This window comes from Spinacia oleracea, chromosome 1 (assembly GCF_020520425.1).
Source record: "Spinacia oleracea cultivar Varoflay chromosome 1, BTI_SOV_V1, whole genome shotgun sequence".
In the NCBI taxonomy this organism is placed as follows: Eukaryota; Viridiplantae; Streptophyta; class Magnoliopsida; order Caryophyllales; family Amaranthaceae; genus Spinacia; species Spinacia oleracea.
In genome coordinates, this window is record NC_079487.1 from 35,698,079 (window position 1) to 35,770,167 (window position 72,089).

The 72,089-nt window shown below is 37.5% G+C and overlaps 1 protein-coding gene and 1 long non-coding RNA gene across 2 annotated transcripts; both read left to right on the forward strand.

Moving 5' to 3' along the window:
* Positions 1-9,137: 9,137 nt before the first annotated feature.
* On the forward strand, positions 9,138-10,220 carry LOC110795995 (uncharacterized). Its single transcript, XM_022001026.2, has one exon. It carries the CDS (start codon positions 9,235-9,237, stop codon positions 9,817-9,819), a length of 585 nt encoding a protein of 194 aa, XP_021856718.1. The 5' UTR covers positions 9,138-9,234; the 3' UTR covers positions 9,820-10,220.
* Positions 10,221-33,547: 23,327 nt separating this feature from the next.
* Positions 33,548-35,448, forward strand: LOC110795996 (uncharacterized). The gene is made up of 3 exons (XR_002535495.2): positions 33,548-33,839; positions 33,977-34,088; positions 35,189-35,448. It is a non-coding gene; the product is annotated as an uncharacterized lncRNA (long non-coding RNA).
* Positions 35,449-72,089: the final 36,641 nt, after the last annotated feature.

Below are 72,089 nucleotides of genomic sequence, written 5' to 3' on the forward strand. Positions count from 1 at the left end.
TGCTCTATGGTCTTTCTAAACCGCAACTCAATTCTAATGTGCCTGGGCATGTGGATACTACGGTGCAAGAACAGGTTTGTGGTTTACCGTCTCTCTCCTTGACAAATTTCTTTCTAAACAACTTTGTACTGTAAAATCCGTCCCTCCTAAATGTCGATTGGGTTTTTCCCGAGATTTTAAAGGCGCGCTTGATAAGGTAATTGCAAGCCTAAAGATATCTCTTACTGGGTTAATCTTTTCGTGTTTCCTCTATGTATCCTTAAAACCTTTTGTCCGACGAGTAATCGCGAGTGCTCATCTGCCGTTAAGCGACAACGGCAAGAAGAGAGAATTGCTAATGCTATTCGTACTTGGAGTGAGTCGGGTGGTAATATGCTACTTTTGCGGGAAACTTTGGCATCTAGATCCCCTACTTTGATGGATGCTGACAAGGACCTTGATTTGGAAGAGCGTAATATCAAGTAGTGTAGTAGTAAGATTTGTGATGGCCATTACACCGCCGCAGTCCGCGTTCTTTCTTCTTCTGGCGTTGCTCCTTATAATGAGGCCACTTATAGTCAAAACACTCTTCTTCTCCAGCTCCTGCCTGATATACCTGTTGATCACATCATCTCATCGCTACTTCGGCTGTTGTTTGGGACCGGATTAGGAGGTTTCCACGTGGCACATCATGTGGAAGGGACGGTTTGCGAGATCAACACCTTATGGATTGCTTGAGTGGTGTTGATGTGGATGTTTCAGATGAGTTAGTTGACTCTATTTCTGGGGTGGATAATCTCTTTCTGGCTGGAAAATGTCCTATGGATTTGGGAGAGTATATTTCCAGTGCTCCTCTCACACCTCTTGTCAAGCCCTGTGGTGGTATTCGTCCTATACCTGTGGTTACTGTTTCGCGGCTTCTGGTTTCGAAGGTCGGTGTTGTTATGGTTGGACAATCCTTGGGAAGTTATTTTGATGGTCTTCAATTTGGTGTTAGGCTTTCTGCAGCCGGTGAGGCAATTCTTCATGTTGTGAATCGGTTGATTAAGGATTGCGGAATTGATGTGGGTCTTTCAATGTTGTTGGTTGATTTTCAAAATTTCTTCAATTTGGTTGATCGAGCGGTCATGTTACGTGAAGTTCGTCTTCATTGTCCGACCATTTTGCGATGGGTTGAATTCTGCTACTCTACTTCGGCCAAATTGTATTATGGGGAGCACACCTTATGGTCGTCTCAAGGGGTGCAGCAGGGTGATCCCCTTGCCTCTCTTCTTTTTTCTTTGGCTTTACAATCCTGGTTTGTAAAATTATAGACACTTTTGATGTATGTCTTCAGGCGGGGTATTTGGATGACGGTACTATTATTGGTGACACCTTGGTGGTGGGGAAGGTTTTGTAGTTGCTAATGGAGGAAGGACCTCATTTCGGGTTAAATCTCAACGTGGACAAAACTGAAGTTTTCTGGCCTATAAAAGACCCTCGAAGCAGACTTATGGGTGACTTTCCCACTAATATTGCTCGACCTTTGCATGGAGATAATTTTCTTAGTGGTCTCGCCAGTTCCAGGTCCGTTTTTAGTGGTGAGCTTGCGATGTAGAGGGTGACCAAGACCATTGTGCTTATGGATAAGGTTGCTGAGCTTGATGATCCTTAATGTGAGTTGTTGTTACTTAGGGCATGTACCGGAGTTTCTAAACTCTACTTTTCTTTTCATACTTGTCCTCCTTGTATTTTTGAGGCGGCTTAGCGTACATTCGATGGGACTCTTCGATTTTCCTTGGAGCGTATTGTTACTGCTTCGGGGCCTGGGTTTGGCGAATGGCAGTGAAGACTTGTCACCTTACCGTTTACGTTTGGAGGGCTTGGTGTTTATTTCGCAGGTGATGTTCGTCATTATGCTTTTTTTCCTTCTCGGTTACAGTCTGTTGGTTTGCAGATGAATCTTCTAAGACATGCTGGCATTGTTGGTCTTGGTCGAGCCTTTTGAAGATGCGTTGAACATATTTAATAGAACTGAGGAGTCTGACATTTTGAATAATCCTAGTGAAGTCGTTGCCCCAAACTCATGAAGAAATTAGCAGATAAATATTTCACAAAGGTTCCTGCATCTTCAGATCCACCTTCTCTTTATCTCCTCGGCAATCAGCATTGTAGAAGTGACAACAGGGAGATCACACCTCTGCTTGGCTTCGGGCGGTCCCCATATCGGGGTTGGGACAGACGATGAATGCTAAGACTTACCGACGTGTGTTGTGTTACTGGTTGGGTGTTCCTTTGTTCTTTGTTACGACACCATGTTTTACTTGCTCTAGGTTTTTGCAGGGGATATATTCGGTGATCATGATGTGCCATGTGCTAACATTGTGGGTATTAAATATCGGCATAATGTTGTTCGGGATACCCTTTTTGATGTTTGTTATCCGTCTGGGATTTCGGCACGGAAAGAGGTTAATATTGGTCTATCTGCAGGACTGCAGGGAACGACATAGCTCTCTGACATGCAGACATGTTACTCTACTCTTGGGATTGGGGCCATGATGTGTGTGTTGACTTGACAAGATCTTCTCATTTGACACAGTCTGGGTTGTCTGTCTTTGTTCCGGGACGGGTTGTGACTGATGCTGCTAAATGAAAGTGGGTCAAGTACGAAGCAAGCTGTTGGGAAATTGGGTATGGTTTTCTTCTTTTCTCTTTTTCTTCTTTAGGGGAAGTGGATAAGGATGTTGTTGCGTTGCTGAAGCGAGTTCAGAAGTTCTCTAAGACTCAAGACATTGTGGCTTGTGTTGTTGCTCATATCTTCACCAGGATAGGCTTTGCTATAGTTAGAGGAGTGGGGCCCCATATTGCATCTCGGCTTCCCACTATTTTTTGTACCTTGATTGACTTAGTTAGCATTTGATATAAAAATAATAATAATAATAATAATAATAATAATAATAATAATAATAATAATAATAATAATAATAATAATAATAATAATAATAATAAGAATAAGAATAATAATAGGGCAGTTTCTCTCAAACAGGGGCGATTATGGCGATTATGGCCGTTTAGGATACGTCCATTCACCGGCGGATTCTGTGGCGGCGGCGGGTCCGGTGTAGGAGGTTGACGGCGGCGTTTTCAGGCCTTGTTTTGGTGCGTTTTCCAGGGTGTTTTCAGGCGGTGGTTTGGATCGTTTTCCAGGGTGTTCCACGCGGTGTTTGGGACTTTGGGTGCGTTTCACAGGTGCGTTTTATAGGGTGTTTCAGGCGGTGTTTGGTGGTCTGGTTCTCGGAAATTCACAGGCGGCAAAGCAGTCATCAGGTACGTTTTGATTTGAAGGAGTTTTGAAGGACGTTCGAAGGAGTTTCGAAGGGGGTTCTGGTTTGGTGGTGTTTCTAAGGAGGTTCTGGTTACGTGGTTGGTGTGCGGTGTTCGGCAGGGTGTAAGTCGTGCATTGGCTGGGTGCAGTTTGACGCTGGTTGTTTAGTTGCTCGGGGGTCTGGTTCAGCCGGCAGGTTGTTTGGTCCGGTACGTTTTTGGTTCCGGTACGCTGTTTGTTTTGTGGGTGTCATTTCGAATTTCGGCAGTGGTTATTTGTTGGTGTCTGTTCATATTTTATTGGTGTCAGTGCATTGTGGGTGTCATTGTTTATTCATTGTTGGGACTTCTTTCTTATCGTTTTGTGGGGCTAGTACTGTTGTAATTGGTGTTTGGTGTGTGCTTTGGTGGTGGTGTGGGTGCTTTGTTGGTGGTGTTGTGGTGGTGTGGGTGCTTTGTTGTGGGAGTGTGCACGCTTACTTTTCTAATGCCTAGTGGTGTGGTGCGTTTTCATTGCCCATTTGTGGGTCTTAATGGGTGTCAAGATGGCGGGGGAAATGGGCTTACTAGGAGCTTATTGATCACTCATCTTCGTGATCGTCATTGTAGTGATGATGCCGCTAAAGTAGTAACTCGACACTCTCTTACCACTGACTTGGCTATTTTCACTAAGGCTGAGTTGACCTTTCGTGGTATGGGGATTTGGCTTTGCGGGGAATGTTTTAAGACACATACTATTCGTTCTAGATGTCGTCATGGTGCAGGTTCTAATTTTGTGGCCCCGCCTGATAATGGGGATGGTGTTGTTCGGTTTGTGCTCTATGGTCTTTCTAAACCGCAACTCAATTCCGATGTACCTAGTCATGTGGATACTACGGTGCAAGAGCTTGATTGTGGTTTTACCGTCTCTCTTCTTAATATATTGGTTTCTACACGTCTTTGCACCGTGAAATCCATCCCTCCTAAATGTCGTTTAGGATTTTCCCGGGTATTGAAAGGCGCGCTAGATAAGGTGATTTGCAAGCCTGACGACATCTCTTGCAGGGTTAGTCTTCTCGTGTTGCCTCTATGTATCCTTAGGACCTTTAGTCCGAGGAGTAATCGGGAGTGTTCTTCTGCCGTCAGGCGGCAACGGCAGGAAGAGAGCATTGGTAATGCTGTTCGTACTTGGAGTGAGTCGGGTGGTAGTATGTTTCTTTTGCGGGAAGCTTTGGCAGCTGGATCCCCTGCGTTGATGGATGTTGTTGAGGATCTTGATTTGGCAGAGCGTAATATCAAGCAGTGTCGTAGGAAGATTTGTGATGGTCATTACACTGCTGCAGTCCGTGTTCTTTCCTCTTCTGGTGTTGTGCCTTATAATGAGGACACTCTTGCGGATTTACAGTCTAAACACCCTTCTTCTCCAGCTCCGTCCTTGCCTGATATTCATGTGGATCACCAACACCTCATGGCTACTTCTGCTGTTGTTTTGGACCGGATTAGGAGCTTTCCTCGTGGCACATCTTGTGGGAGGGACGGTTTGCGAGCTCAGCACCTTATGGATTGTTTGAGTGGTGCTGCTGTGGCTGTTTCGGATGAGTTAGTTGACTCCATTTCTGGGGTAGTTAATCTCTTTTTAGCTGGGAAATTCCCTATGGGTTTGGGTGAGTATGTTGCTAGTGCTCCCCTCACCCCTCTTGTCAAGCCCGGTGGTGGCATTCGTCCTATTGCTGTGGGTACTGTTTGGCGACGTCTGGTTTTGAAGGTTGGTGCTGTTATGGTTGGTCCATCTTTGGGAAGTTATTTTGATGGTCTACAGTTTGGTGTTGGGGTTTCTGCGGGTGGTGAGGCAATTCTTCATGCTGTGAACCGGTTGATTGAGGATCGGGGTTCTGATGTGGGTCTTTCGATATTATTGGTGGATTTTCAAAATGCCTTCAATTTAGTTGATCGTGCCGCCATGTTACGAGAAGTTCGCCTTCGTTGTCCGGGCATTTCGCGGTGGGTTGAATTCTGCTACTCTACTCCAGCCAGATTGTATTATGGAGAGCACACGTTATGGTCGTCTCAGGGGGTACAGCAGGGTGATTCCCTTGGTCCTCTGCTATTTTCTTTGGTTTTACAACCCCTGGTTTGTAAAATCAGGGACGCTTTTGATGTATGTCTTCAGGCATGGTATTTGGATGACGACACTATTATTGGTGACACCTTGGTGGTTGGGAAGGTGTTGCAGTTGATTATGGAGGACGGGCCTTGTCTCGGGTTACATCTTAACGTGGAGAAGACCGAGGTTTTCTAGCCTACAGAGAACCCTCGAAGCAGGCTTGTGGGAGTCTTTACCCCTGATATTGCTCGTCCTTTGCATGGTGTTAAGTTGCTAGGTGGTCCCGCTAGTTCCAATCCAGCTTTTAGTGGTGAGCTTGTGATGCAAAGGGTAACCAAGAGCATTGGGCTTATGGATAAGGTTGCTCAATTTGATGATCCTCAGTGTGAGCTATTGTTACTTAGGGCATGTACCGGAGTTTCTAAACTCTACTTTGCTTTGCATACCTGTCCTCATGGTATTTTTGAGGCAGCTCAGCGCACCTTTGATGAGGCTCTTCGATCTGCCTTGGAGCGTATTGTATCTGCTTCGGGGCCTGGCTTTGGTGATTGGCAGTGGCGTCTTGCCACCTTACCTTTTTCTTTCGGCGGACTTGGTGTTTATTCCGTAGGTGATGTTCATCATTATGATTTTCTTGCTTCTCGATTGCAGTTTTTTGGTTTGTAGACAAAGCCTCTACGGCATGCTGGTATTGTTGGTCATGGTCGAGTATTTGAGGATGCGTTGAGTCTATTTAGTAGAACGGTGGAGTATGACATTCTGAGTAACCCTAGTGAGGTCGCTGCCCCTAAACTCATGAAGAAATTGGCAGATATATATTTCACAAAGGTTACTGCATCTGCAGAATCCACATTCTCTTTATCTTCTCGACAGTTGGCGTTGTGGAAATCGCAGCAAGGAGATCGCACCTCTGCTTGGCTTCGTGCGGTCCCCATATCAGGTTTGGGACAGACGATGAATGCTAAGGCTTACCGATGTGTGTTGTGTTACCGGTTGGGGGTTCCTTTGTTCTCTGTTACGGCGCCATGTTCTGCTTGTTCCAGGGTCTTTGCGGGAGACATCTTTGTTGATCATGCGGTGTCATGTGCTGGCATGGTGGGCATTAAGCATCGACAGAATGTGGTTCGGGATACCCTTGTTGATGTTTGTTATCGGTCTGGGATTTCGGCGCGGAAAGAGGTTGATATTGGTCTATCTAGAGGGAACGATGGAGCTCTCCGACCAGCGGACGTGTTGCTCTACTCATGGGATCGGGGTTGTGATGTGTGTGTTGACTTGACGGGATCATCTCCTTTGACACAATCTGGGTTGTCTGGCTTTGCTCCTGGTCGGGTTGTGACTGATGCGGCTGTTCGAAAACGGGTCAAGTACGAAGCACGTTGCAGGGCCATTGGTTATGGCTTTCTTCCGTTCTCTTTCTCTTCTTTGGGGGAGCTGGATAAGGATGCAGTTGCGTTGTTAAAGCGGATTCATAAGTTTTCTAGGACACAAGACATTGGAGCTCGTGCTGCTGCTCATATTTTCACCAGGATAGGTTTTGCTATAGCCAGAGGAGTGGGGGCCCAGATTGTATCTTGGCTTCCCACTAACTATTTGTAAAATATTTGACTTTGTTAGCTTATTATTATTATTATTATTATTATTATTATTATTATTATTATTATTATTATTATTATTATTATTATTATTATTATTATTATTATTATTATTATTATAATAATAATATAATAATAATAATAATAAATAGTATTATTAATAATAAATAGATAAAAATAAACATTACAATATAATTAATAGTAATAATAAACATTATAATCATAAATTAAATAATAAAATAAGATCAATAAAGACGAAAATGAATACAATGTCTTTCTTTTGAACTGGATGTAACTAAATGAAGCTGAACTGAACTGAACTAATTGGATGAAGCTGAATTAAACTGAACTGAATCGAGGGCCTTCGCATTCCTAATTTGGTAGGGCCAGGCAGCTTTACTGGAACAGGCACTGACTACTCCTATCAACTACCATAGTCCTCTGCGAGCAATCTCATACCTTTTATAGCAAGCGAAACTAAGTCCAAAAGAACAGGGCCTTAGAGGTTGATTAAGGCATCCTCTAAATAAGAAATACCTCTTAGAAAATACTCCTTAAGAGGGAGGGTGAGGTGGAGCTCTGTGCTTGCCTTTTCTATTTTTTCTTTTAATTGGAAAAAAAAAGTAAAAAGATATATACTCTCCCCGTTTCGAAATAATAGGGACAATATACCTTTTCACGCTTGCCGATGTAAATGTTTGGACATTAATATCTTCAATTTTGTATTCGTAAAAATTATAAAATGTTAATATTCTGAAAGTACATATCGAGAAGAATCAAATAAGACCCCACACGACTATATTTTTCCTTACCGGCCCATAAATCACAAATGATAGTCAAATTAAAATTTGTGAATAGTGTCAAAAGTCAAAGTGTCCCTATTATTTCGAAAGGGAGGTAGTAACAGTTAGAGCGTAAGAGGTAGTCTATTTCTTGGATTTTTTGAGAGAAAGCTCTGATTAAGAGATGGAGATAATGTGGATGAGGAGAGAGATTAAAAGTAGATAAAATAGAGTTACCTTTACTATTGATGTTAAGATAAAATATAGTGTTCCTTATGCATAAATCACAATATATGGTCAAAGTGAAGTGTGTATATCGCATCAATTTTTGAACGATACTACGGTGTACAATATTTCACCTATTGAGCATTCAAGCGTTGCGGTCAACTAGTCCATTCTAGTCATTTTTGGGTTTATGTTCGATTTCCTTCTCGGTCTACATCTTCTAGGGTTGCATTTTTATTGGCCGTTTAGGTCGAAAATATTCAATTTTTTCGGAAATTAGACTATTTTCTTGTTTTTTCATTGTTTTCTCTTCATGTTTTGTCTTTCTTTTGGTTTCTTTTCCGTTGGTTTGTTCCAAATTATTTGGGTATTTTCCTAGATTTTTCTAGGTTCTCGATTTTCATCGATGGATGAAAATTTTATTTTTAGGGTTTCAATAATTGGGAAGGAGATTTGGATTCATACAGGTTTAGAGTTTATCATCAATTTGTCGACCGGAATAATTTGTGCGCAGATTGCGAAGGGCGCGCTCTGCTTGAAAAGATGCGAAAACATGGTTTGAAATGTAGAATAGTAATTGTTTTAATTGTAACAATTATGTATTTGTTATGAAATAGAGAGAAAGAGAGGAGAAATTGGGAGAGAACAATTGTATGTTTTATTCCATGAACAATAGGGTATATATACATACACTATAATAGGGTTTGTTTGGAGAACAATAAACCCTAGATCTAGAATATTCCAGAAAAATACTAGGGGTATAATGGACATCCACATAATATTTCATAACAGTATTTTCTTTGAATCTGTAAAATGCATAAATATCGTATGACTGATTATCAATGATATTATCTTTTCTCGTAAAAAAAAAAAAAAAAAAAAAAGCATTCTAGCGCTAGGCTAGCGAGTGGGGGGATCAGTTTGAAGGATGGAGTAGAGAGTGAGGAAGGCTCAAATTTCTCCCACAATTTTGTCACTTCCCTTCAATTTCTTTACATTTATTTATTTTATTTTTGGCAGTTATTTATTTTCTTGTTGTTGTCCTATAACTATTATATCTTCCCTTATCTTTCCTCATCCAATCCAAAAAGGGAGCATTAAATTAATCGAGTATTTAATTATAAGACTTATAACCCCACCGACACCATATAAATATCACCTCCTTTTTTCTACTCTTTTTCCATCCTTTTTTTCTTATAAACTCATCAATCTTCAAAACCTCCCAATAAAAAACCACAACCCAAATTTAAAAAAAAAATCAAAAAAAATGTCAGATGTTAGCCAAAACCCTAGTTTTCACCTCTCAAAACCTCCCCATAAGCTAAAAACTAAACCCACCAAAAGAACAACAAGATCTAGAAACAAGAATAACAACACGGCTACCACGGCCGCCTCCACCACCAACAACAACCACAACAAGCCACTCAAGGTGGTTCACATCTCTAACCCTATGAAGTTCCAAGTCGCCGCAGCTGGGTTTCGAGCCCTTGTCCAAGGGCTCACCGGCCGCGACGCCGTAATCGACTGGCCTGAGGAACACCAACCCGACTTCGAAGTTGTGGCGGCTGCTGCTGGCGTTGCTGAAGATGATACTGCTGAGGATGATAGTAGTGCTAACAGTACGGATGATCAGGTAAATGATCACCACCATCATCAGCATCGTGATGAGGTTGTTAATATGTCTGCCTGTTTCGGGCCGTCCGATCATTATAATCTGATGAGCTTTGATTATTACGGGGCCCACTTTAATGGTGACGTCATTGTGGATGACGATGTTGAACAAAGCATGGTTGTTATGGATGATTTCCGCGCTTTTTTGGGGGATGTTAATCAATCATTACTTCATTATTAATTAGAGAAAGGAAGCAAGAAATGTGAACTTAATTGTTGTTTAATTCACCGATAATATGAAAGCATGGTTTCAGACTTCAGTCGTGTAAATTTGTTAAGTCTCGCCTCATAGGGTGAAGATTTTTCCAAGGCAATATTGTACTTCGGAGTAAAATAATTTGTAGATTTGTAGCCGGAAGGAAATTATTAATACTCCGTAGTCTGTATTACATAGTCAGAAGTAGTAAATAATGTAATGCAATGAAAAATCTCTAGCCAAATCTCAAAAAAAAAATAAAAAAATAACATGATTCATTTGTTGTATGTCTCGAATTTGCCTAGATTTAGCTAGCTTTCAAATATTATTTTATTTGCTTATTTAATGTACTTATTTTATTAATTGATATGTGAAATTATTATTTATTTTTTGTGTGATTACGTCGCAATGGGAAATGAAAATTTAGTTACTTCGTATAAATATCATTGGTGGGACAATATCAATGGAAAAACACACACAAATCTTATCACAATTTCAGAGTTATTACATTATATGAACGATTGTTTGTCCAAGTAAACTTCAATTTCATGTTATTGTAATGTCACTCTTATGATCAAATTGCATAGAAATCAAATAATATTATTAGGAATGTAGGTATGAATACACATTAGCTAATATTCGGCGAAAGTAAGATATGATGTAGAGCAGGATCAATAGACAACGACAATGAAATACTTGCTCAATGATTAGGACGTACACCCTATTTTTAATAATGATATTTCTTCGTCCCGTCAGAAAAGAAAAAAAAGAAGACAACTCTTATCACAATTTCTGAATTATTACATTATGTAAAATTGTCTCTCTAACTAAACTTCACTTCATGTTATTGTAATTTCACTCAAATAGCATAGGAATCAACTAATATAACGGAGTATTAGGAATGTATATGATGTACGAATACACATTCGACAAAATACGGCGAACGTAGGATATGATGTAGAGCAGGATCAATGGACATTTACAATGGAATACTTGCAGATGATTAGGACGTATACCCTACTTTTTAGGAAAATTTGCCAAATACAACCTAGTAAAGTTTTCTATTTGCCAATTACAACCTTAAATTTCTATTTTTGTCGATTACAACCTCACACTTATACATCCATTTTAAATTACAACCCGAAATTATTTTCCGGAAAAAATCGCCGAAAGATGAAATAGTTACATATTTTCTATAAAAAAAATTAAACCGATAAATAAGAATTAAAACAAAAAAAATAAAAATTATCGAAAAATTATATTTTTTTTGTACTTCATAATTTTTTTTAATAACGTTATGACATCATTTTCCGGTGATTTTTGCCGGAAAATGGTTTCGGGTTGTAATTTAAAATAGATGTACAAGTTTAAGGTTGTAATTGGCAAAATTAGAAATTTGAGGTTGTAATTGACAAATAGAGAACTTTATTAGGTTGTATTTGGCAAATTTGCCTACTTTTTATAATGATAGCATTTCTTCTTCCCGGCAGAAAAGAAAAAAAAAACACACACACCTTATTTTGAGAAATAAAGATCTGAAGGTTGCAAAGTCTTTTAAAAAATCTCTCTAGTCATTTGGATAGGTAGGATGACAAGTTCTTTTTCATCTAAATTTGCAATTTCGAATTGGATTCCTTTTGTATTACACATGAATATGTTTTTCCTTCACTCCAGACCATCAAAATAAACGAATTAGTGTATATGAATAATGCAAAAAGCACCAATTGTTTGTTGGTTTAGTGGTGATTGGGGCTGAACTTGGTAGGGAGAACTCGTATTCGATCCCCCGCAACAACAATTGGGAGGGGACTGGAACCTATCCACCCAGAACTCGCCCCGAATCCGGATTAGCCCTAAGGGTAAACCGGGTGCTAACACCAAAAAAAATAATGCAAAAAGCAAAGTGTTGCAACTAACACGGAGAAAATAGTTGTTTCATTGACTCTTAGAAATAGTTCCCCAATTGTTAAGCCTTAGGCGTTAGTCAAATACGTTTGCCAAGGGAAAAATCTTAAATTGTCAGATTGTGCCCTATTCGAATTAATCCAATCTGTTTTGTGCATTTCGATTATTGCAAGTTTTGATTGACAAGTAATTGTGTGCTTGTATGCAAACTAAACTATGATCTACAACAATGAGAAATTGAGAATGCAAGATAAATTGAAGGATAAGATGATTATGAACAAAGAAATAATTGCCACCTTTTTTCAATCCAGCAATAGTTTATACTCCCTCCGTATTTATTTAAGAGATACACTTAGCCGGACACGGGTATTAAGGAGAATAATTGAATGAAATAAAATAATAAAGCAAGTGGGGTTGGATAGATATTTTAATAATTAAACAAGTGGAACCATGTCATTTTGGTGGGTGGAAGGTGGGGGTGAGTTTATGAAATTATTTGTTTAATAGGATGGTGGGTCATAGGGTAAATTAGATATATTATTTAATTAGATGGTGGGGTTGATAAGTTACTAAAAATGGCAAGTGTATCTCTTAAATAAATACGGCCGGAAAAGACAAATGTATCCCTTAAATAAATACGAAGGGAGTATATGATTGAATTTTAAACATACTTCTAATAAAATTAATGATGATCATATGTAGACAACAAAGCCTTTTAATAGCTTCCGTTAAGAAGTTCTAAATGATAAAATATAAATAATTTTGGTTGTACATAGCAAATTGTCAAAAAAGCCATCGAACAACGACTAATTATAGGTTAGTAGCTAGAGTTTCATGTGGCGCTCTCCGATCCTTATCAAATAGCTGAAATATTGAAATCGAAACTTTAAGATTAAAAATAAAGTTTTAACTAAGGTATGACATATTACATGCTATTATTACAAAATGAAATATAAATAAGTATAATAAAAACGGGCTTGATTATAATATTCACAAAATAAGAGTACAAATGATATTCATGCAATGGAACATTATCCGAGCTCAAAAACTAATTTAGTCTTAGAGTAATCCCAATGATTGTAGATAGGGACTTGTTTGCAATTATTAGAAATTCCAAACTACTAAGTTGATTATTGAAGTTGAAATGATAAATTAGCTTGGCCGAGCTATCTAAGCTAATTTGCTTGAAAAAAACTTGGCCAATGAAATACTATTAAATTTAATTAAATTTAATTTAAAATATTAATTGACAAATATGACTACATTAAATATCAAACTACTCCGTAATAGCTAATCATTAGGATACCAACTAACTAGAAGAGAAGTAAATTGAGATATCATGTGACATCACAAACTAACTTAGAATTAGTTTAATGTTGCAGATGCTCTCAATAAGTAGAACTTTTACTTTTAATATGCAATCAAATAATGTCCCTTGTTGATAGGACAATTAGACAGCTATGATGAATCACGGAGCTTTTTTAAATTTTCCACTCCTCATGGTAATTAAGTACATTGATTATATCATAATTTCAAAAGAAAAAAAGAAGTAATTGTGTGAAAAGGTCAAAATAAAATGCTTTAGGAATCCCAATATTCAATGCACGTGCAAGAAATGTGATGGAGTATATATAGTTTGTCAAAATCTCATTAGTTCACACATATTCTGAAGCTCCGTTTGGTAAGACATAAAACGTTTTCGTTGTAAAACGATTTTTTATGAAAAACATTTTCACGGGAAAACACAATTATAAAATAGTTTTTTTTTGTTTGGTACCTTAAAGGAAAATAGGAGAAGGGAGAAGATGGTGAAGATTGAAGGGAATAAAGAGGAGGGAGGTAAGGAGGAAAGAAGGAAAATTGGTTTCCCTCCCTTTCAAATGGAAAAGGGTTTTCCACCTTTGAGGAAGTCATGGAAAATTGTTTTTCATCCCTTACCCAACCAAACAACGTAAAATGATTGAAAAGGGGAAAATCGTTTTCCATGAAAATGTGTTACGCCCTACCAAACGGAGCCTTAATGGAGTCTACATATTCCATTTTGATAATTGGTTCACCCCATTACTCGGGCAGTTCTCAAACGGAAAGTGATTTTAATATTAAAATAACAAATTAAGTGGTATACCAAAATCGATTAGTTTCTGTTTCAAACTCTTGCTGGTCTAAAAAGACATATTATATCCCTTTTAAATGATCATTATAATTTTCGTTTTATTATGTTTCATAATGTTATTTACATTGTGCTTTATATTATTTTTGACATAAAAGTTTATTATCTTACTCTACTTACCCTACATCATTTATAACTTCTCATTTAATTTCCCTTATTTTATTATTTTTTTCTTACACCTATACACACTTTTACTCATATATCTTAAGAAATAAATTATTAAGTGTAATAAGAGGGAAGGAGAAAAACGTAAATGCACTATTGTTATGGAAAAGACAAAATAAAGAGAAGGATTTGGGGGTATTTCAGTAATATATACCACTATTACATGAATAATTATCAAAGTTCAAAGCTTTATAAGTGTTAGGATATATCTTACTTTATCAATAAATTATTATATTCTATCACCTTTTCCCACACTCTCCCTAACTCTTTGTCTATTTGTACAAACAGTAACCGTAAATCAGAAACGGGGTAGTATATTGTTAAAAAAAAAATTATTATTCACCAGTGGTATACCAAAATCGATTAATTAGTTTTTGTTTCAAACTCTTGCTGGTTTAAACACATATATTGTTTGAAAAAAAAGAAGTATAATCACAGTCATATATTCAAGATTACTCCATATGATACGACTTATTTGTAGTTGCATTTCCCTTATCATGGCCTATGCTACACATTTTAACCATACCATAACTAACTTCCTCTGAAGTCCAATCGGTCTATAGAAATTATAAACAATTACTACTTCCCAAATCCCAATTATTTTATTAAAATTTATACTAAATTGTATCTAATTCACAGATCAAGTTCTGCATGATTATCGATGTTCATATGTTTATACTTCTTTCGTTTGTTATTAGTTAACACATGTATTTTATCATGTTTTATAATGCAATATTTCAAACATTGTCACAACAGAGAAAAAACAGTTGTCGAACGGATTGGTCCTATAAGAGCTTTGTCTATATGTCTGTGTGTCCCAGCAAATGGCCGTAAAAATCATTTCCCATCATTGTTGCACCCATAAGTTTCTGGTAGCCTGGTGGGTTCAATTTCAACGCCTAGAGTACAATACTGCACTTTTCCTTTGTGTCCAACAATTTCATCATAATGACCCTAGCACATACTTAATTAAGTGGATTCAATTGAGATCTAACGTGCACCTGTAACTTCTCTCTACGTATGAGGAAAAAATATGATAGAGTATTTTTGGGTTCACGACTTTACGGTGCACCAGGCCGGGTACACCTAAAAAGTTTTAGGTCTTTATTTTAAGAGATAGTCACACTTTTCACTGCAAATAATATATGATTGATCCATTGTTAGTTCACGCATTTTTCTTTGACCATCTACTATGATTTTCAAGTAGGGTAAATTATACAACGCATTCTAGCTTGTGAGGTTTTGTTAGATTCATCTCGATATATTTCTAAAATATAATAATATCAATCTTTTTTTTTGTGTGTGGATGAGCTACAAGAGTAATACACTAATACTCTATCCGTCCCATAATACTCGTTACACTTTCTTTTTTCATCCGTCCCAAATTACTCGCTAAACTTTTTTTTTCCAACCCATTTTAGGAATTTTTTTATTATATTTTATTAGATATCTCTTTCTCACTTTGGCCCACCACACAAATATTTTAATTTCAACTCTCCTATCCTTCAATAAAAAAATATCATACATTCTCTTTCCTCTAATATTACGGATATTTCATGAAATGCCCTCGAGTTTTTCCATAATTCACCAAACGCCCATCAAGTTTCAATAATTCATAAAATACCCCTCACAATTCGTACAAATACCCAACATACCCTTACTAATAACGGACCGTTAGTCTGCCGTTAGCCAAGTTTTCAATTCACCCAAATGCCCCTATTCTGAAACTTATTTCACCAAATGCCCCAAACTTAAATATAGCTATTTTGATGTTTCAGCGACTAGTTTTTGTGTTTGAAAGGTAGCTGTTGGTCACGGTTGACTATAAAAGCCCCTTTGCTGAATGGTTCTTGTAAGTTAGATGTTATTTTGATTTCCTTTGCTAATTTCATAAGATTTTTGTCATGAGTTTTCTTTCAAAATCATCATCCACACCCAATGAGTCCACATATATTAGAGTACCTACCAATTTTTGTTATTGTGGTAGGAAATTTGTCATTCGAAGCTTTGATACAACACTCAATCCACAAAGGTTGTACTACAAGTGTGATCCTTGAAACAATCTGAGATGGTGAAAGGGAGTAGTTGAGCAAAAAAACAAGGGGCAACAACACGAAGGACAATGCGGGGGAAGCTTAGACGAAGGAGAAAGTATTGAAAACAGGCGAAACAGTAAGATGCAAGAAGAATTGAAGCAAATGAAGAAGAAGCTAAAACAACAACAAAAAGTAGTCAAAGTTGTAATACAATTAAATGGGGATATTGATGTTTGTAATTTTACTGTTTGTAATCATGAAGTAAACACAAGTAATGAGAAACAAATTCACATTTCATAAATAATTGATGTTGCATAATCTGCACAAAATACCAAACTGGGAAGCATTTCTGTTTTTAGCTTCACTTACAAAACATCTTTGCACCAACTACATTTAATGTTATTTTCTACTCAATGAATATGTGCAAGATCAAAACAGATGTGCAAAAAACTACCCCAAAAAGCATTAGCAGCTATCCAGAAGAGCTTGTGGAACACCACTTCAACCTCCATTCCTACCACAATAACAAAATTTGCTAGGTACCCTAATATATGTGGACTCATTGGGTGTGGAAGATGATTTTGAAAGAAAACTCATGACACAAATCTTATGAAATCAGCAAAGTAAAGTAAAATAACATCTAAAATACAAGAACCATTCAGCAAAGGGGTTTTTATAGCCAACCATGACCTAGAACCACTTTTCAAACACAAAAACTAGCCGTCGGAACATCAGAATAGCTATATTTAAATTTGGGGCATTTGTAAAATAAGTTTCCTAATAGGGGCATTTGGTGAAATAAGTTTCAGAATAGGGGCATTTGGGTGAATCGGAAACTTGGCTAACGGCAGACTAACGGCCCGTTATTAGTAAGGGTATGTTGGGTATTTGTACGAATTGTGAGGGGTATTTTATGAATTATTGAAACTTGATGGGCGTTTGGTGAATTATGGCAAAACTCGAGGGAATTTCATGAAATTTCCGTATTAAAATACCTCACTAACTTCCATCACATCTATTTTTTAATAAAATAATAATTGATAACCACACTACTAATTATCGCATTAAACGGTGTTTCCAGCAGAGTATAACGACTATCTGGGACAGAGGGAGTACTAAATTACAAACGGATGAGGGGATTTGAACCTGAAACCTATTGTACACAAACCTTCGTAATTAACCCACTAGGCCAATACCTCATTGGTAATAATTTTTTATACCCTGAAAGTTCTTTACGCCGTCAAGTATGTGTTCAAAGTATGAAAACATTGACCGTAAATTAAAACGTTATCATGTAAGATCTAGTTAGATTGATCTCGGTGTGTATTTTTAGAATATCAACTTTTTATAATTTTTTCATATACGGAATTGAAAAAATGAGTAATTAAATATTGCATTGGATTCCATGCAAATAGTGAACGTAAATTATTTTAAGGAACGAAAGTAGCTACACCCTGTTCCCAAAAGTTCTTCCGATTTCCCGAAAGCGTTCCTTTTTGTTCTTTCCATTGTGGATTTTTCCTTTTATTGGCAAATTTTTTCCCCTAAAATACCCTCATTCTACAATTTAATTTTCTTCCATTTTTTCTACAAAACAAAACGTTTTTTTTTTTTTCAATTTTTCTGTTTTTAGGTGGTAAAAAACAACTTTTATAATTTTTGAGGTGGTAAAATACAAGTTTTGTTTTTTTAGGTGGTAAAAAAGAACTTTTCGATTTTTTTAGGTGGTAAAAAACAATTTGTCCATTCATTAATTCTAAAAGTAAAATTTTCTAACTTTAATTTTTTTTCTTACTCTTACCAACAATATATGAAGATTTAATTTTTTTTTTATTAATCCCCTCCCTGATTTCAATGACATAAGGGAACGGAGGGAATAGTAATTAGCAACAAAGTTTCCTATCTTTTCTATTTGTCTTCTGTTCTTTAATCTGTTGTCGAGTAAAAAAAAAAAGTTTCTAGCGATGGGGATTGAAATGATTATTAGTACTTGGATTTTGTAACATACTTGGCCAACTTGTTTAATGTCTAGGTGCATGAATGTTGTCTTCCTAGCTTCAACTGTAGCCTGCTCATCTGAATCTACTCATCTAGCTAGCTACCTACCTAGTTCCATATTTCCATACCTCCAACTTGGTATACCATGGGCTGCTGGGGGGAGGAGATCCTCTCCATTTCCTAAATTAATACTCCGTAAGTCCGTATGGCTTATTTAATATCAACCTAATAAAAATAAAAGTAAATACTTACAATTTCCGTTTCAAAATACTCTTTAGTCTTTACGGTTATTATTTGTACAAATATTAAAGACAAAATAGAATGTAAAAAAGTAATCCCTATGTTCTTGAATGTTAGTCTCTTTTGGAATACAATCCGACTTAAGTACACTTGTGACATGAATATCAATAGATCTATCCCATGTGGGTAGGAGAGATAAATAATTAAAGAGTATAATGATGATAAAAGCTAACTTGAGCGTAAACAAGTGGGTCATATGTATATTTACAAGGGTATAATAGGGATAAATATTGGACAAATAGGGAAATATTATAAAAGGGACTAACAAATAAAAACAACTCAATACGGAAAGATGGCTAACATTCAAGAATGGAAGAATTATGTGAGTATAATAAAATATGGATAAAGTAATGTACATGTGTAAAAAAGTGGGTGGATGTAAGAAAAAAATGAATAAATTAAGGGAAAGTGAGTGAAACTTTGTAAATGTGTGCGGGGGGGGGGGGGGGGGGGGGGAGAGCCGGAGAGGGGTAAGATAGTAATTTCATGTCTACAAATAGAATAAAACACAATGTAAAGAATATTATGAAACTGACTAAAATGAAAAGAGTAAATGTCATATTGAAACAGAAGTAGTAGTATCAAGCAATTGTGAATGTATGAAGGGGAAATATAAGAGGGTTTATTGGAATTTTTGTGTAATACCTCATATTTTTCGTAATTTATAAATATATTTTATTGTATTTATAAAGATTTTTACGAATTTAATTGCATATAATGGGAATTAAATGTATTTTATTTTCAAATAATTTAATTATTAAGCATTTACGAAAATCAGATTTTGATTAAATAAATTAAACGAATTTATTTATTCGGGAATTGTTGGGTCGTATTTTGAAAACGAATTTAATTCTAATCTAAGCCCGGTCCAATTTCATTGACAAACCCAACAAGGCTTGTAAGAAACTAATTTTAATTAAGCCCGTAAGCAAGCCCAACTCAAAACCCTAAAACCTAGCCCATGAGGAAAGCAAAATCTATAAATACAACCCTTCCCCTCATTAAATCCCCACATTAATTTCAGAATTTTTTTTCTCTCTCTCTCTCCTCCCTTGCGGCACTCTCTATCTCCTCTTGCTCTCTTTCTTCGGCCGCAAGCAAGCAAGCCAAAATGGCCTTGCTCGCTGCCTAGCCCGCGCATCCCGCACCCAGCCTCATGCAATGCCGCGCAGCGCCCAGCGCACACCCGTGCCTCGCTGCCTGCCTGTCTGCCTTGCCCCGTGCCTCACACACTCCCTCACACACCCCCTCGCATCCCCTTGCTGCCCAGCAACGCACACTGCTGTGCGTTGTTGCTGCGTCGTGCTGAGCAGCCCGCGCCCCACTCGCCCCTGCTCGCAGCGCACCCGCGCACCCCTGCTCGCCCCTGCCAAGTGCTCGTGCTGCTGCTGTTGCTTCGTACCGTTGCCCCACACCCAACACAATCTTGTTGTGTGTGTTTGTTGTTGTTGATCGATTTCCGTATACTTTTTAACTTTTCCAAATTCCGTTTTAAATTATTTAATTATTATCATTGTTTTGGATTATATAAATTGCTGGGAACGGTTATGAAAACCGTGTTTTAATATTGTCGTATTTAAAATTGATAAGATTGATTTTAATCATAAGAACTATTATTTTCAGATTTAATGATTAAATAAAGTGTCAATTTTTAAGGTCAAAACATGGCTTTATGGATGACCTATTGATAGGATTTTATTTCCAATTGTTCAAGCAATTGATTCACATAATTTAATGACGATTTAAATTATGGGAATCAACTTAAATTTTCAGATTTATTATAAAGCTTTAAAGTGTTGATTTTAATGATTTTAAGGCCAAAAAGTCAATGTTTTTATGCTAGGACTTGAGTTGACTATTTGAGACTATTAAATTAACGAATAACGATTAATTTCTAAATTAACCAAAGATTTTAGAATCTTAAATAGTTGCTGGAAACTTAGTAAACATGGATAATAATTAAGTTTCTCCTTTGTGTTTATAGGAATTGATTTCTAGCTTGAGTCGTGATTCGCACAGTGGCCCCCGTACTTAGGTATTCTAGGTATTTACATGACTAGGGTGACCACCTATCCCATGAGGACTTTATGATGTGTTAGATTGTGAATCATGTGAACTTAAAGTGTTGAGAATTCATGTTTGATGTGTGAACAAGCATGTTGGGAATTATTATTGAATATATGTATTCTACGTGAATGAGCATGTTATGGATTGATTAATGCTTTATGAATTCTATTGAACAATCATGTTGTGGATTTTTATAATCGTTGAATTATGTCAAGCATGTTGTTCGAATTGATATGCATGTATGAGTGTTTTGCATGCAAGTTATTATGATTATGCTATTGTACGGGATGTCTAGCATACTTTGAGCCTATTGGATATTGCCCCAGTGCATCGTTTATTCTACCGCTGTGTAGAATACATTTAAGAAGTTTATATGAATTGAATTAAGGACTATTCATGCTAAGGGAACACCTCGCTTGTTAACAGGCAATGTCGGGTTATCTTAAACAGTGTTTTTGAGAAGGAACAATGGAGTAATTTCACTTGAGTCCTATGTTTGATCACAAGTCCTAAAGGATTAAAATGAAGTGTCATTGTTTAATTATTTAATTGTGTAATTGTTGAATTTCTTGCACGTTATGTCATTGGGTTGAGTCTTGAACATAACATACTAATTAACATAAAGTGTAACCCGAATGAGCTTCAAAACTCTTGGAACGTATATACCTTGAGTATGAACAACGGGGGGAGTCGCGTCGGAGAAACCCGTACTCCTTGAATGATACAAGACGTTGTTTCATTCTTTTGGTTAATTGCTTATAAAATGCGTAGGAATTCCGTCTGTATGGTCCGACTGTCGGTAGAAAGCCCGACCCTATTTATTTGGTGCTTGGTGGGCTCCCAACACCCTCAGTTTCCCTCAGTGCTTTTGTTATTATATTTTACCCGTTCGAAGCTAATTCTTATTAATCTATGAGTTAAGAGTCGTGTCAAGTCTCGAGTATGTCTCTATGATTAATTGTTTACTTGAATGGCTTTTGAATGTGGATTATCATTTTTGTTGAGTGAAGCATGTTAGACTAGGATTTCATTCTAGCTTGTTCGTACTCAGCTTTTGCTGACTTCGTGCTTCATGTCTTTCGGTCATGGCCTTCGCCTTAATGACCCTATGATGATCCATCATTGCACTTGCATTGCTGGGGAGTAGTTTTCAATAAGCATGTTTGTAGAGATAACTTGCGGAAGAAGTTATCATGGGAATAGTGTTGAGAGACTATTTCATCTTTTGTATTTATAAACCCTATTTTGATTTTTAGTCATGACTATCACTATTACTATTTCTATTATTACTTAAACTATAGTTAATGGATTTTAAACTATTTAATACTTTGGTTTTGGGCCGCAATGGTTCCAGTTTGTTAAGTGACCATTAACTATTTAATATGTTTTGAAAGTTAGTTATTTTGGCTGCGTAATTCTGGTAAATAGCCTTAACCGTTATAACGGTGACGGTAATATCTTGGTAATTCTTTTATATTAGTCGGAAAAAGGTAATTATAAATATAAGGAATTATCAGGGTGTTAAATTTTGTTATTACTAACTTATATGTAATCTTAAGAGAGGAAATGAAAGAAAAGAAAGGGAGAGTATCCTAACCCACCTGCTTAAGTAACGAGTGAATTTAGAGCAACTCCAATAGTGAGCTACAAGGTGTTGTGGCTAAGTTTGCCATATCATAGTTTTAGCTATACAATTAATTTAAGCTACACATTTTTACATTGGTGGCCACAGTAACTTGTAGCTATAATATTTAATTTAAACAATTTATTTATTTGAGCACCTTTGTTTTTTGAGCTACCTGCCCAAAATAGCTGCAAGGTTTTAACAGCTGTGTATGACATTGTTGTACCAATGGCGGGCTACATGCTCACATGTTCATTTTTTTAGCAGATCCATTTTTTAACCATTGGAGTTGCTCTTAACCATCGAATATCCCCGATCTGCCTTTTTTTTCCCCAGAAAATTCCGGACTTGATGGTTTACTACGGGATTTTGGATGAACAACAAGTATGTACACAATGATCAATTTGTATGAACATGAGTTAAGGTAAATTTACATATATGTTTATTATAAGAAACTCTGAATGTATTCCCTCTGTTCCATAATGATTTTCCGATTTAATTCCACTTTTGCGTTAATATTGCACATTTGATATTAATTTAATCACTAATTACAAAATATTAAAAGTTATAAAATTTTGATAGTCATAAAGTACTCATTTAGACAAATCAAACAAGACTACACATGAATATAATTTTTTTCCTATATACTTCGTATTGAAAAGAATTTATAAGATTCTCTTCAATAGTGAATAGTGTCAAAAGTATGAACTGGAACTGATATGACTATGCCCAGTCAAACAGACACCTTATAAAACCTAAGCGTTAATTTAGAATCAAACGAACCTAAACTAAAAAATTTGATCAACGGATCAAATAATAAACCAAACTAGAAATGCTAGTATGAGAGTATAAGAACCTCACATACTAGCATTTCTAAAGCCCTTTTAGCATGAGAGTATAAGCAACCTCACATACTCTCACATTCTCATGCTAATTATCAACTCAAGAAGTTATATGTCTAAATTCAAAGTTCAAGTTCAATTTTCAAAAAGTTCTGTAAGTTAGAACTACGTTCGGCATGATTCCTTAATGGGACACGTAGGCAACCTCAATTCGAGGACCGACCACCTTAATATTCAAAAAATTCAAAGTTTTCTCAATTAGGGCGTCCTAAAAATCAAATCAAATTCAAAACTCAAAAGTTTAAATGTGCGAATAAAAAGCATGTTCACAATTTTCAAATGATATTTTATTCAAATGGCTCTAAGGCTTTAATTCAAGCTAATTCGATTTCAAGGTCGGAATCAAGTGAAGCAAAGTCATTTCAAGCCTTTTTAATTCCACCAAACACATTTCTAAACACATTTCTAAACACACTCTCAAACACATTTCCTACAAATACAAATTTCAAACACTTCAAGCCTACAAAGTTCTGGGATTGGGCGACTATGCTCTTGAGCCTTAACGCTTTGAGTATTATCCCCTTGCCCCTTCTTGTGATCATTCATCCACCTTCCCCTTTCCCAAGCGGCAAGAGAAGGAACTAGCAAACTTTCCAAGGCGAGATGATGATGAACCTCCTCTAAACCTAGAATGGTCAAGCACCGAATGGGCCAAACTCTCATCACTCTCCCCATAAGCAATTGATGCAGGATGTCTAGCCTTAGAACCTCCGACTCCCAAATATTCGGAGAGAGAAGCATCCCTCTAGCTTGGACCTTTCATCCATACGACGTACCCCGCAGATAGAGTAGCTGGCTCAGGTGGGAATCGAATATTCAAAAAGGGTTTGGCAATCCATTACCTCCTCCACCGTGTAAGACGGCCAGTATTCAGTACAATAGGCTGCCTCTCCCTTTCCTCAAACACGTTGGCTCCTCGGCGTCCTTCGAGTTCTCATCCATGGCTGCAACAACGTTGGAGTGACCCCTCCTCAACCCCCTTCTCTTGAAGGAAATAATGCCCTTGGTCCAAGTATGCATTCAACGCTAAGTCTAATAAATGCGGTTCAATATTAATTAATTATGAAAGTTAATAATTCAGTGAGATCAAGTGAACTGTATGCCTAGCTAGAGGTCTCTTTAGTTCAAGTGGAATTAATAATATTAATCCACAACTTACTCTTGACTGAATCCGTAGGGTCACAAAAATAGTACGTGAACAGATCAAGTATTTAAGTGAATTAAATACTCCATTTATGGATATTCGGAATCGACGGATCTCGGTTCTAGTGGGAGCTGAAATGGTCAAAAGGCAAATTATGAATACTCCGGAAACGATGATATTGCCGAAAACGGAAATATGGATCGTATCGGAAATATAAATATTATCCAAGTCGTAGATGTTGCCAGAAACGGAAACATGGTACGTATCAGAAAATATTATTGGAAATGGAAATATTGCCGGAATTGGAAATATTGTCGGAAACGGAAATATTGCTGGAATCGGAAATATTATCGGAATCGGAAATAAATTCCGGAATCGGAAATATTAAATATTTGTTCGAAACGAAAATTAATTCCGGAATCGGAAATATTAAATATTGTTCGAATCAGAAATGAATTCCGGAATCGGAAAACGAATCGGAAGCGCGACATACGAAATAAATATCGGACGAGCTTGCTAGACGCAAGGCCCAACACGAAGCTAGGCCCGCGCCTAGCGAAGCCCGCGCAAAGCGAGCAACAACAAAGCAGCAGTCCGCCTAGCAAGGTAGGCCCAGCCAAGCGCAAGGCAAGGCCAGGCCCAGCCGAGCAAAGCAAGGCAGCAGGCTGGCAGCGCCCTTGCATGGGCCGCGTGCCAGCGCTGCTGGGCCGCGCGCGCACAACGCCCCTCGTGGGCTGCTCGTGTGTGTGTGTGTGTTGTGTTCGTGCATGCCTCGAATCCTTAGACAATAGAGTTCAAAGCTAAAGAAAGATTTTATGACTTTATTATTTCACCTAGATTTTATGTAATTTTACGAAGCCTTGGCTTGTATTTCAGTTGAAATAACATAACTCTTTTATATCATAAATCATCATTTTGATCCTGGGATCAATACAAATATCATTTCTTCCATAACATTGCATAAACATCATTTTATGAGAAAACTCAATCAAATCATATTATAAGAAATAATTCAGTCAAAACATAATTCATTTCCCGCAATTCAATAAAACATGTAAAAGCATTCAGTTCATAAATTCAATCATATCGTCATAAACACATTTAGAAGGGAATTGCGGGTACTAGCAATAGCCGTTACCTCAACCGTAGTTTTATACTTCCCGTCTGATGGATCGTTCTTCCTGAGCTCCAAGTCCGATTTCTTTCAGAATATTAAATTATTGAATTAGTACTACAACGGTAAATAATCTAAAATCAATATTTTATAAATAATAAAATTTTATAAGCAATGAATTTATACTAACGAATTCTAATAAAAAGTATAATTTTGTAAATTTATGAAAACGTTATTATCAAACGAAATTTTACTCGAAATATACTTATATATTTCAGAAATCGATTTACATGGAAATATTATATAAATTCGGTTTTTGCTAAATCAAGCTAGTAATTTATTTTATTAAAATCGATAGTAACACCTGAAAATCTTAAACAATTTATTAGTTAATAATTATATCATAAAAGTTTATTAAAACACATAAATTAATAATTTAGAAAACTTGAAATCGCAATTTAGGTTCTAACTTACCAAAAAGCCCAAATGAAAGTGGCCCAATCCAAATAGGGGTTTGGTTTTGGAAACCTTGATTTGGTTTTCAGGAAACAAAAGGGGAGGCACGAACAGAGGGAAAGGGAGGGGGCACGAACAGAGGAGCAAGGAAGGAAAGAGAGGAGGGAGGTGGCAGCTGGTTGGTCGGCGCAGCAGGGTTGCGCCGGAGGCGACGGCGATGGTGGTGGTTGGTCACGACGGCGAAACAGCAAGGAGGGGGAGAGGGAGGTTTGTGCGAAAAGAAGAGGAGAGGCAGGGGAGTTTGAGGGAGGGGTGTCTCGGGTCGGTTCTTGCCGGCAGCTCGCCGAGGATTGGGGCGAAGATTGATTGATGGTGGTGGTTGTGGTTGTGGTGGCGTGACGTGGTGTTTTGAGCATGGAAAAGAAAAAGAACAGGGGAGGCAATGGAGGTGGGTTGTGAAGAAGGAGAGAGAGAACAACAGAGGTACGATGGTGGTCGGGTGGTGCTGGGTGGTGTTGGTGATGATGGGCAGTAGGTGGTGGACAATGGGGGCAGATGGTGGTGGATAGTTGGTGGTTGTCACGGTGGTGGTTTGAATCAGGGAAGAGGAGGGAAGTGGAATTGAAATTGATTTTTGGTTTCAGGTTGAACTCAAATTCCGAATAACTGAATTTGTAAAAGAAGAAGAAAGAAGCAATTGGGACTTTGCAATGAATTATGTCTGATTTTAGGGAAGATAAAGAAAGGAGGATGGGTTTCCTTCTGGCTTATACGTGGAGAGCAAAGAGAGAAGAAGAGAAATGAAAATTTGATATTCCGAGGGCATTTTCGTATTTTTGCCTAGTTGAACTAAAATTCAGAATTGTTGTTGCTATTTTTGGAAACTACTAAAAATAGAAACGTTTAGCTAAAATAATTCTTTATAAAAATATCGTTAACGAAAAATAAATTCAGTTTTTGAATAAAATAAGAACGTTTCGAAATTATTAGAAATCTGAAAATAATTAAGATTTAAAAAGGTCGTTAACCTTGTAAATTAAATTGTTAAAATCTAAAAGGTAAATTGTGTAATCGATATTAAAATTCAAGTGAAATAAAATTTCGTTAATTAAAATAAAGTTCGAAATTAGGATTTAAAACGATTTTAGCTAAATAAAAACAATTAAGCATAATTAATTGAGTTTTAAAAATTCGGGGTATTACAGGATTAAACCCAATAGATCACTTGCTCTTTCTCCAACTTTAGAGAAAGGTTGCTTTGTCATTTTTCCAAGTAAGCCTGATTCGCATTTACCATAATCCTCTAAGTCAAATGGATCTATAATTCCTTCCTTTGAAGATTTTCTACGCGTTTCATGTTAATATGGCCTAATCACAATGCCACAGATAGGTGAGATCTGAATCATTCTTTTTGGCCTTTTTGGTATTTATGTTTTAAACTTGTTTGTCGTGATCTAGCACATAAAATCCATTGACTAATTTAGCAGATCCATAAACCATCTCTTTAAAATAAAACGAGAAACTATTGTCTTTTATTAAAAAGCTAAATCACTTAGCATCTAAGCAAGAAACAGAAATGATGTTTTTAGTAAGACTTGGAACATGGAAACACTCTTCTAGTTCCAAAACTAACCCAGAGGGCAACGAAAAATAATAAGTTCCTACAGCTAATGCATCAATCCTTTCTTCCTTTCCCACTCGTATATCGACTTCACCCTTTCTTAACCTTCTACTTATTCTTAGTCCATGTGAATTGGGACATAAGTGTGAGCCACAACCTGTATCTAATACCCAAGAAGTTGAATTTGCAAGTATACATTCTATAACGAAAATACCTGAAGATGGAACGACAGTTCCGTTCTTCTGATCTTCCTTTAGCTTCAAGCAATCTCTCTTCCAATGCCCGTTATTCTTACAGTAGAAGCATTCAGACTCAGAAGTGGGTTGGCTCACCTTCTTCTTTTCAGACTTGGTGCCGCCAGTTTGCTTAGTTGGGCTGGCCTTCTTGCCACCTTTCTTAGCATTCCTCTTCTCGCCAGATTTCTTGAACTTGCCACCACGCACCATAAGCACATCTTGCTTATCACTTTTGAGCGTCTTTTCAGCGGTCTTAGCAGACCGTGAAGCTCAGTGAGCGTTTTGTCCAGACTATTCATGCTGTAGTTCAATTTGAACTGATCATACTCCCTATGAAGAGAATGGAGGATGGTGTCTACAGCCATTTCTTGAGAGAACTGGTGATCCAACCGACTCATATTCTCAATTAATCCAATCATCTTGAGAACATGTGGACTTACAGGCTCGCCCTTCTTGAGCTCGGTGTCAAGAATTTTCCTATGAGTCTCGAATATTTCGACTCGAGCTAGATCTTGGAACATGTTGATAAGGCGTTTTTCCGTCGTTGAATAGAAAACCACCAAATCAAACAAAATTTATAAAACCACTAAACTAACCGGCTATATGGACTATAGCGGCAAGTATAGGGATCGTCCCATAGGAATGGATATGTTTGACTTTTCAATCTACGCGTTCACAAGCTAGTTCGAATCAAAATTGAGTTTTTGAATTAATCTAATGAAAGCTAGAAATGCAAACAAATAAAGAAACTCTAGAGATTTCGGGAATCGGCAATGGAAATCGAATCAAAGGAAGCACAAGGTCAAAACATTCATGAATATGCAACGACTTAGCACATAGGGGAATAACATCTAATGATGAACCCGCCACCTCTCGGATGGGGCACGCGAAGCGTCTAATCTACGGAAGAGCTTTCGCCTAATCCTAGACTAAACAAACTTGCATATAATAGGCACCACTATTCACTTGCACAAACTAAGATCACAATGTCTTGCCAAACCTAGCCTATGCATTCCAATCGAATCCCAATCAAATAGCATTTGCAACTACTACTCAACTAGGCATGGATGTCCTATCACTAAATCACATTTAATCACAACATCAATCATGAATTTTCCCTAAAATTCCCCAAATTCAATCCCAAGGCTTCATCCCTAACCTCCAGACTAAACTACTCAATTAGCATGATTAACATCAACATTAAACTAACACTAATCCTAATCATGAAACTAATTGAATTAATGAAGCTAATTGAATCAACAAAAATCAGAAAATTCAAACATCCAAAAATTGGGGAAAAATCAAAGAAATTCAAAATTCAAAATGTGAAACTAATTCTAGAATTCAAGCATGAAATCAAAGCATAAATGAAATTAATGAAGCCATTAAAGAATTAAAGAACAAATCAAAAGGAAAAGAAGAATTATACCTTGAATTGAAGAATTTCCATCAAACTTGAAGAACAAAACTCAAAGCAAAGAGAAAAGAAATCTGAAATTTGATGATTGAATTCAATTTAGAATCAAGAATTTGAGGATAAGAATCCTTAATCCTAATCTCTAATCTAATCCCTAAAATAATTCTAGAGAGAGAATTGTAAGCTAAGCCTAAGAAAAATGAAAGCTAAAAATGAATTACGTAAAACTCAGTGTGAAAGCTTGCTGCGATTTTACATTTTTATAGTAGCAGCCCCGCAGCCGTGTTTGGTCGCACAAGGGACTTGTTTGGTCGCACAAAATCTGTGCGGTCGAACAAAGAGACACATTAGGTGGCACACCAAAAATTGGACATTCTGTCCAGCAACTCGCCCGCACAGAAGCTCACATTTGCTCGCACAGCTTTGTTCGATCGTACAGAACTTCATGTTCGACCGAACAGAACTGCAGGGCTGTTCTGCCCTATTCTGCGTGTTGTTCTGCTGTACTGATCTGCTGCGACTGCTTTGCCTTGCTGTGGCTGTGTGTACATGCTGAACGGAGAGCACAAGGCTGCTGTGTGATGGCTTAAAGGTGAGCAAGATGCTGTTGTGGCTGATTAGTTCGCGTGCCATGCTAAGCTATTGCTGCTGTTGTTCGCTTGAGCTATTGCTGTGAGTGCACGAGTGTAGCTGCTGGGGCTGCTTTGCCTTGGCTCTTGCGTGCACTTGTGGCTTCTCATGTTGCTGCAACGTTGTAGGCATCGTATGCAAGCTAGTTGCCTCGCCTACCACATTCAATAAAATCGTAGAGCATATTATTAAAATCGTAAATCAAAATATTAATTCGTTTAACGTTTTTGCAAATCGTAAAACATATAACTCGTCGACAAGCATAATGACACAATATTAACACGCTAATACTTAAAATGACTCTTACGCAATGAGAATGCGCACAAAAGACATATTTAGAGCAAAAACGACTAAAATATGCGCAAGACGAGAAAATGTAACGATAAATGCAAAATGCAACAAACGAACTAAAAACGATAAAACTAAGCGAAAATAATAATAAAATGCTAATAAAATGAACTAAAATCCTAAGTTAAGAGCGACATAAATGTCGCTCGTCACATGTTCTTTAACTCACTAATGATTGTGAAAGCATCTGAGTTGATGAACGTTTTCTGTAGATTTGCACTCATGGTTGCAAGCATTAGACATTTTACATCCTTGTTGGCATCAATCCAACGACCACTACTACATTTTTGATCAGATGCAACGGTATAGAAAAGCCTAATGCAACACCTTAGTGAGAACCGTTGCAATAGGGGGGCTAATGTAACGGTGTCTTGTGTAAGATTTCAGAAATTCGGGCTAATGCAACGGTGGTTGGCAACCGTTGCAATAGATGGTCAAATGCGACGGTATATTAGGCTAATGCGACGGCATATTAGGCTAATGCAACGGGTATGCTAATTTATTTTTTCCCATTTTACTTTATTTCCGCGCCTATTATTTTAGTTTATTCTCTCATATTATTTCCCTAAAATTTCAAAACCTGACCGCATACTTAATTTTCGGTAAAAAAAAATAAAAAATAAAATAAAACACACAAGCAAACACTGCCAAAAGAAAATCTCTAATTTTTTAGGAGAGAGACTTGAGAGAAAATAGGATCGAGTTTTTAGGGTTTCATCAAAATTTTGGCAAATTCTAACTATTTGGTCTGGAATTCGCAATTAGGTTCGACATTAATCGAATTTCTTGGGCTGCGACATTCTCTCACGTCGCTTGATTGCTGTTCATCGAGCAGGAGGGTTGATTTGGGCTTCGCATAATAGTTCGAACAGGAGGGTCTGGAATTCACGATATGTATAATTACAATTTGTTTTTTTTAATTTCTTCATAGTTGATTATTGGAGCATATTCTGTAAATTTGTGATATTTGATTTAGTTTACTGAACTTTGATGATGGAAGGCAGAATAGTCGTGATATTTGATAAATCTGTGATATTTGATTTGTGAGCCAATTTGTGATATTCTTAGTTTACTAAATTTGTGATATTTGATTTAGTTTACTAAACTTGTATTGAAGGCTAGCTTTTGAGCACCAATGAGAACTGAGAAGACTGGTTATTAGTTGAGATTAATACCCCTTAATTTTCCCCCAAATTCCCAAATTAATTAGAAAGGGGTATGTTGTTATGGATATCAGAGTAAGGGGGAATGTTGTTTACTCAGTATTGGGATATTCTGGAAAAAAATGTTGATAATAAAAGGGTCATATTTTGCTTGTATCTAGGCAAAAGTCCACGAGAGAATTGAGGTTGCCATTTTTCAAATACCCCCTTTCCCTATGCAAAATTTTACTAATTATTGCAATTTTGAGAAGAAATTAAGAAAACTACAGTGAAATAAGAAATTAAGAAAAATTAAGATGGGTGTGTGAAGAGGGTAGATGATGAAGGCATGGGTGACTGAGAAGACCGGTTATATACAATTAGAAGCCTAGAAGACACCGACATCCAATTTTATGAAAATTTTGCATATTTTTTGTTCAAAAGTGAAGTGTCTAGGTGTAGTAACCACGTCCCAAGTCAAGTATTTGACACGAGGACTTCAGAAAAAGTGAATTCCCGGGTCAACATAGTTTCACTTTGTAAGCGCTAAGGGCTAACGGGACCTCTGGTTCTGTATTCCTAGAATCTCTTCGCACTCCACCAAAGTAGGATTTTGAACTCAAGAGTTATAGCTTATGGAGTAATTTTTTTGTTAGCAATGTAGCATTCACTGCCTTCTTGAATAGCTACTGTCTACTATTGTGCTGTAACTCTGTTCAAGAAACTTTGACCTTTTATCATTGCATATTAACATTGCCATTACACACTCCTTTTCCTTTCCTTGTTCCTCTTGATCTTTCCTATCTTCATTAATAAGCATTGTTCTGGACAAGGAGGGATCACACAAGGGCAGAGGGATAAGGTAAGTGAAAATCCACCCCTTAAGTCCGGTAATGAAACTGGACAAGGAGGCAATGCTGCTAACCCCAACTCTCATTAGTGGTATCTTCTATAAAACATCAACAGATATTCACTACTCTACTATACAGCAACAACAAATAACCATCACATCTTTAATCCAAAAGAATGAGGCTGGCTAAACAAAAATGGATTTCATCCCCATGAGTCGCTCATGTTAATAGGTATTCAAGTCCATTGCTATAAGCAACTATGCAAACAATGCTGACATTTTCTTTTAACAACACTGTATGTTTCAGAATTCAGGTATGCAAATTAAGAATACAAAGGTAGAATAATAAAGGTTGAGCAATGGTTCTTGCTGAAATTCAAACGTTGAACAATCATTCGAGAATCAATCATTTATTATCGGGAATTTGGAAAGTATGGATCTACTAGGTATATTGCATTTTAGAGTATAAAACTGTAAAACAAAAATGGAAATTTGAGGAATCCAAAAAACATTTTATGACACTACAAGAGGGTAAAATTTTGTGGGAATCCAACTCTAGATTTTGATCTAAGACCTAAGATTTTTTGGCAGGTCTCCTTACTTTTACACAGTTTTGAACCTCAAAAGTAATGAAAGTAGTGGAACACTATTAAAAATCACTTGTAAGCCTTTTGGTTAATACAACATCTAATAGATACCTTAGTTTCTGTGGTCATGCTAGAAAAAATATCAACAATTTAATTCATCAAACTATGGCAGAGGTCCACTTTTTGGTAAACTTAATCAATTAAAATCAAATTAGTATAACACAAATAGCAGACATGCAGAGCATTTCATTACCTGCGGTTTGGACCGTCATCAACAATACTTATGTGTGTTGCTATATCCACATCAACCTGACCAATTTCAAGGTAGTTGAGAGATCAGAGAAAAAGAAGAAATTTATATCATTCCAAGTAGCAACTGAGGCATCACTCGGACAACAAACTAGTTAGCCATTAAACCAAATACTTCATCCGTTCCGGAATACTCGACCCGGTTTGACCGGCACAGAGTTTAAGGAACTTGAATTGACTTATTTAATTTAATAGGTAGTAGTTGATAGTAGGGTATTATTTTAATGAAGTTAGTGGGAGGTGGGTTAAGAGGTGGGGTTGGGGGAGAGTAGATGTTGAATTTTTAATTATTTTTTGTGTGGAGTAGGGGGTAGGTGGGTTAATAGGGATGGAGTGAGAAATAATATAATATTGTTAGAATATTTCCATTTTTAGAAACAGATCAAGTATTAAGGGACGGCCCGATAAAGAAAACAAGTCAAGTATTCCGGGACGGAGGGAGTATTTACTTTTTTCTGCAATGTCTCTCTTGGGATCTTTAGGAAAAAACTTGGCAAACTAAAGCATTGATATAGTCAAACAATTTAGCAAACATGAAACTCTGATAAATAAATAAATAAATATAAGTCAACACTATCAGCTGACAAAGAATCAATGAGAGATAATTGTCTACTCCATTTAAAATGAATATATCATCATCTTCAATGAGAACAAACTGTGTCTTACTTTTCTATGATACCCTGCAGGCCTACACTAGTTTAAATATCAAAGGATGCTACACTAATGTGACTGTTCTCTCATTGATTCAGTTTTTCCAGAAAAACCCTTTCAGTTTGTAGAACGAGAAAATGAAAATGAAGATAGGGAAAATGAAGATAGGAAAGATCAAGAAGAACAAGGAAAGGAAAAGGATTGTGTTTGTGTGACAAGATGTCAAAAAAATACTACAAGCTCGAATTATTTCCGAGCTCGAATTACTACCACCTTATTTCCGAGCTCGAATTACTACCACCTTCTACTCTTGATGACCATCTACCTAATGAGGTATGAAAATTGCCCTATGGTCTAGCTCTTTTTGTTTTTTTCTCCTTACACTAGTAAAATTACTTTAGATGATTTCTTGAAAGTTTTTATAGTTTTTTATATTCATATTAATTGATTGATTATATGGTACGTCGCAGGGAGTCGAGTTATTGAAAGAGGCCGAAAGGGAAAGAGCTAGCAATGGATACTAAGCATAAATGTACACCTAGAGATGGTCATCATCATGGTGCTACAAAGAAGATGCCCAAGGTCAGATAACTATATTGTGTTACTTGTTAGCTATGTTCCAAATTTTGGGTTTATTAGTGAATAAATGTCCTGTTAATAGTCTTGTGTCCTAGCGAACCTTATTTTGAGTAAATTTTCTTAAATCAGGTGTTTTGAATGTAGAACTCATGGAAAGATGTTCTCCTTGTATGTGTGTTGAGAAATCAAAAACTACTCAGTATAAGAACCTGCAGTAGTGATCATCAGTCCGAAAGTTATTTGATCAATCATTTTCGAGCATACCTCATTGTTCTGGACATATTGGCTTATAGTTTTCTTGAATATGTCCGGGTTTTAAACAATATTCAGATACTTGTTCAGTCTTTTGTTGAGATGCGTATGTAACAGCATGGCTCCTCTATGCTGTTATTTTGTATTCTATAGTCATCGATGTATGGATGTGTGTTTGTTTAGCCAATATCCCATCATTCTCACGGAGATCTTTTCCAGAATTGATCCATTCTGATCATGTTGATTCGGTCTCCCTTGCTTCAGGTGGAATGTAGCTTTCCTTTCATTTTTCTTATGTTCCTTAGATTACCATTCCACTCTTCTCTGTCCATTTTTAATTTTACTTTCACCGTCCTTTTCTCTACTCGGAAGTTTTCAAACCCTAGGCTATCCATCATTTTAGTTAATTTTGTTCAATTTCGCGGAAAAGCTTCTTCCTCCTGATTCTGTACAGGTGTGCTGTGAATGGTCTGGTTCTTTTTCGGACCATTTTTATCTCTGCAGATGGGATGCAGTCCTCAGGAACGCCCTCAAATTGATTTTGATTTTGATTAAAATTATCAATTTGTTAGCTAATTAACTCGCTCCTATGACAACATGAATGACAACATGATGACTGTGACCAAACAAGAAGTAAGGCTTGAAGTGTGTTTTGTAAGGCTTGAAGTGTTTATCAGAAGTCAAACATTCAAACATTCACTAATTAACAGGAAAAATTATTATTACAATCTTGCTCCGCTTTTTGAGAATTATTATTCATCTTTGATCTTCTAATTGCCCCACATTTAAACTTTTTGGATTTAAACTTGTACCATCTTTAATTTGTGCCCATTCGTGATTTAAACTTGTAGGAGCATAGTGAGCTAAATGGAGAAGAAATGTAGATCTAACAATGAGACGGTCGAGGCTCTTGTTTGTTTTAGGCAATTTTGGGATTTCTAGTAACGTTTGAATTTGTTTCTATGGATTTTAATTTATGTACTTTTGTCATTAAAAACACTAAATTAATTAGTGAACAACTATTTTGTAATGCATGTGTTCTATATGGGCACTAATATATATTGTAATATTACTCTTTAAGTAAATGAAAATCTTTTGTTATTGGCCTCCATTCTTAAATTATAATTATTATTATTGTTATTATAAACCGTTGCATTAGGTGCCCAAAAGTTTTTTTTGACAAAAAATTACCGTCGCATTAGGGAAGGGGCGTTGCATTATTTCATTAAGCCATTGTAGGTACCCGTCGCATTAGCTAAAATTACCCGTCGCATTAGCTAAATTAACCGGCGCATTAGCTAAATTAACCGTCGCATTAGCTAAATAACTAACGCGACACCTCATATGAGACCCGTCGCATTAGATGGAAATCTAATGCAACGGTATCAATTTACTGTCGCATCAGGTAAATGAACGTCGCATTAGACCTAATGCAACGCCACCGGGTGCATGGGTCATTTGGCGTCGCATTAGGTCTAATGCAACGGGTTTTCATGCCTACTGCAACGATTTTAGGCGTTGCATCTGACTAGAAATGTAGTAGTGGACTGAGGGCTGTCTGAGTGACCCCTTCGCCCGCGGCTTCGCGCATCGCCTCTTCCTGGAAATACTCCTTTTCTTCCTGCATAAGAACTATTTGCAAGTTCCTTTGCCAGTCAAGGAAGTTTTTCCCGCTCAACTTCTCCTTTTCGAGAATTGATCGGATGTTGAATGAATTCTTGTTTGCCATAATTAAAACCAAAATGGAAAAGAATAAACAAATAAATAACTATTCACAGTTTCTCTTAATAAACTTAAAAATTCTAGCATTCATGCATAATTCAATATTTATTAAGCATTTTATTCGAGTTTTGTGTTCCGACAGGTGTGAATAAAATTAATCCAAGATCCTTAAATCATTGAAGAATTAAGCACATTATGTATTTAGACTCAATTCTAAAATATTTTAGGTAAGCAAATCCTTTGCTAATAGTCTAGAAACTACTCTTGGTTGATAGGTACGTCTAAGAACTTATTAGGTAAACCTATCTCATTTGCCACGACATAAAAGGACTCCTTACTTATATCGTGGAGTTTCACCAAAACTAACATGTACTCACAATTATTTGTGTACCTTACCCCTTTAGAATCAACAAGTAACACCTCGCTATGGCGGAAAACTATTACTTAGATTGATGTAAAGGTTATCCAAGTAAGCGTTATTTTGGAATGACACCTTTTAACTCAATTTTTAAAGTTTGGAACTTAAGGCTCTTACTATGTTGGTTAGATTTTAAGTGAACTAAAATCTTTAATCATGCAACATAATCAAGCCATAATCTCGTGCATTATTAAGACATATTTAAAGCAATAAATAACTTAAAACATGCATAATATTTAAATGTGATCTAGTATGGCCCGATTTCATCTTGAAGCTTCAACTTCAAACTCTGTCTTGAAAATGGATGGAACCTCCGTCTTGAATTTCACTATGGGAGGCGCCATTTTCTTCAAATAGGATATGCTATAATTAAAACTAATTACAACTATTTGATGGTATGCAGACCATATTTAAATAAAAACTCTGGTGCATAAGACCAATTTTACATTCAAATTAATGGTACGCAGACCATATTTACTATCCTATTTGGGCCATACTAGTCACTTTCCATAACCTGCAAAACAGTTCATTTACAATATACCATTCATCCATTCATTTATCAGTGAATGGCCCACATAGCAAGTTAGTAGAAAAATCATGCATCACATAAACATTTGCAGCAACTAATCAAAGGTTCCAACAATCTACAAATTATTTAACCTTATTAGTTCTAATAGAGTTGTTTTAACCTTAAAGGAATAAAGACCTAATCAAGAGTTTAATGACTAAAAGATCCCACTAAAACCAAGAATTTACATGATTTACAAATTTTAAAAATCAAATTGTATTTCCTAGTCCAACCGAAAACTTACAAATTTAATTAAAATTTAAAGCTCACATAAAATAATTTTAAACCCCTTTATAATATTTTCAGTTGATTAAAATTAATCAATTATAATTTTACCAAGGTTTTAATTATTTTAAAATAATTAGTATGAAATAATTTATAATAATTAAATTAATCAAAATTAAATTCCGAGAGAAATTAAGATTACGAAATTTAATTAAAATCGACGCTCAACCGAAAATTAAACGAACGACCCAACGTGCCAAGGCAAGGCAGTAGGCCGAAGCCCCCGCCTCGCCCAAGCAAGCCACACAGCAGCGCCCATGGCCTGCTTGTTGCTGGTCGAGTGACGCATCGCAGTGAGCAACGCAACAGCCAACACTGTCCTTACTCCTGTGCGCTAGGCAGGGGGCTAGGCGCAGCGGCACGCGAGCTCCCTTGCTCTTCGTGTTGCTCGTCTTGCCTCTTGCCTTGCGCTTGACACTCGTCGCCTTGCTCGATCACTCGCACAGGCCCATGCCTGCGCGCGCATGCTCGTGCTTGCTCGCTGCCTAGTACCGCATGGGCGACGAGCTCCCTTGCTCGTCGTCGCATGCCCGCACTATGCAACACCCCTTAAAGGTGACACTTAGCTTCCATTGCTTCGTGCGTGCAAGTTTGTGAACGATTTATAAAAATCAAAAACTTTTATATTTAAATTTAACGACAAATTAATAATCCATATTAATAACACTAAATTTAGGCGAAAAATCGAAAATTTTATTCAAATTAATTTCCGATTACATATTTTCTTAGGGATTAAAATCTAGGTCATAAAATTTTAAAAATTTTCAATTTTAACAAATTTTATGGTGGTTTTTATTCATAGGATCCTAATTAAATTACCAATTAATTATGAAATTCAAAACAAATTCTAAATTATTTGAAATTCAACGAATTAATTATAATTACTAATTAGGTTGTATAATTAACAAAATTAGACCTTAAAATTGTTAAACATATATAGTAGGTCAATCATAGATTTAAGATTTACATACAAGATTCGCAGATATTTAATTTAACATCATAAAAATTACAAATTTTGCATTTGAAAAACTAAAACCTCCGAAAAGTCATAATTAGGCTTCGAATTTGGGAATTCTGGATTCTGCATCAAATCTTTGATTTTTGTCAAAATTTTAAAACGTTGTTCACATGCGAAATTCACTATAAAAACATAAGATTTCGACCATTATTGACAAAACTGCCAAAAAATCCTGTGAACATATAATCAAATAATCGCACGAATTTGCAATCAATTACATCCACGAAATTAATCACCCCTTTAATTCATTGCAAATTTATAAAATTTAATCCATGTTAACTATAATTGATTACGGAATTAATTAGAGGCTCGTGATACCACTGTTAGGTTATGAATAATACAATAATATAATTCATGCGGAAAAACCATAGAGCTAGAATCCAAATTAATTGCCACATAGTCAAGTAGCATAATTTAGGTGACATACAATGTGATGCGTGCCTTCCCTAGCTGCTCCCGAACCGAACAAGAACAAGTTTTTAGAGCCTCAAACGTTGCCCCTCCATAGAAAGTCCACAGCACGTTTGTATCCGCCTTAGGTTGAACCAACGAGGATTTTACTTAACGTTTTATGTATTCGGGTGAGGCTTGTATTATGTTCTCCCTTAAACACAATGGGAATAAAGAATATGATTTTCAATTCAATTGATGTATATAATTATGAGGGCTTAGCCTAATATTTATAGGGTAGGAAATAAGGAATTTGAGTCTTACTAGGAATAGAATTACCAACCCTACTAGGATTGAGATTCTTATTCAATTAGAATTGCAACATTAATTAAACTCTTAATTAAACCAACTTTAGTAGGACTAGGAATACTTAATCCAAGGTTTCTTGGGAATTAAGTAATCGGACCTTTCTTGGAGCCCAAGACGAAACAACCCAACGCAGCCACAACGGGCCACGTTTGTGTGTGTGCTGCCTCGGCCCAGCCATAACCGTAGCTGGCCGAAGGCCCAGCGCGCTGTGGCCTTGCCTCGCCGAGCCTGCTATGTATTGCTTGCTGGCTGGGCGCGACCCATGAGCTGCTGCCTTGCCCGCTTGCTTGGCGCGGCCCATGGAGCTGCTGCCTTGCTCGTTGGCTTGGCAAGGCCCTTTGGCGTTGCTGCCTTGCTCGCTTGCTTGTCTAGCGATGGGCCGGCTCGCTTGCCGGCTTATCGCTCGTCGAGCTTCCGATTCGTTTTCCGATTCCGTAATCCATTTCCGTTTGGAAAGAATAATTTCCTTTTCCGACAATATTTCCGATTTCGGTAATATTTCCATTTCTGGAAATATTTCCGATTCCGGCAATATTTCTATTTCCGATATTATTTTCTGATACGAGCCATGTTTCCGTTTCCGGCAACATCTACGACTTGGATAATATATATATTTCCGGCATGAACCATATTTCCGTTTCCGGCAATATCATCATTTCCGGAGTATTCTTTATTTTACCTTTTGACGATTTTAGCTCCCACTGGAACCGAGATACGTCGTTTCCGAATGTTTATAAATGCAGTACTTAATGAATAATATATTCACTTAAATACTTGATCCGTTCACGTACTATTTGTGTGACCCTATGGGTTCAGTCAAGAGGAAGTTGTGGATTAATATTATTAATTCCACTTGAACTGAAGCGGCCTCTAGCTAGGCATCCAGTTCACTTGATCTCACTGAATTTATTAACTTGTTAATTAATACTGAACCGCATTTATTAGATTTAGCATTAAATGCATACTTGGACCAAGGGAATTATTTCCTTCACAACATCCCGCAACCAAAGAGCATAATAACGTACAAAGGCTAACTGGGAGAATCGAAATACTCACCAGGTTTGTCAGTCTGCAAATAAGTCAATCCCTTTCTTTAACACTCTGAAGCAGAATGGAAAGTTCAAATGGGAAGAAGATGAAATGAAGGCGTTTGAAGTAGTGAAAAACCACCTAAGTACTATAGCCAGGCCGGAAGAATGGGTCACACTGCAATTATACATATCATCATTTCGACAGACCATTGCAGCCATCCTGGTAATGGAAAAAGACAAACGCCATCCACTGGTATACTTTGCCAGCCATATTCTGAATCCGGCGAAAACGAGGAATTCCCTAATAGAGAAATTGGCTTACGCAGTCGTTGTGACAGCAAGGAGACTTAGACCATATTTCGATGCACACAACATTGATGTCCTAACAAATTACCCGTTGGAGAAAGCCGTTCAGAAGATGTACACATCCGACTGACTGTTGCGATGGGAAATAGAGTAATCCGAATTTCACATGGAGTTCTACCCAAGAATGGGCATTAAAGAAGAATCTCTGTCCGACTTCGTAGTGGAGGCGACATATGATTAAGAAGATACAGAAACGGAAACGTGGGAGATCGCAGTAGACGGCTCGGCTCCGCTGACTGAATCTGGTGCCAACATAATCATGAAATCACCAGGGGCGAAATTTTCGAGTACGCAATGAGATTCAAGTTCACGGCCTCGAATAATGAAGCAAAAAACGAGGAAGCCATTGCAGGGGTACAAATGTGTTTGTCGGCGGATGTCAGAAGAGTAGAGATGACAACCGACTCCGAACTGGTGGCACACTAGTTCACAGAGGCTATGAAATGGTACTTGGAAAAATTAAAGCAAGTCACTGCCAGTTAGAGAAATTCGAGATAAAGCTGGTACCGAGAGCACTGGACACTGCGACAGATAGCCTCGCCAAACTCGTAAATTCGAAGGTAGTCGACATGGATAGATCTATAATGATAGGAATCATGCACATCCAAACTACAGAGGAGATAGGAAAGGCTGTAACGGTTATCTCAGCAGGGAAATAGTAGTATGACAACATATGGGCATACAAAACAACATTGTTACTGTCGGCAGAAGCAATGAAGGCAAAGAAAAGAAAGAAAGATGACTGTTGGTATGTCATGTACCAAGGACAGTTATACAAGTGAGCATTCAACCTACCCTATTGCGATTCCTATCAGCATACGAATCAAGAAGACTCATTAATGAAATGCATGAGGGAATTTACGGAAACCACGTTGTAGGTAAAACATGTCTCTCATCTAAAAGCGGCAGGTATATTATTGGCCAACTGTAGACACCTAATTTATGTCTCTCCTAGAGTCCAATGAAGATACCTCCAATAGATATGGGCGGTTAATTTCTAAGTGCAAGCTACCAGTTGCAAAGGAAATAATTCAGTTCAATTCCGAACTTTCGTTCAAAACTTAAGTACAAATTCCAAAGCAAACATAATCCTAATCCAAACACATTCTAATTTCGAAAATCCAACTTCAACTCATAATTCAAAGCCATACAAATTCAATCCCCAAGTTCAATTTCTATTTCGAACTTCCAATTCAAATATGCAAACCTTGGGTCGAGATCCTAACCTCGAACTCCAATTCAAGATCAAACACATTTCCAAAATAAAATTTCAACATCCAAGTTCAATCTCAAGAAATGTATCCACCATCATTCTCTAAGGCACGTTTCCACTTCAAATAATATAAGGCAAGTCAAATTCGGGCGCCGACCCTATAATTGAGCATCCAGGGCGCCGACCCATAAAACCGAGCGAAACCCGTACAAATCAGCAAAATTGAAAGACTCCTCAAACTGTCACTTTCAAGGATGTAAAAATCATTGCCATAAACTACGAGAAAAAGGACGGAGAAGGAGCACAAAACATCTTTTGCAAACCGCCAAAAGCGCAAACGGACAAATAATTGTCCTTCTACCAGCACAACCTACGCTTGGCGCAAGGCAGGTGCACCTGGCGTAACCCCTAGAAAAATTCCACATATTTTCCTATAAACCCCCCCTTTTCCACGAACAAACGGAGGCAGAACGACCCAATCCGAGCAGCGAAGGCCTGCCTATTTCGAAACTCTTAAGTATTAAATCTTCAAATCCTTCAATATTCAAGCTTCAAATCCTTCAATATTCAACCTAAAATCTCTACAAAATACTCTCATACAAACACTCCTCAAATACGAGTTCAATGTACTAATGTCCTAAGAAATTTGGGAATACAAGCTTGGAAATTAATCAACACCTATGTCTAGGTAAATTTCCAAGGAATCTTCAAATATAATTTTCTACCTTTATTATTTCAAATTTACTAATCCTATGATGTTCATGTGATTTTCATAATAATTTTAACTAGAAAATGCTTTAAAAGATTAATCTTTAAGGAGATTTCAAGTATGAAATCCCCCTCAAATGATCTTCCATATTCCATTTACAAGTTTCAAGTTTCAATTTTTATGCTTTGTTTTAAAAAAAACATCATAAGTAAGTTGAGGCTTTCATTCTTGAAAGTGTTCCTTACAACAATCATAATCCAAATCTTCAAAAAATATTATACAAGTTCAATGATGTTTGGAAAAGTGCAAAACCTTTTCCAAACTAGAACCATGAACATCAAAGTTTCATGATTCAAAATGCAATTTCTATATTCAATATTCAATATTCAATGATGTTTAAATGGATCAACTTCTCTTTAAACTAGAATCAATTTCAAGTCATGGAGCTTATTAAAGATGAGAATTTTTAGCATAAAGTTTATAATATTTAAGAGTTTATCCTCCTAATTTCAATATTCAAGTTCAATATTCAAGTTCAAGTTCAATATTCAAGCTTTATTTCAATATTCAAATATAAAATCGATGATACTTTTTACTGAGCAAACTCATTTTAAAGTTAGATTCATTCCAAGTTGAATCCATGAGAAGCCAGATCATTCTTGAGCAAGTGTTTCTCATTTGGATTTCCAACATCATTCATGGGATTTCGATTATGAAATTGCAATACTTTATTGCTTATTTCAAAATTGCACCTTTCAATTTTGCACCCTTAAATTTTGCACCTTTACTATTCATTTGGTTTAAACCTAGTCCTTTCTAGGTGGTGATCTATAATCTTTACATTCTTGCACTCTATTTTCTATTGTGATGTTTTTCTCTATTTGTTATTTCTTTCATCACCTAACATGCTAAATAAAAAATCTACAAGTTCTAATCACGCTTAACAAAGATAATTTTAGGACAACCGGACTAGGTACCCTCAAATTGGACTTAAAGCAAAGTGGCCATTTACAAAGTAGAAATTTCAATGTTCTAAAATGCATGTTCACCAACCTAAACTTAGTTTCTTGGTTAGGATTATACCCGAAATTGATCCTTGTCTTGTTTGAACCAACTTGTCAAATCTCCTAAAATAAGTGTCTCGTTCCCTTCCTCGAGTCTCAAAACGGTTTCAAGTCCTAGTCTTATCCCGAGTCAGTTGGTCTTTCCAAACCGGACCCATAAACTTATTTGGTGGAGACTTCGTCGGAACCCAATATTCGATAGCGGTAGGGGCGCTTTCTAGCGTATTTCGCATATTTTGCGATTCCGATTTTCAAAATGTTCAAAATCAATTTACGTCATTAAGTTTGACCTTGGAATTTGGCTTCCCTTTTCGGGGTGGGATTGCGACAATCAAGTCAAATCCAAATATCAGAATTCTTGTTAAAATTGACCAAGTTTAGGCTCTTGGCATGTCCTAATCAGGATGTGTCAAGTCCCATAACTTAGGTTACAAAAATTCTGATATACAAGTATACGAAATACGAGAGAAACTTAACTCTAAAAATGAGCCCCCTACAATATGGAAACTCAATTGGGGATTCCTAAATTTTCATTTCGAACATGAACATCATTCGAGAAAACTTCCATTGTTCTGCTGAAGCGCCTGGCGTAGGGCCAGCAGCGGCTAACATACTCTGTACGCTTGACGCGACTACCTTGAGGGTATGGCGCATTAGTTCATAGTGGCATGAGCCCCATTTTGTTCAAACGCTCAAAATGGGATTTTAACTCGAATATTGTCTTTCGGAAGAGCCGCTCCCAAACCTTGAAAACGAGCACCGAAAAGGTTAATTTTTCAAGTATTGGTTCATTCAATTGTGTTTAATAGTGCATGCATGTTTTCAAAAATACAAAATCAAGTTTTCTACCTTCGCCTCATACGGATGTGTTTTACATTCGAGGTAAACCATGGGGGCAAAGATTTGGTCATTCTCCATACGGCTCCTGGCCAAAGTGTTTGACCATTTTCAATCCTACCAAACTTTAACATTTGCTATCTTTGCTCCAGGCATTGTGTGCATGGAGGGTGTTCTCAAGCATACGTTTCCCTTGGGTGTAGGCGGCTTGTTTCGAATTCCTCTTAGCCAAGGACCCTTTTGACACTCGAAATCGACCATTGCATCATCCAAAACTTAGGTCGACCTTAGGTTGAGGACTTTGCATGTCGCATTCGTATCCATGTTAGTGTGACAACGTGCTTATATGTCTATTTTTTGCGGGCGTCTTTGTACGTGTGAATGACTAACATTCGAGTTCTAGCTTTGCCAAAATCCTTAGCCTCCAAACTAGGAAAACCAAACCTCCTAGAAGCATCATCAAAAACCTCATGCATTAAAATCTCCGATTTAGGGTTATCATTTAGGAGCACCACTCTGTTTAATTCAAAAATCCCTAAACACGCCTCATGCAAAAGAGCCTACACCTCTTATCTTAGCAAATTCAAGAGTCGGGTCCATGGCGTCATAATGCGGGATTTTCGAGTCAAATTTCCATGTCAAATTCAAGATTCCAATCCTTGGAGTTATAATGCCAGATTTTCAAGTCCAATTTCCATGTCCAAATTCAAGAGTCAAATCCTTGGCGTAATAATGCCAAATTTTCAAGTCCAATTTCCATGTCCAAATTCACGAGTCCAATCCTTGGCGTTATAATGCCGGATTTTTGAGTCCAATTTCCATGTCAAAAGACCCTCAAGTTCAAAATTATAAATTCAAAGTCTCAAAATCTCATTCCTAATACAAACACTTTCAAACCCTTGAAATTTCAATTCGAAACACAAATCCTATGTTCCCCATTCAAAAATGATTGTTATCCATCAAGCACAAGTCCAAACTAAAATTCTATGCCGGGTTGAAAGTCCCCAAAAATAATACAATTTCCAAAAATAGTTTCCACGGGTTGAAATTCAAAAATAATACAATTTCCAAAGTCCTAAATACGGGTTGAAAATCCCCAAATATATTACATTCCCAATACAATTTCCAAAATAGTTTCCACGGGTTGAAAATCCCCAAAAATAATACAATTTCCAAAGTCCTAAATCTGGTTTGAAAATCCCCTAAAACATTTCTAGTTCAAAATTTCCAACTCAACTTGGGTTGAAATTCCCTTGAAACACTCCAAGTTTAAATATTCAAACTTCCAATGGGTTGAAACTCCCTTAAAATATTTCTACTTCAAATCCTCCAAACCAAATCGGGTTGAAATTCCCTTGAAATAGTCCTAGTTCAAATCTACAAATATCCACTGGTTGAAATTCCCTAGAAATAATAACTTCAATCGGGTTGAAATTCCCCTAAAATATTCCAAGTTCTATGACGGGTTGAAATTTTCTTGAAATATTTCTAATTCAAATACAAGTTCTATGCCGGGTTGAAATCCCCTTGAAATAGTCTTAGTTCAAATTCAAAATTCTATGATAGGTCGAAATTCCCCTGAAATGTTACCGTATTCAAAAGGGGTTGGACATATCCCTAATAGTACAAACCCTCAAAAGGATGAAGATCCTCTAAATATTTCCAACGGGTTGTAAATCCCGATACAAGTACAAATTCCAATGGGTTGAAATTCCCCGATAATATCCTAATTCCAAATTAGGTTGAAGTTCCTCTAAAATAGTTCCAATAGGTTGCAAATCCCGAGACAACTTGCCAAATTCAAATGGTTGAAATTCCCCTGAAATATTCTAAGTTCAAATTAGGTTGAAATTCCTCTAAAGTAGTTCTAACGGGTCGTGAATCCTGGGACAAATTGCCAAATACAAATGGGTTGAAGTGCCCTCTGAAATATTTCAAGTTCAAATTCAAATTTTCAAAAGAGTCGAAAATCCCCCAAAATAGCTACAAATAAAAAATCCAAAAACCCCGATTTTAGTGGAGTGGTTCTTAGGGGTCTACTAGTTCAAAGCATGCATTTGCATCTCATATGTCCATTTTTTATGTCATGAGTGGTCATGAGTCATGTATTTTTCATTTTTCCAAGTCCTAAATACACGTTAATGTGCCTAGACTTCAAGAAACTCCTTAGCTTCGACAACAAAGGGAAAAGTTGGGTCAACCTCCACTTGTCCTTGCATCTCCATCAATTTCAAGCAACAATAGCAACAATTGAGCATTTCCATGAAATTATGGCGGCAATGGCCAAAATCACCACCATGCTAGAAGAGGTCGATATCCACTTAAGAGTAGTAAAATGAAGGAAATATGTCCTTCACCCAAGGTGCATTAAGTCTAATACCATGGTTCAGACTAATTGCGAACAATTAATTCAGTGAGATCAAGTGATCGGAACAACTAGCTAGAGCAATGCTTCCGATCAGTGAGTTCTAATGGATATTAAACTCACAGCTTACTCTTGACTGAACCTACAAGGTCACACCAATGACACATAACAGATCACCGGATTAAATGAATCGGAAATTCATTTAATAGCTTTTCGGGAATTAGTTGGAAAACGTATTATACGATACGACCTTGCATCGGAATCGTATATCGTATCGCGAATATTCGTAAGCTAGGCGAGACGAATAAATCATATCGTACGACGGTGATTCGTCGTATACGAAACGATAAATAATATATAGGAAATATATTAATCGCGAATACGAAGAGCGACCCACGAGCCGAGTGCACGAAGCACTAAAGGCCCATGGGCGCGTGCGCTAGGCAAGCAAGCAAGGCAACGACGCAGCAGCACTGCCCCATGGCCGAGGAGCTGTGTGCGCACGGGCCAAAGCCACGACACAGCAGCAGCAGCGCGGCCCACGGCCCAGCTCGCTGTGTGTGTCCGTGTGGTGTTGCGCGGGCTTGCTAGCCGGCCTTGCCTTATGGCTTGGTCGGTTAGTAAGGTTATGTAAATAACCTTCTAACCACTTTCCAACATAACACAATTCAGTTTACACACAACCCTAAGAGAAAACAGAGAACCCTAATTCTCTCTGTGCGTCCAAAGTGTGTTCATCCCAAGAGCACAAACTCTTGATCGATTGTCTAAGATACGATAATCAAGACGGATCTGATCGTATCGGTGAACCAACTAGAGGAACGAAAACTGGAGTTCTAAGTTCTTGTTCGTTGACAATTTATGGAAAACACGCTTCAAACGTAAGTCTGTTTAATCTGTGCTTTATACATGCTTCCTGGCTTTGGGGATTATTTCCGCACATGTTATTATGTTTAACTGTATTCCCCTACAGGGTATAAGAGCCTTATGTATTCAAAGCATGTTTTAGCATGATTTAATTATTTTTGCATCTGTCGAAAATTTTGAATTTTTTGTTGAATTTTCGGAGTTTTTACGAATTATTGGATGAATTGCGTAATAATTAGGTCCGAAATCAAAAATATTCATGTTTTTGAGTTTTAAAACCCTAATCTGATTGAAAAGGATTTTCTAAGATCAACTCATGAGAACGGAATTGCAAAAACAGGCCTCGAAGTGTCGTTTTTTGGGCGTTTTTGTTAATTTTTCATTAAAAATTAAAAGTGTCGGACAGTAATTCAATTAAAAGGTCAACCTAAACTACTCAGAATTGCTTGAAATTTTGCCACAATGTTTCTAGGTATATTCATGATCTATGGTAAAAATTTCAGATTTTACCGATAAGTATAAACCCTAATTTTGCCTTTCCCCAATTCGTAAAATTTGAAACCCTAATTGAATTTAATTTTGGTTTAATAATTCGGTTAATTGGGAAAGAGGATATAATTTCATGGACAATGGCTAATTTTATAAATTATTGGATTAAAATTTTAAATGGTTTCGTTAATTTTAATCGCACTTAAACCTAATTATTAAAAATCCAAAATTTAAATGTTAAAGAACGATTTAAAGCTTCGGATTTTATTAATTAAAAGTTCAAATTTTAATGTTTATTGTTTCGTTCATAAAAATTTGAATAATGTTAGCCTTTGGTTTAATATTTTACAAAATTGGATTGTCGTTGAAGTTTATTAAATCGTTAAAAATCGTTGTTTTTCGAAAATAAAAATCGTAACTTTTTGAAAAATAATATTAATGCAAGTTCGTGAAATTAAATTTATTTTAATTAAGTTGGTCCGTAGGCATGAACCAAATGCACGAACACGATGTATGGTGGACATATGGCTCGACGAGCCATGCGGGCTGCTATACGATGGCCGAGCCGCAGCGACACGGGCAGCAGCAAGCGTGCTGCGTGCCTCGTGCGCGCTGGGCGAGGAAAGGGCGAGCGAATACTTGCGGGGGGCTGCGACGAATCAAAGCACAAGGCCATGCGACGTCCAGCGCAGCGATGCACGACGACGCAGCGCAGGGGCAGCGACAACTGCGGGCACGCACGCGCGCGAAGGCTGCGGGGTGTGCGAGCTTGCTCGTGCGCCTCGTAGGCCACACGTAATTGAACTTTTTAGTTGGGATTCGCATATTTGCATTAATTTGGGCTAACGAGATATTTAATTTAATATTTTATTTGCTTGGGCCGGGCCGCGGGTTTTAATTTAATATTTCATAATTAATTATCCGGAATAATTATTGGTTTGAGTGGGAGCCACTAAATGAAATTAAAATGAAATAATTATTTTTAATTATTTCGTAGGTCGCATTATTTTAATTAAATTGAATTTTAATTAGAATAAAGTCTAAGGATTAATAATTTGGAAATTGATTAATCTTTTAGGACGCGTTTATGTGAACGTGAATTTTAATTAATTCACGTAAATACTTGCATATTTATATGGGCCATTCGTTTTAGCACACGAATGGATGAATGCATAGAATATATATTTTATGCAATGCAGGTACTCCAAGTGACTAGTATGGCCATTTTGGATAGTTAAATACGGTCTGCGTACCATTCTATCTTTGAATTTAAAGTTTTAAATATGGTCTGCGTACCATGGAAATTTTGATGTAATTGTATTATTTTTAAGTATTTCTAAGTTTAGAACTTTAAGTTAGAATTTGAACGAAGATTCAAGACGATGCCAAGCTAACAAGGAGGTGATGAAGATTAGATGCTTCAAGACAAGATGTTTTGGGCCATACTAGATCACCATTTCTTTATGCAATTTAATATATATATATATATATATATATATATATATATATATATATATATATATATATATATATATATATATATATATATATATTAATATTATGCGTGAATGTATGAATGTATGTATGCTTTGCATGAACAAGTTGTTTCATATGACTCGATTAGATTAAGTTCACTAAATAATCGAACAACCATAGAAACAACTAGGTCCAAAGTAATATTGAGTTTAAAATTGCCTTCCAAATCAAGCACTTACAAAAATCTAAGGATCTAAGATAGTAGGTTTACGCCAAAGCGAGGTGCTATTTTAGTTGACTTAGGTGGTAAGGCGTCCCAAAGGAGCACGTTGATTGTGGTTTCAACTCAAACAACAATGGCATTATGTTGTGGAAATGGGATAAATTATGGTATTAATTTATTAACCAAGAGTAATTTGGAGATTACTAGCAATAGGTTTTGCTTACCTAAAATCTTAAACTACTTAAGACATGCCAAAGCTGCTTAAGGATTTAGGACTTTTGGGGTCTTGGAATCGTTTCATTAATTTTTGGACCATGCTTTTGCTTTTGTATGAATGAAATGTTTTAATAGCTTTAGTGATTGCATGTTTGCTTTTATTTCAAAGTTATTAAAGTTTATGAATGGTTATTTATTGCAAATTCTTTTCGATTGTAGTAATCAAATGGCCGCAAACAATAACAATACTTTCAACCTGCGTTCAATTCTCGACAAAGAGAAGTTGAATGGCAACAATTTCCTCGACTGGCAAAGGAACTTACAAATAGTTCTTATGCATGAGGAAAAGGAATTTGTCCTTGAGGAAGAGTTACTGGAAGAGGCTGGGCCGGAGGTAACTCAAGCTGCCCTTTATCGTTGGATTCAGGCCAACAGGGATGTCAAATGTGTGATGCTTGCATCCATGAGTCCTGAACTTCAGAAAACGTTTATTAACTCGGATGCTTACCAAATCATCTCGGATTTGAAGAACATGTTTCAGGACCAAGCCAGAATCGAAAGATTCGAGACACAGAGGTTGATCCTTGAGACTAAGCTCAAGAAAGGAGAACTAGTGAGCCCACATGTTCTTAAAATGATTGGACTCTTTGAGAACATGAGAGCTCTAGATTCTGACGTCTCAAATGAAATGGATATTGACATCATTCTCCATTCGCTTCATAATGGATATGATCAGTTCAAGTTGAATTACAACATGAACAACATGGAGAAATCTCTTACTGAGCTTCACGGTATGCTGAAAACCGCTGAAAAGACACTCAAGCAAGAGAATAAGCATGATATGCTTATGGTGCGTAAGGGAAAAAACTTCAAGAAATCAGGCAAGAAATCAGGCAAGAAGGGTAAGGGAAAGGCTACGCCCTCATCCAAGTCCAACGGCACCAGTTCTGGTAAACAGAAGAGGGTGACTCGTTCTCCTGCCGACTCTGAATGCTTCTACTGCAAGAAGAAGGGGCTTTGGAAGAGGGATTGCTTTAATAAGAAGGAAGATGAGAAGAACGGGAACGTTGCTTCTACTTCAGGTATATATGTAATACATTGTAAACTTGCTAATTCTACTTCTTGGGTATTAGACACTGGTTGTGGCTCACACTTATGTTCCAATTCGCAGGGACTAAGGAGAAGTAGAAAGCTTGATAAAGGCGAGATGGATCTACGCGTGGGAAATGGAGCACGGATTGCTGCATTAGCCGTAGGATCTTATTTTATTTCTTTGCCTTGTGGGTTTGTTTTGGAACTAGAAAACTGTTACTACGTTCCTAGTATCACCAGAAACATCATTTCCGTTTCAAGTTTGGATTCTAAAGGTTTTAGTTTTCAATTTCAAGACAATAATTGTTCTTTTTCTTTGAATGGAATGTTTTATGGTTCAGCACAACAAGAAAACGGTCTTTATGTGCTAGATATGAGCAAACACATTTATAACATAAATACCAAAAAGGCTAAAACTGGTGATTCGGATCTCACATTTCTGTGGCATTGTCGATTAGGCCATATAAACATAAAGCGCATGAAATTACTTCAACGGAAAGGAATTCTAGAATCATTCGACTTAGAGAAGATTGATCAATGCGAATCCTGTTTACTTGGCAAAATGACAAAGCAACCTTTCTCAAAGGTGGGAGAAAGAGCAAGCGAACTACTAGGGCTAATACATACGGACGTATGTGGGCCTATGAGTACGAAAGCTAGAGGTGAGTTCAGCTATTTCATAACGTTTACGGACGACTTCAGTAGATATGGCTATATTTACTTAATGAAGCACAAGTCTGAATCGTTTGAGAAATTCCGAGAATTTCAAAATTAAGTAGAGAATCAACATGGCAAGAAAATCAAAGCTCTAAGATCGGATCGAGGAGGTGAATATCTTAGCCACGAGTTTGATGACCATCTAAAAGAATGCGGTATTCTTTCTGAAATGACTGCTCCAGGGACACCTCAATGGAATGGAGTGTCGGAAAGGAGAAACAGGACCTTACTCGATATGGTCAGGTCAATGATGGGTCAGGCCGAACTTCCTTTACAGTTCTGGGGACATGCGTTGCAAACTGCAGCACTCACACTGAATCGTGCTCCGTCAAAAGCTGTTGAAAAGACTCCATACGAATTATGGACAGGGAAACTTCCAAAGTTGTCTTTTCTGAAGATTTGGGGTTGCGAAGCATATATCAAGCGATTAATTTCGGACAAGCTACAACCTAAATCTGAAAAATGTTTCTTCGTTGGGTATCCAAAAGAAACAAAGGGGTATTATTTCTACAACAAGTCAGACAACAAGGTTTTCGTTGCTCGTGACGGTGTCTTTTTGGAAAGAAATCATATTTCCAAATTAACAAGTGGGAGAATAATAGACCTCGAAGAGATTCGAGACGAACAACGAACTCAGAACTCTTTAGAAGAAGTTCAGGTTGATGAACCTCCAAGGTCTTTAGAAGAGCCAGTGGGAGTAGTTCCTCAAAACGTTGTTGCCCCTCGTAGGTCAAATAGAACTATTTTTCAGCCGGACAGATGGACAGGCATCCTCTTGACTGAAAACTTAGACGTTCTCATATTGGATAGTGATGAACCTATGACTTAAAATAAAGCTATGACGAGCCCAAGCTCCACTAAATGGTTAGAGGCCATGCAATCTGAAATAGACTCCATGTCTGAAAATCAAGTATGGGATTTGGTTGATTTGCTGGATGGGTTCACACCTATCTGATGCAAATGGGTCTTCAAGTTGAAGAAAGACAAAGATGGAATTGTATACATATACAAGGCTAGACTGGTAGAAAAAGGTTACATGCATGTTCACGGCGTTGACTACGATGAAACCTTTTCTCCAGTCGCGATGCTTAAGTCTATTTGGATAATCCTTGCGATTGCCGCTTTTCATGACTATGAAATATGGAAAATGGATATCAAAACTGCCTTCTTGAATGGTGTTCTTGAAGAGACTGTGTTCATGACACAGCTGGAGGGTTTTATCGATCAAAAGAACCAAGGAAAGGTATGCAAGCTTAAGAAGTCCATCTACGGACTAAAGCAGGCATCAAGGAGTTGGAATAAACGATTCATGAAGCAGTCAATAAGTTTGGCTTCATCAAGAATCAGGACGAATCTTGTGTATACAAGAAGGTCAGTGGGAGTAAAATTGCATTCCTAGTCTTGTATGTTGACGACATACTTCTTATTGGAAACGACATTCCTATGTTGGAGTCTGTAAAGACTTGGCTTGGAAAGTTTTTCTCAATGAAGGACTTAGGAGAGGCACAATATATATTGGGCATCAAGATCTATAGGGATAGATCTAAGAGGATGATTGGACTAAGCCAAAGCACTTACATTGACAAAGTTCTAGCTAGGTTCAATATGATGGAAGCCAAGAGAGGCCATCTACCCATGTCACATGGCACATATCTAAGCAAGAATCAGTGTCCCAAAACATCTGATGAGCGTAGAAAGATGAGTGGAACTCCATACGCTTCGGCTATTGGATCCATCATGTATGCTATGATTTGTACAAGGCCGGATGTTTTGTTCGCACTCAGTGCAACGAGCAGGTACCAGTCAGAACCAGGTGAGGCGCATTGGACTGCTCCCAAGAACATCCTAAAGTACTTGAAAAGGACTAAGGATCAGTTTCTGGTTTATGGTGGTACAGATGAGTTGATTGTTAAGGGCTATACAGACGCAAGCTTTCAAACCGACATAGATGATTTTAGATCACCGTCTGGGTTTGTGTTCTGCCTCAACGGCGGAGCAGTAAGCTGGAAAAGTGCTAAGCAAAGCACTATTGCGGATTCTACAACTGAAGCCGAGTACATTGCTTCCCCAGAAGCAGTAAAGGAAGCTGTTTGGATTCGGAAGTTCATCGAAGAACTTGGTGTTGTCCCCTCCATTAAAGGACCAGTGGCTTTGTATTGTGACAATAGCGGAGCCATTGCCCAGGCAAAGGAGCCTAGGAGCCACCAGAAGTCCAAGCACGTACTGCGGCGATTTCATATACTTCGAGAGATCGTTGAAAGAAAAGAAATCGAGATTTGCAAGGTTGGAACTGACGACAACGTCGCGGATCCATTGACTAAACCGTTGCCACAAGTGAAACACAACGCACATGTAGCAACCATGGGAATCAAGCATGTTGGAGAATGGCTTTGATTTTCTAAGTATAGAACATCTGTTAGATCTATGTTTAAAATAATTGGTTTAACCATTTCATATTAATAAAATTTATTATTTCATATTCATTTAATTGTGGTTTAGAATTAAATGATAAGTCCATGTGATTCAAATCATTCAAATGGGATGTCAAGATGGATTCTTCGACAAAGAAACACCTATAAGTGAACTTGAATATTGAAGTCACAAAGGATCCCTAATCCAGGTCATTGAAAGGTGGACGACCAATGACTAATGAAGATTAGATTGCAAGTAGATTACTTAGTTCTGTTTCTTGAACTAGAGTGACAGGATGTCAGAATCTTTTGCATAGATACTTATTGGATCTTGTATCGGATTGACCATGAGAACATTTTAAGAGATTAAAGTCATGTCATAGGTAGTTCTCATTAATGGTGATTAGAAACCGTTCCTCAGAACATGAGCGATTATGTCTGCTCGTTTGAGAATTAGTTTGCTTTGATGCTAGCTAAACGTCGCACCGTAAAAGGAGGATATAAAAGCAGTTATCAGGCGTACTATGAATCAAAGTGAGTGTTCATAGATTGAAAGAATGGATTGTCCTCCTATCTTTGATAGGATATGGTGTTGTTGTGTAACAAGGCTTCTCGGAGAGTTAGATACTGTAAAATGCATGGCCGTGCTCAGAATGGTTAAGGCTTAACCTTCTGCAAAAGTTTGACAGTTGAACTCTGTAATCCGAGAAACACTTCTGGACCTAATAAGGATGGCTTGGATCTTACCTTATGTTCAGTAAGTAACACTAAGTGACAAAGGAATGTGAATGCACACTTGTCTGAATGACAAGTGGGAGACTGAAGGAAATATGACCTTCACCCAAGGTGCATTAATTGCGAACAATTAATTCAGTGAGATCAAGTGATTAGAACAGCTAGCTGGAGCAATGCTTCCGATCAGTGAGTTTTAATGGATATTAAACTTACAGCTTACTCTTGACTGAACCTACAAGGTCACACCAATGACACGTAACAGATCACCGAATTAAATGAATCGAAAATTCATTTAATAGCTTTTCGGGAATTAGTTGGAAAACGTATTATACGATACGAACTTGCATCGGAATCGTATCTCGGTATCGCGAATATTCGTAAGCTAGGCGAGACGAATAAATCGTATCGTACGATGGTGATTCGTCGTATACGAAACGATAAATAATACATCGGAAATATATTAATCGCGAATACGAAGGGCGGCCCACGAGCCGAGTGCACGAAGCACTCAAGGCCCATAGGCGCGCGCGCTAGGCAAGCAACCAAGGCAACGACGCAGCAGCGCTGGCCCATGGCCGAGGAGCTGTGTCCGCGCAGGCCAAGGCCACGACACAGCAGGGGCAGCGCGGCCCACGGCCCAGCTCGTTGTGCGTGTCCGTGTGGTGTTGCGCGGGCTTGCTAGCCGGCCTTGCCTTATGGCTTGTTCGGTTAGTAAGGTTATGTAAATATCCTTCTAACCACTTTCTAACATAACACAATTCAGTTTACACACAACCCTAAGAGAAAACAGAGAACCCTAATTCTCTGTGTGCCTCCAAAGTGTGTTCATCTCAAAAGCACAAACTCTTGATCGATTGTCTAAGCTACGATAATCAAGACGGATCTGATCGTGTCGGTGAACCAAGTAGAGGAACGACAACTGGAGTTCTAAGTTCGTGTTCGTTGACAATTTGTGGAAAACACGCTTCAAACGTAAGTCTGCTTAATCTGTGCTTTATACATGCTTCCTGGCTTTGGGGATAGTTTCCGCACATGTTATTATGTTTAATTGTATTCCCCTACATAAAAAATGTGCATTCCATGGAAAATATTGCAAATAAAATTGAAGGCATGGTAAACAATATTACCAACAATGAGCACTAATTTGATACCTCTACAAATGCTGAATTCAAGGGAAAGGTGTGCTTGCCTGAAGATTTCTCCGCCAATGACATTCCCAAGTTCAAATCAATTGACAGTCCTAAGTACCATCTTCAAATGTTTCAAGTTGTGATGACCATCAAAGGAGTCAATCCAGAACTCTTTCTCGTCCTCTTCCCCATGTCACTAGAGCCAGCCTGCCAAAAGTGGTTCTACTCTCTCAAGGACACATACACCAATACTTATGAAGGTGTCACTCAAGCATTCATGAGTCAGTACATGCCTAACATTGAACTTCAAACCACTCTACTTGAATTGGAAGTGCTCAGACAGGGCATTCAAGAAGGGTTCACCGCCTACCTCAACAAGTGGAGAAAGGTTTCTTCCCAAATGGTATCAAGGCCTTCAAAGAAAAAGCTTGTCAAAACATTCATTGCAAGTCTCCTTCCAAAATACAAGAATCATATGGTCTACTTGGGCCACGAGACTTTTAAAAGGGCCTACAAAATTAGGGTGGATATCGAAGATGACCAAGATAGTGAAGTCAGGGATGACAATGAAGAGGACCCATTCAATGATGATCAACTCAGTGATGACCACGCAAGCGAGCCAGAAAAAATTGAGATTGATGTTTCTATGATGAAGATGACTAAAAAGCTGCAAGCGTGCAAACTCGAGTCTTGCTCAGGATTCCATGTATTTTTTCTAAACTTACCCCACAAGTCTATAATTAGGACCTCCATGTATGAATTTTCAATTTCCAATCAATAACATGAGCATTTATTACATAACTTGATCGCCTTTACAAAAATGCATGTGTTCAAAGATCTTTCAAAATGGCTCAAAATTTTGCAATTGATTCAAGGCACCGGAACGCCAATGATATACGACAAGCCCAAAGCCTTCAAAAAGTACCTTTCAAATACAAACCAGGAATTCACTCCCTCCTTTTAAAATCAACCATACAAAAATCCTTACAGAAAAGGAATTACAAGACACCCTTTTAAAAACCCCTTCAATTCCACCTACGGTACCATAATCTTGGGATGGGAAGGAGAATTACAACAGCAAGTACAAGAATCCAAGCATTCAACATTAAAAGTTCCAAAGCTCAAGAGGCACACATTCAAATTCAAAATTGCAAAAAACTAAAGAGGTAAGCATTAAAGATTTAATTTTCAACAATCAAGTTTCAAATTTCAAAGTTCAATGATTGAAATATCAGAATCTAACATAGCAATACCCAAGATCAAGCCTGGGGCAAGAACCTGAACCTCTATCCCATCCATCTTCCAAAACGTAGCCTTGTTACAACCCTCCAAAGCTGAATTTAGGTGTTCAATCATAGGTCTCAGAATCATTTGCAAAATTTTAAAAACCAACAGCTACATACGGCCTGATTCCACCATGGATATGTAGGAAACCTTTTGCAGGGCCTGACCACTTCAATTTTTTCCCATTTTCAAAATTCAAAAAATAAATTTTAAAAAATTCAAAGATAACAAAATTCAAGAACAAATAAGTCGCACATGAGGAAAGAATGTGATGATTGTGCGTCATATATGAAGAAAGAATATGATGATTATGCAAAAGACTATCATTAAAAGGTTTTCCAATGCTCATCCCTTAACCATTAGAGCTATACTGGGGGCTTAAACCCGCATCACGGCCTACCCAGCCTTGGGAGCCAATCCATCATGACCCACGTTTTCAAAATTCAATTTTCCTAACTCAATTTCAAAACCTTTTGTATCCAACCTTAGTATCATAAATCTCATTGCACATCTCAGACACTTCACAACTACAGCCATATCACCTTCATCCATCTAGGACCCTTTCATGGAATCCTAAGTTCAAAATCAAGTAAGTGCATATCAATTCAAGATTCAAGATGTCATTCAGTCATGTCTTGCTAAGGGCTTCTGTCACACCCAACTGCGTCAGACGAGCATTATTTGGTCAGGCATGTCAAGCATCTTTCAAAGAAAATCAATTCAATTTCAAAGAATTCGAAGCATCAAAACTGCATGTGTTAAAGATCTCCAAGTTCAAGTGGTAACTCAACGCAACCTTTCCTTATTCTGTCAAAGCAGTCGTGTATCGGGTTTTACTCCCATCAAATGTCTAGGTGTTAGATGCATTAGAGCGCTCATTTAATGTTCACTCTTTCTAAGTTTGTTAAATTCTGTCAAATTTCGAGTCCAAGTCAGTCAAAGGGCATTTCAAAAATCATGCATGAGTGAAGTTCAAGTCCTAGATTAGCGTCCTAATTCGAGTCATCATTAGTATCCGCAAGAGTTGAATGTACTTTCACTTGCGCTTTTCTAACCAAAAAATCTCATTCAAAGTGGGGGCTTATAGTGAGATAGCATGTCCAACATATCACCAAAAAATGGGGCAATTTTTTTTCTAGAAATCGAGTTAGCAAAAGTAGAAAATACTTTGATTTGCGCTTTTGTTTAACCAAAAATCCTTCGTCAAAGTGGAGGCTTATAGTGTGTATATACACCAAAAAAATGGGGATTTTTTTTTTCATTTCGCATGCATACATTTAGCCACAAATTTCAATTCACACACAATGTATACCAGTTCAATTAAATTCTGCAGGCAAATGCAAACCACACAACAAATGCCCGAGACCTAATTTTTGTCTCCCCTAGAGTCCAATAAAGATACCGCAAATAGATTTCATCGGTTAATTTTTAAGTGGAAGCTACCAGTTGCAAATGATATAATTCAATTCAATTCTGAACTTTCGTTCAAAACTCAAGTACAAATTCCAAAGCAAACAAAATTCTAATCCGAACATATTCTAATGCCAAAAATCCAACTCCAACTCATAATTGAAATCCATACAAATTCAATCCTCAAGTTCAATTTGTATACCGAACTTTCAATTCAAATATGCAAACCTTGGGTCGAGATCCTAACCTCGGACTCCAATTCAAGCTCCAACACATTTCTAAAATACAAGTTCAATATCAAGAAACGGATTCCACTATCATTCTCTGAGGCACGTTTCTACTCAAAATCATATAAGGCAAGTCAGATTCGGGTGCCGACCCCAAAACCGAGCATTCCGGACGCCGACTAGTAAAACCAAGCGAAACACGTACAAATCGGAAATCCCGAGAGACTCCTAAAAATTTAACTTTCAAAGAGGTAAAAATTCATGCCTTAACCTACAAGAAAAAGGACGGAGAAGGCACACAAATCATCTTTTACAATCCGCCAAAAGCGCAAACGGAAAAACAATTGTCCTGATGTGATCAGAACCTGAGCCTGGCGCAACCCTCCAGCTAAATTCCAAAATCTTTTCCAATAAACCCCCCCCTTTTCCACAAACAAACGGAGGAAGAACGACCCAATTCCGAGCAGCGAAGCTCTGCCTATTTTAAAACTCTTCAATATTCAATCTTCAAATCCTTCAATATTCAAGCTTCAAATCCTTCAATATTCAACATAAAATCTCTAAAAAATACTCTCATACAAAAAAATCCTCAAATACAAGTTCAATGTTCTAATTTTCTAATAAATTTGGGAGTCCAAGCCTTGAAATTAATCAACACCTAAATCTAGGTAAATTTCCGAGGACTCTTCAAATCTATTTTTTCTACCTTTCTTATTTCAAGTTTACTAATACTATGATGTTCATGTGATGTTCATATTAATTTGAACTAGGAAATTATTAAAATAGAGTAATCTTTGAGGTGATTTCATACTTGAAACTCCCCTCAAATGATCTTCCATACTCCATTTACAAGTTCAAGTTTCAATCTTTATGCTTTGTTTTCAAAAAAAACATGATTATTAAGTTGAAGCTTTAATTCTTGAAAATGTTCCTTACAACAGTCATCATCCAAATCTTCAAAAACCTTCGCTTTATACGAGTTCAATGATGTTTGGAAAAGTGCAAACCCTTTTCAAAAATAGAACACATGAACATCAAAGTTTCATGATTCAAAATGCAATTTGTATATTCAATATTCAATGATGTTTAAATGGGATCAACTTCTCTTTAAACTAGAATCAATTTCAAGTCATGGAGCTTATTAAAGATGCAACGATTTAGAATAAAAGTTATAATCTTTAAGAGTTTACCCTCCTAATTCAATATTCAACTTCTATATTCAAGTTCAAGTTCAATATTCAAGCTTTATTAATGTTCAAATAAAAAATCGATGATACTTTTTAATTAGCAAACTCATTAAAGTTAGATTCTTTCCAAGTTAAATCCATGAGAAGCCAAATCATTCTTGAGCAAGTGTTTCGTTTGGATTTCCAACATCATTCATGCCATTTCGATTATTCAATTTTGATACTTTATTTGTTACTTTATTGCTTATTTCAATATTCCACATTTCAATTTTGCACCCTTTAAATTTTGCACCTTTACTAGTCATTTGGTTTACACCTAGTCCTTTCTAGGTCGTGATGTATAAACTTTACATTCTTGCACTCTATTTTCAATTGTGATGCTTTGCTCTATTTGTTATTGCTTTCATCACCCAACATGCTAAATCAACAATATACAAGTTCTAATCACGCTTAACAAAGATAATTTTTGGACAATCGGACTAGGTTCTCTCAAATTGGACTTAAAGGAAAGTGGCCACATACAAATTAGCAATTTTAATGTTCTAAAATGCATGATCACCAACCTAAACTTAGTGTCTTGATTAGGATTTTGCCCGAAAATTATCCTTGTCTTTTGAACCAACTTGTCGAATGTCCTAAAATAAGTGTTTCGTTCCCTTACCCGAGTATCAAAACGGTTTCAAGTCCTAGTCTTATCCCGAGTCAATCTTTCCCAACCGGACCCATAAACTTGTTTGGTGGCTACTCCGCCAGAACCCAATATTCGATAGCAGTGGGGTAATTTTCTACCGTATTTTGCATAATTTGGGATTCCTATTTTTGAAATGTTCAAAATCAATTTACGTCATTAAGTTTGACCTTGGAATGTGGCTCCATTTTTCGGGGTGGGATTGTAAAAATCAATTCAAATCCAAATGCCGGATGATAAAGTTGACCAAGTTGACATGTCCTAATTGGGATGTGTCAAGTCCCATAACTTACATTACAAAAGTTCGAATACACAAGTATACGAAATATAAGAGAAACTTAGCTCCGAAAAATTACCCCCTACACCAACCATGCTAGAGCATGCACAAAAATATGTTAAGAAATGCGAGAAGTGCCAATTATTCTACCCGGTTATTCTGATGCTGACAAACAATATGTTGCCCATTCTGAACCCAACACCGTTTGCACGATGAGGAATGGACATTGTAGGATCTTTCACAACCCCCCTAGAAGGCCGGAAATTCCTTATTGTGGAAGTGGACTAATTCACAAAGTGGATAGAGGCTGAGACGCTGGTAAAGATTACAGCTAATCAAGTACAAAAATTCATCTAGAAAAACATCATAACAAGGTTTGGTCTACCGACAACAATATTATTTGACCATGGAGTTCAGTTCGATTGCAAAACCAATCCAAGAATTCCTATCCGAACACATAATTAAGTTTGCCTACACTTCAGTCTGCCACCCCCAAAGTAACGGCCAAGAAGAGGCCGCAAACAAGCAGATACTGACGACACTACAAAGAAGTTGGATGAATTCAAAGGAAAGTGGGAAGACATGGTTCCCAAGGTACTATGGGGAAACATGAAGACCATAAAAGAAGCAACGGGCAAAAGTCCTTTTAAATTGTATTTCGGTTCAGAGGTAGTCATACCAGCAGAAGTGGCACTACCAACCTTCCACATCCATCATCATAAAGAAGAAGAAAATGACAACTTGTTGCGACATCAACTAGATTTCATGCCAGAGATAAGTTTGTACGCATGAATAAGGTCGACATCATACAAAAAACGAATGAGCAGGGAATACAACAAGCGGGTAATGCCTAGAAAAATCAAAGTTGGCGACCTAGTGCTAAGGAGAGCTGCTGCAATTGGTAAAGCATAGAAACAGGAAAGCTGACATCAAATTGGGAAGGATCGTACCAAATATGGGAGGAAGTTGTACCCGGATCCTACAGAATAATGCAAATGGATGACACCCTAATGAAAAAATCATGGAACACAGACACTATGCGGAAATTCTATGTATGAAAGTTCAATACAATGTAATCAGGCCGGCATAGCCATTTTAGCACTATGTAATCAATGGGGAACAATATCAGGTTAACAAGAATCATTAGAAATATACAACTTTGAGTACATTAGCCCAACCGACAACATTACAAAACAATAGTAAGATAAAATGTTGAGTACACTACCCTAACCGGCAATAGTACAAGAAACAACAACAATAAAAATGTTGTGTACATTAGCCCAACCAGCAATAGTACAAGAAACCATAGTAAGATAAAACTCTAAATATACTAGCCTAACCGGCAATAGTACAAGAAACAACAACAATAAAAACGTTGAGTACATTATCCTAACCGACAATAGTACAAGAAACAATAGTAAGATATAACATTAAGTACATTAGCCTAACCGGCAAAGGTACAAGAAACAATAGCAATAAAAACGTTGCGTATGTAACCCTAGACGGCAAAGGTACAATAAACAACAACAATGAAAACATTGAGTATGTAAGCCTGGACGACAAAGGTACAAGATATAAATAAAAAACGTTGAGTACGTAGCCTAAACGGTTGAAGTACAAGATACAAACATAAGTCATTGAGTACATAATCCTATACGGGAAAATGTACACGATATAACAAAAGCCGAGAAAATGATGCGCCAAATGCAAAAACAAAAGGACCCAAACGACATAAAAACAAAGAAGACAAACAAGAATAGAAAATAGAAGTAAAATATTAACCAATCTAAGGGACGAAATGTTATAAAATCACGGTTTTGACAACCACCATCCCAAAAAAGTAACGCGGAGTGAGTAGCTGTTAAACGACACAAAGAAGCGTCGCAAACGGCAAAGACAAGATGTTAGAAAATGTTCTTGATTGATAAACAAATGATAAAAAGCTATGTGCCACAAACATCTAAAGGACCAAAAGAAAATGTTTAATTACATTACATCCGCAGAATATTCACAAAAATTCCCACAAAATATCAACAAGTACGAGGCCTGATGAAAGGGTTGGATGAGCCACAGGAGGAAGCGGGTGATGAGTGCCAAGACCTTCAAGCTGAAGAGCCTGCATCACTCCAATAAGCAGACTTGGGAATCTACTTGTGAGTTGTCAACAAGTAGGCGCGGATCAGCATTTTAAATCACCATATCAGTGAAGGTTTGAGTTTCATACCAAGTCATCTTAGTATGCTCTCCCTTCTCATAGGCAATCTCATCCTTATCCTAGTCATCCTAAGTCAACTTGCAGCCATGCACAAAATAATGATGGGCGGCAATCTATCCACCATTGTAGCGAGTCTTCATATCCTCGCAATAAAAGGCTGACTTCATGAACTTCTGGACGACTTTAAGGGCCATAATTTTATGGGTAGATTTGGAAGCTTTCCCAGCCTCCTGGACAATGGAAATGTCTTTCAGCACAACATCTGATTTGGTCGGCAACTCAGCCGATTTCTTCCTCTCTTCCTTGAACTTGGCTGGAAGAAGCTCCAACTCAGCCTTCTTATTTCCTGCAGCAATTACATCCAGGTCAAGTTGGCAATCCTCTCCCTACATTGACATGCAGTCTTGTTATCTTCAGTAATATCCTTCTACAAATCATCATTTTCAACTCGTGATCATTTTAAACAATTCTGATAACTTCTATAGCACTCCACGAGCTCGTTCGCAGATTGAGTCATATGAAGGGAAGAGAATGAAGGAAATAATGCCCTTGGTCCAAGTATGCATTCTATGTTAAGTCTAATAAATGCGGTTCAGTATTAATTAACAAGTTAATAATTCAGTGAGATCAAGTGAGCTGAATGCCTAGCTAGAGGCCGCTTCAGTTCAAGTGGAATTAATGATATTAATCCACAGCTTACTCTTGACTGAACCCGTAGGGTCACACAAATAGTACGTAAACGGATCAAGTATTTAATGGCATTAAATACTCCATCTATGAATATTCGGAACCGACGGATCTTGGTTTCAGTGGGAGCTGAGATCGTCACAGGCAAGAAATGAATACTCCGGAAACGATGATATTGCCGGAAACGGAAATATGGATCGTATCGGAAATGTAAATATTATCCAAGTCGTAGATGTTGCCGGAAACGGAAACATGGTACGTATCGGAAAATATTATCGGAAATGGAAATATTGCCAGAATCGGAAATATTGCCGGAAACGGAAATATTGTCAGAATCGGAAATATTACCGGAATCGGAAAATAATTCCGGAAACGGAAATATTAAATATTTGTTCGAAACGGAAATTAATTCCGGAATCGGAAATATTAAATATTGTTCGTATCGGAAATGAATTCCGGAATCGGAAAATTTAATCGGAAGCGCATCGTACGAATAAGCATCGGACGAGGCCTGCCGGACGAGGCCCAGCACGAAGCCAGGCCATCGCCCAGCAAGCCAAGCGCGCCGCACAAACAGCCACGCCAGGCCCAGCGCAAGGCCAGGCCCAGCAGGCTGCGCAGCACGCGCAGCGCGCAGCGCGCGCGGACGCTGCGTGGGCTGCTGCTCGCGCGCACGCATGGGGCCCATCGTGGCAGCCGTGCGTGTGTGTGCAAGTGTTTGTGTTCGTGCACGTTTCCTAAAACATGCAGAGTTCGGTTAATGATTAAATTCCTAATTCTATTTGATAAATTAATTAAATTAGAGTTCTTGTAGGATTCTAGGTTTAATTAATTTGTATCTGAATAGGATTTCGATTCCCTTTCCATACCCCTATAAATATGATGCTAGGGCTCACAATTTATAATAAGTTTCAAAGTATTCAAAAGTGAGTTTTTTGAGAGAAAATTAAAACACACATCTTGCTCATAAAAGTGCCGAAATTTTCTAGTACCTTAAGGGCGATTCTAGTTGGTCAATCTTAAGGCGGATCCGGACGTACTGTGGACTATCTACGGAGGGACGACACTTGGAGTCCTAAAGACTTGTTCTTGTTCGGTTCGGGCGCAGCTAGGGAGGGCACGCAACAAAGAGTATGCATCTAAATTATGCTATATGATTATGTGTAAATAATATGTTGTCCTGGGTTAATGGTTGTTTCCGCATGATCTATGTAATGTCATATGTATCATAACCTAACAGTGGTATCAGAAGCCCCTTATTATTTTCATAATCTAAATTGCATGAACATGGTTAAATATTACAAATTTGCAAGAATTAAAAGGGGTGATTAATTTTCGTAATTGTTAATTAATTGAAAATTGCGTTTATTTAATTATACGTACGCAGTTTTTCGGCAGTTTCTTCGTTACTCATCCGAATTGAGTGATTTTTGTGTCAATTCCGCATGTAAAAGGCATTCTAAAATTTTGACAAAAAAAATATTTTTCTGCCGAACCCAGAATTCTCAAATTCGAAGCCTAACCATGACTTTTCGAAGGTTTTAGTTTTTCGAATGCAAAATTTCGTAAATTTAAGATGTTAAATTAAATATTTGCGATTCTTGTTGATAAATCTTGAATTTTTGATTGACCTACTGCATATGTTTAACAAGTTTGAATGCCTAGTCTTGTTAATTATGCAATCTAATTTGTAATTATGATTAATTTGTTGAAAATTAGAATAATTTAGAATTAATTTGATTTTCATAATTAATTGTAATTTAATTAGAAACCTATGATTAAAAACCACCATAAAAATTGTAAATTTATGATAAATTTTAAATTTTTATGACCTAGACTTGAATCCATAACAATCGGAAATCAATTGGATAATAAATTTTCGATTTTTCGCCCTAAAATTATGAAATTAATATTATTTATTAATTTGTCATTAATTTTAAACTTTTATGCGATTCGTTCATAAAACTTGCACGCACGAAGCAATGGACGCTTCGTGTTACCCTTAAGGGGTGTTGTATAATGCGGGCATGCGACGACGAGCAAGGGAGCTCGTCGCCCGTGCGGCACGAATGCAATGAGCAAGGGCGTAGTGCACGAGCACAAGGCAGCAGCCCTGCCTTGTGTCGTGTGCCACGAGCAATGGACGAATGGGCATGGGCGAAGGGCGAGCCAAGGCAGTCGCGTGTGGGCAGCAAGCGAGCTGCGCCACAACGCGCGCTGCCTCGCACAAGAGCGCGCAGCCTCGCGCGCAGCGAGCGCAAGCTCGCGTGCCACGAGCGCTGCGCCCAGCATTGCTCGCGCGCACAACGAGCGAGGACTCGCGCGCACAGCCAGCATTGCTCGCGCGCACAGCGAGCGATGTCGCGCGCCCAGCGAGCGATGGCTCGCGCGCCCAGCGAGCGATGTCGCGCGCCCAGTGAGCGATGTCGCGCGCGCACTGCGAGCGATAGCTCGCGTGCGATGAGCGCTGGCGCGCGCAGCGAGCACCAGTGCGTGCGGAGGCTTGCGATGGAGATGCAGCAGCTATGCGACGAGCGCATGGGCTGCGCGCACATGGCCAGCGATGGCTGTGTGCGTGCGGCCCATGGGCGTGCAATGCGTAGGGTGTTTGCGTTACGATTAGATCGTTTTGAATGTTTAATTTGAAAATTTCAGTTCACGTAATTTTAATTAATTTTAAAATTAATAATTTAAATTATTTTCTTGGATTTTAATTTTTAATATTGTAATTATAATAAATGTTATTTATTCTAATTATTTTACTAAAATTAAAATCATGAATTAATTTAAATACGACTGAAATTAAATTAAACAATTTGGATTCAATTATAAATTTATTTGAGCTTTAAATTTTAATTAAATTTGTATGTTTCCGGTTAGACTAGAAATACATTTTTATGTTTAAAATTAGTAAAGCATATAAATTTATTGGTTTAAGTGGGAGCGCTTTTTAGTCATAAACTCTTGATTAGGTCTACAAATCCTTAAGGTTAAAACAACTTGATTAGAATTAATAAGGACTGAATAATTGGTAGATTATTGGTGCCCTTGATTAATTGCTGCAAATGTTTACGTGATGCATAATGTGTTTTACTAACCAGCTATGTGGGCCATTCATGATAATGAATGGGTGTATGGTATATATATATATTGTATATGTACTGTTTTGCAGGTTATGAAGTGACTAGTATGGCCCAAATAGGATAGAAAATATGGTCTGCGTACCATTAATGTGAATGTAATTGGTCTAAAGTACCAAAGTTATTTTTCAATTCAAATATGGTTTGCGAACCATCAAATAGTTGTAATTAGTTATAGCTTATCCTTTTTGAAGAAAATGGTGCCTCCCACAGAAATTTTCAAGACGGACTTTGAAGTCAAAGCTTCAAGATGAAGTCGGGCCATACTAGATCACATTTATCTTATGCATGCTTTAAGTTATTTATTGTTTTAAATATGTCTTAAAATGCATGAGATCAAAAGCTTGATTATGTTGCATGATTAAGGATTTTAGTTCACTTAAAATCTAACCAACATAGTAAGAGCCTTAAGTTCCAAACTTAAAAATTGAGTTAAAAGGTGCCATGCCAAAATATACACTTGCTTGGATATCCTTTACATCAATCTAGTAATAGTTTTCGCTCAGCGAGGTGTTACTTATTGGTCCTAAAGGGGCAAGGTACACAAATAATTGTGAGTACATGTTAGTTTTGGTGAAACTCAACGATATAAGTAAGGAGTCCTTTTATGTCGTGGCAAATTCGATAGGTTTACCTAATAAGTTCTTAGACGTACCTATCAACCAAGAATAGTTTCTAGACTATTAGCAAAAGGCTTTTGCTTACCTAAGATGTTCTAGGATTAAGTCGAAAAACTGTGCTTAGTTCTTCAATGATTTTAGGATCTTGGAATCATTTTATTCACACCTGCCGGAACACATAATTTGAATAAAATGCTTAATAAACATTGAATTATGCATGTATGCTAGAATTTAAGTTTATTAAGAGAAACTGTGAATGGTTATTTATTTGTTTATTCTTTTCAATTGTAGTTTTAATATGGCAAACAACAATCAAAACATCATCATGGGTTCTGAGCTTATGGTCAAGCTGAACCTGACAAATTTTCTTGAATGGGAAGCTAAGCTAGTTGAAATAGTCAAACTCAATGGACTTGAGTATATACTGTCACATCCCATGCCAAGCTACTATGCCAGAGACATGACCCCTGAGAGATTTTACGCCTGGGATGCGGATCTCAAAAAGGTTATGAGTCTCATGCTGAACAATATCCCTGATGATTGGGCTAAAAGGTTTGTAGCCTATGAACCTTTTACGCTCATCAAGAATCTGAGGGATATCTGTCGTGGAAGTACGGAGGACAGGGACCTGAACGTCCATGAGTTGATTGAATCAATGTCTGGTCTAAAGGTTAGTTCTCCCAACAGGTGTTATAGGATGGAGGTCCAAGAAACACATGTTCAGCTCCTTCGCACTAAACAGAGGGTAGGCGTCCCACTGAGGTTCCATGTGGATCTTATGTGTTCATACTTTGATCGCCTAAGTCTACTAGGAACACCAATAAGCGAAAGGATGGCAGTCTCTGTCTTGCTCAATTCACTACACAGTTGGTTTGGTCGCTTCAAGCAACTATACCTAAGTGAACCAAGAGAAGAAACAGTTGCAGAATTTGTTCACCTTGTCAGAAAGGCTGAAATAATACTGGACTGTGAAGCCAAAGATTTACTCAAGGCTAGAAAGAGACCGTTCAAGAAAGGTGGAAAGTCCAAGGGCAATGCTAAATCAAAGCAGGACAAGTCCACATCAAGCTGTCTTTATTGTGATGGAATAGGCCATTACAAAAGAGAATGTCCAAAGCTAAAGGAAGATCAGAAGAACGGAACAGTCGTTCCATCTTCAGGTATTTTCGTTATAGACTGTATACTTGCTAATTCAACTTCTTGGGTATTAGATACAGGTTGTGGCTCACACTTATGTTCCAATCCACAGGGACTAAGAAGAAGTAGAAAGTTAAGCAAGGGTGAAGTCGACCTACGAGTGGGAAATGGAGCACGGATTGCTGCATTAGCCGTAGGAACTTACTATTTGCCGTTGCCCTCCGGGCTAGTTTTGGAACTGGAAGAATGTTTCCATGTTCCAAGTCTTACTAAAAACATCATTTCAGTTTCTTGCTTAAATGCTAAGGGATTTTCCTTTTTAATAAAAGACAATAGTTGTTCGTTTTATTTTAAAGAGATGTTTTATGGATCTGCTAGATTAGTCAATGGACTTTATTTATTAGATCACGACAAACAAGTATATAACATAAATACCAAAAAGGCCAAAAAGGATGATTCAGATCTCACCTATCTGTGGCATTGTCGATTAGGCCATATAAACTTGAAACGCTTAGAAAGACTTCAAAGGGAAGGAATTCTAGAACCATTTGACTTAGAGGATTATGGTAAATGCGAATCATGTTTACTTGGCAAAATGATAAAGCAACCTTTCTCTAAAGTTGGAGAAAGAGCAAATGAACTATTGGGTTTAATCCATACAGATGTATGTGGACCAATGAGTACAAATGCTAGAGGTGGTTTCAGCTACTTTATCACTTTCACTGATGACTTCAGTAGGTATGGTTATGTCTACCTAATGAAGCATAAGTCTGAATCCTTTGACAAATTCAAGGAATTTCAGAGTGAAGTAGAGAATCAATTAGGCAAGAAGATTAAGGCACTGCGGTCTGATAGAGGCGGTGAATATCTGAGCTATGAATTTGATGACCATCTGAAAGAATGTGGAATTCTATCAGAATTGACTCCTCCTGGAACACCACAATGGAACGGTGTGTCAGAACGGAGGAACAGAACCTTGCTAGACATGGTCAGGTCAATGATGGGTCAGGCCGAACTTCCATTAGAATTTTGGGGACATGCATTAAATACAGCTGCACTCACTATAAATAGAGCTCCGTCTAAAGCTGTCGAAAAGACTCCATACGAATTATGGTTTGGAAAGCCTCCAAATGTGTCTTTTCTGAAGATTTGGGGATGTGAAGTATACGTCAAATGATTAATTTCAGACAAACTTCATCCAAAATCTGACAAATGTATCCTTGTGGGCTATCCAAAGGAAACAAAGGGGTATTACTTCTACAATACATCTGAGAACAAAGTGTTTGTTGCTCGAGATGGTGTCTTTTTGGAGAAGGATCACATTTCCAAAATGACAAGTGGGAGAAAAGTAGACCTCGAAGAAATTCGAGTCGAACAACAAACTCTAGAGAATGCTCAAGATGACATTCAGGATGAAACTCAGAGATCTTTAGAAGAATCTGGTGAGAATCATGGTCAATCTAGAAATGTTACCCCGCGTAGATCGCAAAGATATAGATCTCAACCGGAAAGGTACTTAGGTATTTTGACGAACGAGAGCTATGACGTTCTATTACTTGAAAGTGATGAACCTGCGACTTACAAACAAGCTATGACGAGCCCTAGCTCCAAGCAGTGGCATGAAGCCATGCAATCTGAATTAGACTCCATGTCTGAAAACCAAGTATGGGATTTGGTCGATTTGCCAGATGGCTACCAAGCCATTGGAAGCAAATGGGTTTTCAAACTGAAAAAGGACAAGGATGGGAAACTTGAAGTTTTCAAAGCTAGATTGGTCGCAAAAGGTTACAGGCAAGTCCACGGTGTGGATTACGATGAAACCTTTTCACCAGTTGCAATGCTAAAGTCTATTCGAATAATGTTAGCAATCGCTGCATATTACGATTACGAAATATGGCAGATGGATGTCAAAACTGCTTTCTTAAACGGCGTTTTAACAGAAACTGTGTTTATGACACAGCCTGAAGGTTTTGAGGATCCAAAGAATGCTAAAAACGTATGCAAGCTAAAGAAGTCAATCTACGGATTGAAGCAGGCATCCAGGAGCTGGAATATACGTTTTGATGAAGCAGTCAGTGACTTTGGTTTCATCAAGAACGCAGACGAATCTTGTGTATACAAGAAGGTCAGTGGGAGCAAAATTGCTTTCCTAGTATTATATGTCGACGACATATTGCTTATCGGAAATGACATTCCTATGTTGAACTCTGTCAAGATTTGGCTTGGGAAATGTTTTTCGATGAAGGATCTAGGAGAAGCACAGTACATATTGGGCATCAAGATTTACAGAGATAGATCTAAAAAGATGATTGGACTTAGTCAAAGCACTTATATCAATAAGGTGCTTGATAGGTTCAAGATGGCGGACTCCAAGCGAGGCTACCTACCCATGTCTCATGGAATGACTCTAAGCAAGACTCAGTGCCCAAAAACACTTGATGAGCGTAGACGAATGAATGGGATTCCATATGCATCATTGATTGGTTCAATAATGTATGCTATGATATGTACACGCCCGGATGTTGCGTACGCACTCAGTGCTACGAGCAGATACCAGTCAGACCCAGGAGAGGCGCATTGGACTGCTGCCAAGAATATTCTGAAGTACCTGAAAAGGCACAAAGATGACTTCCTGGTCTATGGTGGAGATGATGAATTAATTGTTAAAGGCTATACGGACGCAAGTTTCCAAACCGACAAAGATGATTTTAGATCACAGTCTGGGTTTGTCTTCTGCCTCAACGGAGGAGCAGTAAGCTGGAAAAGTGCTAAGCAAAGCACCATTGCGGATTCTACAACTGAAGCGGAGTACATTGCTGCACATGAAGCAGTAAAGGAAGCTATATGGCTAAGGAAGTTCATAGGAGAACTTGGTGTAGTCCCCTCCATTAAAGGACCAATAGCCCTGTATTGTGATAATAACGGAGCTATTGCACAGGCAAAAGAGCCTAGACACCACCAGAGAGTCAAGCATGTACTTCATAGATTTCACCTTCTACGAGAGTTCGTTGAAAGAAAAGAAGTCGAGATAAGCAAAATTGGAACTGATGACAACATATCAGATCCATTAACTAAACCTCTGCCGCAGGCGAAGCACAACTCGCACACTGCAGCTATGGGAATCAAGCATATTGGAGAATGGCTTTGATGTCTCTGTTTAATGTTTTAA

What these genes read in the sequence shown, in the direction of transcription:
- LOC110795995 (XM_022001026.2), top strand. Translation starts at nt 9,235, where the DNA reads ATGTCAGATGTTAGCCAAAACCCTAGTTTTCACCTCTCAAAACCTCCC.